This window comes from Xenopus laevis, chromosome 4L, assembly GCF_017654675.1.
Source record: "Xenopus laevis strain J_2021 chromosome 4L, Xenopus_laevis_v10.1, whole genome shotgun sequence".
In the NCBI taxonomy this organism is placed as follows: domain Eukaryota; kingdom Metazoa; phylum Chordata; class Amphibia; order Anura; family Pipidae; genus Xenopus; species Xenopus laevis.
The window spans coordinates 131,693,354-131,754,301 of NC_054377.1; the positions used below are offsets into that span (position 1 = coordinate 131,693,354).

Consider the following 60,948-nt stretch of genomic DNA (forward strand, 5'->3'; position numbering starts at 1 on the left):
GTTATAGGATCTGTTAGATGGATACCCATTATCCAGAAAGACTACATTTTAATCAAAAAAATAGATTTTCTTTTTCTCTGTAAAAACAGTAGCTTGTATTTGATCCAACCTAAGATACAATTAATCCTCATTGGAAGCAAAAGTAGCCTGTTTATTTAATGTTTACATGATTTTCTAGTAGACTTAAGGCATGGAGATCCAAATTATCCATTAAGGTCCCGAGCATTCTGGATAACAGATACTTGTACTAGGTCCCTGCTACTGTGAATGATCTACAGCTAGATAGTAATCCATACATAGTGGAAGCTTTGCTTCTCACCAAAGAGCTGCTGCAGCTCAACCAAATAAAGTCAGGCTTTATAACTTGTAGCCTACAAACACACGCACAAAAGGGAATTGATCATATTTGCATAGTCTATGGTCCCATATTTCATACCTCCCAACATTTTTTAAATAGAAAGAGGGACAAAAATATTTTGACCACACCCATTTTTGTAGCCACACCCCCTAATTATCATGTTCATTTTACAGAATTTGACAGGTTATGAAAGTTTGAACACATGTCTGTGGTTTATATGTGTTATTACAGTTTTGCTAATGAATGCTGCAAGTCAAAGTTTCCCCAAGAATCCTGCTTATTTTAAATTGTTGCAATTACTTATTTCCTTATGTTAAATTATTACCAAGTATCTAAGTGCACCTGGTGGCTGTTCTGGGCTCTCTGTCAAAAGCCAATTAAGTTAGAAACGTTGAATCTTTTTCTGGCTGTTCAGTGCAGTGCAGAAAGTCGGGACATTTCAGTAACAAACCCGCTTTCAAAATCGGGACTGTCCCGCTCAAAACGGAACAGTTGGGAGGTATGTTTTACTAGTCATTCGTGTATTTTCAGTATAAATTTAGTAAACTACCTTTAATGGTGGACTTTGGAAAATGAGTATGGTCATGGAGAGCTCACCCCTATAAAGAGCTGAAGCGGAGGTTGTAGGACCTAGGCCTGCTGTAGGAAGGAAGGTTCCAGGGCCAGATTTGCACTATGGGTGCCCGGAAGACGGAGTTCTTCATCGCCCTCTCCCTCACAATGGATTGCGTGCATGTACATCCTTTCTTCTTACTGGAGTGCTAGTGCCTAGTGGCTAGTGCTCCTGAATCAAACTAACTGCCCTAGGTCTGGGCCTTTCAGCCTCGCCACAATTCAGGGCCTGGAAAGTTCCCATGGTTGCTATAAATTACTAGAACTGGAAAAAACTTTGCAGATATCATTCTAGCATGTATTGGTAGGGTTGGACAGGGCCAGTGGGGCACCAGGAGAAAAAAAGGTGGGCTCCTGGCCTTCATGGGCAATGCCAGCCCAGACCCACTGCTTGGCCTGTGGGGAGATCTGATTGTGGGGCCCAGACAGGAGCAAGGAAGTTGGATGTGGGACTCAGAGGCACGAGTTTGGGGAAGAGCACTGTGTGGTTTGGAGGAGTGTGAAGTGGAAGCCCTAGTGAGCCTGGACACCCCAGTCCAGCACTGGATATGGGGCCCATTAATCATATGCCTTTTCTTATACACCACAAAGGTCAGTGAACAACTATCCCTCTCATAAAGGCCTGACTTCACACATTGACAGTACGAGGAGATATCTTTGTGACCATGAGATATCCAAACCATTTCATGGTTAATAGCAATTATTCACTTTGAATCATAATCTCTATGTAATGATATTTATTTACATGAAGACCTGTAATGAAATCTATTTGGTACACGGCTCATCGCCTCCTTAGAGCTGTAATTAGTTCCTGCGGCTGGAAATGGTGTCAAGGCGGCACTGTGCCCGGCCTGGAATTAGTCTCGCTGGTTAATTCTGAGTTTATTATCAAATGCCATCCATAATTCTCACAAGCTGGAGATGTGCCAGCTGCTGGGAGTTCTGCAATGTAATGCGGAATGTACTGAACTCAAATATATAATTATACTTTATGCAGTAACAATTTATATATTCCTATAGCATATAGTATAGTTTTGCCTAGTCATAATATATATATATATATATTTTTTAAATCATTTTTTATATATCTTGTTAGTAGCAAAAGACATTAAGCCTAGACATTTACCCTAAAGCACTGCATATAGCTGTTGCCTTCCAAAGACTGTACTGGTATGGGACCTCTTATCCAGAATGCCCAGGACCCAGGGCTTTCTGGATAATGGATCTTTCTATGCTCATTCCTTTTGAGCTGGAATGGGTCCCTCCATCCAGTAGCCAAACATTGTTGCTTTTCTTTCACAGGTTTGAAGTTGCCAGCCCAGGTTTCAGGAACCATTCTCTCAGTTCTTTAGCACTCCTCCTCTTACACACCCTACCTTCCCAGTCCCCATCCATCCATCTAGACGCCTTCCCATGGAGGTTTGCAACAGGTCAATAAAATGTAATAATAGTCCTTGTTCCACTCCCCTAAGGTATAGGATACTATTTTACAGTATGTCTTTGTTCTGGCTGTAGATGGGAGGGCACAGATGAGGCATGAAGAGAATCTACTGAAATCATTGGGTGGATTATCCCCTCTAGTAGGGATGTAGCGAACTGCCGTTTATGTGTTCGCGAACGCCGTTCGCGAACACCGGCAAAAAATACGAACAGTTCGCGAACTGTTCGCGAACTTCGAACATCCGAAAATCGTTCGATTCGAACGATCGAAGGATTTTAATCGTTCGATCGAACGATTTTCGTTCGAATCGAACGATCGAAGCCATTCGATCGAATGATTTCATTCAATCCAATGGCTTCGATCGTTCGATTCGATTCGAACGATTTTTGACGCGAACGCCTATTGGCGAACGTCGCGCGACGTTCGCGAACATTCGGCGGACGCGAACAGTCGAAGTTCGCGCGAACTAGTTCGCCGGCGAACAGTTCGCTACATCCCTACCCTCTAGTGCCTTTAAGGCAGTGGTTACTAAATTGTGGGGCTGCCCAGAATTGTTGTGTATGGCCATTAGCTCTCCGAGATTATATACCTGTAAACCCAACTGGGAGGTCATTTAGAGGGAGATTTGGGGTAAATATGTATTTTGTCTCCTAGATATTATTCATACAAGGAATGGTTTGTTGATACACCAATATCTTCTTCGTTTCATGAGCTAAGGGTGCCCTGGCCAAAAGTTGGACATTCAAGTGAAGTCTAAAGAGTTGTTGGGGGCACTGTCACTAGTGTCAGGGATTTAATTGCCTTTTTAATAAATTCTAAGAAGATATCACCCTGTGCAAAGCCAGTCCATGGGGAAAATTCACTAACGGGTGAAAATTTTCCAGCGACGGCTTCGCCGCCTTCGCCACACTTCGCCAGGTGCAACTTCGCACAGACAATGCTAATTCACTAAGTTGCAAAGTTTTGTCGACGGTGCCGAATGCTTGCGAAGTTGTGCTAGCATTTCTACGGCAGACATAGCGAAGTTGTGCTAGCGTTTGATAATTTGCATACGACGGGAAGTTAAATTTCAATGGTCGTATATGTTGCAGCAAATACATTACACAAGCCCAGGGAACCTTAATAAAAGAAAATAGAATTGTTATATTGCCCTACACATGAGCCCACTGTATAGTTAGGAAATGTAGGGGGGAAGGAGGGTATCCTGTAAAAAGGAAAAGACGCCAGTGTCTTTTGGACCAAGTCCTATCAACTCTATTGCACTTTGCTGGGTGTGAGGTGGCGAAGGCAAGTCTGGCGATAGAGGTAACGTTCAGTAAAAACAAAAACTTAGTGAATTTGCGTAGTAACGCTCTTTGGCGTTAGAGTGCGGAGTTGTGCTAGAGTCTATCTCCTTCGCTTGCGAAATAACGCCAGCGCCTGTTAGTAAATCAGCGAAGTGCCGAAATGACGTCACGCTGTATGTATCAATAAAGCTAGCATCTAAATTCTAATATAAACTATCAGTTCACACAGGTATATGATCAGTTATGCAATACTCCATTATCCACAAAGCACCAAATTACAGGAAGGTCATCTCACATAGACTCCCTTTTTTTTAAATGCTAAATTTTAAAAACATATTTATTTTTTCTCTAAAAATAATAAAACTACTGTATACCTCATACTTGATCCCAACTAAGATAGAGTTACTCCGTATTGGAGGCAGAACAAGCCTATTGGATTTAATTAATGTTTTTTAGTAGATTTAAGGTATTACATAAAAGACCCCTTACCTGGAAAACCACACATGGGGCTCTGTTATTAAAGGTTGCAGTGAGTTAATATTTATTAGGTACTGGAGTAACTTGTGCTGTTTTATTGAGCTGGGAGAGGTGCCCTGATCATTAGGTTTGAGACTTTGCTGTGGGTTTGCCGAGTTGTTGATTGGAGGGAGGGATACAATATTAATGGTGCTGTCAAAATGTACAGGATTAAAAAGTAAAAAAGCCAAAAGTGAGAAACTCATCAGAATGAGGTTTATAAACACCAAAACCAGTCTCATGTGGGGGCTGAGAGATATTCATTCCAGCATATTTAGCTCTGGCAGGTGCCCGGGGGAGTGATGGATCTGTCTGGTCAGTGCCTTTCTCTACTCACAGACTTTTCTGCATCTGGTCTTCTAGTAACAACTTCATATTGTGGGCAATATTTATCTCTTTAATCCTTGGACCAAAGCAAAGATCATTATGGAGAATCTCCAGTGTCCCACAAAATTGTGTCAAAATGTATCCTACTTCATGCAGACTCATGTACAGGTAAACAGGGTTGTAGATATTTGGCACTTCTAATATAATTAATTTGAAACAAAATCACCACCTGCTGTTCATTTTATATCTGACTGAACACAATCAGTGGAAAATTAAGTTATTAATAGGGATGTAGCGAACTGCCGATTTGGTGTTCGCGAACGCCGTTCGCGAACACCGGCAAAAAATGCGAACGTTCGCGAACAGTTTGCGAACTTCGAACACCCGCTAAAATCGTTCGATTCGAACGTTCGAAGGATTTTTCATTCGAATCGAACGTTCGATGGATTTTAATCGTTCGATCGAAGGATTTTCATTCGAATTGAACGTTCGAAGGATTTTAATCGTTCGAACGAATGGAAATCGTTCGAACGAATGGAAATCGTTCGAACGAATGGAAATCGTTCGAACGAATGGAAATCGTTCGAACGAATGGAAATCGTTCGATTTTAGCGGTTGAATGGTCGAATGGTCGAACGATTTGTATTCGAATCGAACGCGAACTCAAAATGCGAACGTTCCCAAACGTTCGCGAACATTAGGCGGACGCGAACGGTCGAAGTTCGCGCGAACAAGTTCGCCGGCGAACAGTTCGCTACATCCCTAGTTATTAAGAAAAGGAAAGTCTTTTGATGTTGCTCTGCTCAGAAAATGAAGATAGTGAGCAGAGAAGCGTCACCCGTCATTCTCTGTTCAGTTCTAAGCAGCATCACATGACTTAAAAACTAGCAAATGAAGATAATGTTAATTTGCTAAAGTGCTAATGTAAATCCTTCGACTTCGAATATCAAAGTCAAAGGATTTCCCGTGATCGAACGATTAAATCCTTTGAATCGAACGATTCAAAGGATTTTAATCAATAGATTGAAAGATTTTTCTACGACCAAAAAAACCTTAGAAAGCCTATGGGGACCTCCCCATAGGCTTACATTTAGGTTCGGTAGTTTTTTTTAATAAAAAAGTACTTCGACTATCGAATGGTCGGATATTCGAATGATTTTTAGTTTGAATCGTTAGATTCGAAATCGTAGTCGAAGGTCGAAGTAGCCAATTTGATGGTCGAAGTAGCCAAAAAAAAACATTCGAAATTCAATGTTTTTTTTATTCTATTCCTTCACTCGAGCTAAGTAAACGGCCCCTAATGTACAGGCTTTCCAGTCACCACCGATGATGTCTTATAAAAATAATAAAACTTGGGCTACTTTTTAGTTAGATCTGATCTAGGGAGAAATGATAAAGTACAGCAGGTTTGTTTTGAGGCTAGTGAAAAAGGGAATCTTTCCCTGTTTAACATGTAACCAGGGCAGCCATCAGGGGGGGACAGGGGGAAGAGATGTAGGGGGCCCCGAGGGTAAGGGGGGCCCGGCCACGCCACACTTACTTACTTACTTGATCTTTCTGAGAGCTGCTGACTTCGGGAAGGCATGGATGTTTAAGGGGCCCTGGCCACCAATTTTTTCATAATGAGGGGGTGGCCTGTCCACCAATTTTGGCCACCAATTTTTTTTTCTCATGTGGGGTCCTAGCCACCAATATTTTTTAATGGGGGGGCCCTGGCCACAAATGTTTCTTTTATGGGGGGCCCTGACCACCAATATCTTTTTATTTTTTAACATGTGGGAACCCTAGCCACCAATATTTTTTTTGGTTTTTTTACTGTGTGGTGGGGGCGGACCTGTAGGTAGGGCTTGCGGTGGGTGCAGCCCAGGGGGCCCAGGAAATTTTGTCATATGGGGCCCTGCGATTTCTGATGGTGGTCCTGCATGTAACTGTTGGGAGATATAATCTATCATTCACATAAAGGTACCCCCATAAGGATTAAGGGTCGTTTTACTTGTTCCTCTGCATTTTTTCATTTACGTCATAGTGCCAATGTGGTCTACAATACATAGGGCAGACTTCCCGTATGGTCAAAGAGCGGATGCGCAAACATAAGTTGGCCATTAAGACTAAAAAACTAGAACAAGCGGTGGTGTGTCACTTTATTGAGAAAGGACATGGAGTACATCAATTAAAATATCAGGTGGTTGATGGGGTCCCTAAATTACATCGTGGAGGGGATAGAATAAAAGAACTACTGGAGTCCAGGTGGATACGATTATTAGATACGTTTACACCATTTTTGAATTTTTTTTATCTTTTGCAGATATTTGACACTTGGACTAATGTATAATTTGTGGAAGTGTTGCAGTGATATATAAGGAAGAACCTGTCATACAATGTATATATATTTTGCAACATTGTGTTCTTTAACTATGTTGTGGAAATGTACATGTTTTATATGGAGCTGCCATTAGATGGCGCTACTGTTAGAAAGTATAAATTGTGCTTACTAGTTTGTATTCATTAGCTTGAGGAAAAGCTGTTGCTAGCCTGAAACGTCGCTGTATTTCTGTCCAAGAAAAGCCCTTTGCCAAATAAAAGCTTTTTAAACTTTACTGCCTGGTGCTGTCTATTTGAAAAGTGGGTTTCAAGTTGGCAGGGAGCGGCTGCCAGAGACGTGCACATTCTTACATTGAATCCGGCTGACTGCTGACTTCTTATCCTCCTAAAGTACTAATTAGAGCAATTTTATATTCATTTGTCTCAAAGGTCTACATTTCATTTAAATTATATGTAATTCAATTGCAACAATACAATATCAGTCTGTCCCTTTCTAATGTGGGAGGTGGCGATTTGCTTTGATAACTGCATTCGATTTTTTAAAATATTTTTGGCTTTGGTAACAAATTGTGAAAGGTTTATATATATATATATATATATATATATATATATATATCACACATACATACATACATACATACATACATATATATATATATATATATATATATATATATATATATATATATATATATATATATATATGAAAACAATTTGAACTGGGGAAAAAGCTTGAATGGGAAAACAATTTCATGGTTTATAAATCTTGCCTAGAGATAAAAGGGGATTTCCACCCAAAACCCATTTTGCATCATGAAAGAAAATTTAGCAGTTTCCCAATTTACATTCTTTCAACATACTCAATAGTTTTAAAGTTATTTGTACACAGGCCTGGACTGGGAGTCAAAATAGGCCCTGCCATTCCAAGTACAAAGAGGCCCAAACAGCCCCCTACCAGCCCACTATATGGTAACTTTCTATGGAACAATACAGCAGCCCCTCTGGCATTTGCCAGAACCCACAGATTGCCAGTCCGGGCCTGCACATGTAATTGCTACTGAAAAGCTGTTTATATTCTCTGCTCTGCAGGCTGTGACTCCATAAACAATGTTACAAGTCAGCTGATTAACAGACCTGGAGGAGATCTGACTCCTGTTACATTATTTTAGTTAGACCTAGGGAGGAAGAAACAAAGCAGTTCCTGGGGGGTGACAAATAGGTGCTGCAATCGTACTCTATTTGGTAGTCCCTATTTGGATTGGCAGTCTAAAGAAGGTGCTCTTTGGCAGTAAATCTGGTTTTTATTAAACCAAACTGGTCTCCAAGCCAAGAATTCAAAAATAAGCTCCTGCTTTGAGGCCACTGGGAGCAGCAGCCTAGTGGTTGGTGATAAACGTGTTGCTCATGAGCCACTAGTTGGGGGTCACTGTGTAGGCACATACCTCTCCTGCCTCCTCTTACTCCAGCCCTGCACATCAGCAGCAGCAGCAGTGAGTGTAAAGGGTGGAAACAGAGAGGAGCTGCCTAGTGAGGGGATTATGGGACTGGTGGTGTAAAAAAATCTTCAGAGGGGCCCATCGCACTCAGATAACTATCCTTCCGCTCTGGCCCACTTCCCGCCCAACTCTGCCCAATCCCCATCCAACTCCGCTCCATGCTGACTGGCGGTCTGCTTCCCCGCCGCAGGTAAGAAACCGGCTGGGTTCTTGATAGCTATAGAGGAAACAGACCTCTGCTTCCTCTATAGTTACACCACTGGGCATGGACCTGCAGTGGCAGTGGTGGTGGCTGGGGGAAAGTAATTTGGGGTTAGAGGAGATGCCAAGAAGAGGGGAGATTTGTGAGGGCGTGTGCAGCTGGGGCTTGTCTTGGGTGCCCTTCTGGGTTGACCCGGCTCTGGGTGAATTTCCCCGTAACACCACTAAATCTAAAAGAAATCAGCAGCAAAATATGTGTGAAAAAAGATTTATTCATAACCTGTTTATATCAGCCAAAAATGATTTGCTGTACAAAGGGCCTAAAAATTCCCCAGTTCAGTTACATCTCAAACTGACCTTAAATAATTTGCCCCCGTTGAAAATGCAAACACCTTAATGGCTACTTTTATCTTCAGAACTGATGTCCCAGTGTGCACAACTTCCAGCTGCTTCGTAACATCAAACTTCTCAATTGTTCCAATTACATGCAACACCTATTTCTCAAAGACAATTTCCTCCTCACACACCCACTCGTCTTTCTTGAGTGGCATCTTTGTATTCCCAGCTTCTCCCCGTGGGATGGTGTAGAACAGGCAACTTGAGGATTTAGAAGTTCTCTCTGCTGAATGATACATTAAGATGATGCTGGGTCCTATCTCAGGCACCGCCATCTGCCTACCACTGACACTTTATATCAAGGTCCTTCTATCATGTCTACATTTGTCACATATCTCCCAGCAAGAAACCCCAGCACTTGTTACTGTGAGTCAGTGTCATATTAATGTGTCACTTTTATGTTACACCTCCCAAAGATGTGAAATCAGCAATCATGGCGTCCAAGAAAAACCGCTGTTGCCAAACAGGACAAACCTGCAGGGTTATTCTGAGTATTAAAGGGATACTGTCATGGAAAACATGTTTTTTTCATAACACACCAGTTAATAGCTCTACTCCAGTAGACTTCTGCACTGAAATCCATTTCTCAAAAGAGCAAACGGATTTTTTTATATTAAATTTTGAAATCTGACATGGGGCTAGACATTTTGTCAATTTCCCAGCTGCCCCTGGTCATGTGACTTGTGCCTGCACTTTAGGAGAGAAATGCTTTCTGGCAGGCTGCTGTTTTTCCTTCTCAATGTAACTGAATGTATCTCAGTGGGACATGGGTTTTTACTATTGAGTGTTGTTCTTAGATCTACCAGGCAGCTGTTATCTTGTGTTAGGGAGCTGCTATCTGGTTATCTTCCCCTTGTTCTTTTGTTTGGCTGCTGGGGGGGGGGGTGATATCACTCCAACTTGCAGTACAGCAGTAAAGAGTGATTGAAGTTTATCCAGAGCATAAGTCACAGGACATGGGGCAGCTGGGAAATTGACAATATGTCTTGCCCCATGACAGATTTCAAAATTGAATATAAAAAAATCTGTTTGCTCTTTTGAAAATTGGATTTCAGTGCAGAATTCTGCTGGAGCAGCACTATTAACTGGTGCGTTTTGAAAAAAAAAAAATTTCCCATGACAGTATCCCTTTAAGCATATATTTGGGGCTTAACACTGTAAAATGACTGTGCATGTCACCCCACAATAAAAAAAAAAAATCTTTTTATGCTCCTCAAACAACAAAATGCTGTAGTCTTTTCTGTAAAGTAGTGTCTGCATGCCCAAAACCTCAGCAATTAGAGCATGACATTGGACATGGAATAGCACAGAGATTTGTACGACCCATAGGCTTCTAGATCACCAAATTTGTTTTTACCTCAATGTTGCCCTGAATGACCTCCAAGTTGGGCTTTTAAAGGGAAACTCTGGCATTCAAACCAGAATTTGATAAAGAGGCCCACATAACACAGAAACCCCTAATACAGTATATCCATCACAGTTACCTGTTTCAAAAACTATGAATAAATGCCATTTTCTATGCTGAAATCGAGCTGTTTAACAGTTCTTCTCTTTCTGCATCATTTGAAATCCTGGCAGGGAAGGAGGGACTAAACACTGATGTTACAAATTGTAACAACTACTCCACCACTTACAGACAACATGCAGGAACTACATAACCCACAATGCATTGCACTGTTATGTTCCTTATTGAAATCACGTGTGCAGGGAATTGTGGGGTTTGGAGGATGCAGGCTGAGGACAGCGGCTGTTGATACAAAGTAACAGTAGTCAGTCAGCTCAGCAAAGTAGTCAGAAAGATCAGCAGGAGAGCAGGGGACTAGGCTTAGGGAACTCTTCCAAACCATTAAAAATCATGAAAAGTCTGCATATTTTTTAATTGATGTATATGAAATTATCTTTACTTTTCAAAAAGCTTAAGTTATGTTTTTGTGGAGTTCCCCTTTAAGAACAAATTGGCATTCTGGCCAAATATGTCCCTAAACTGGGCTTCCTGCTAGACTACCCTACAGTTTGGGGACCATTGAATTGGAGGGAATACCAGCCAAATTCACCAAGTTAAATTTGGCTTACCCCAATCTGAACATAGATGTTGTTTCTGTGTCCCTCTAGAAACGTAGTCCCCATCCAGTGGCCTGGGAGCAACATGTTGCTCACCAACCCCTTGGAAGTTGCTCCCAGTGGCCTCAAAGTGGGTGCTTATTGTTGAATCAAAGAAGAAATTTGCCAAACACAAAAGGCTAGTGTAGCGCCGAAATCCCCCTATTGTTGAATTCCAGGCTTAGAGGCAAGTTTTGGTTGTATAAATCTATGTGTACTGACGAACAGAGTCCCCTGTAGGCTCACAGCCCACATAGGCATTACCAAATAGCAATTATTTTGCACCACCCAGGAACCTTTTTCATGCCTCTGTTGCTCCTCAATTCTTACATATGAATGTAACTCATAGGTAAAAAAGGTTGGGGATGGACCCCTGCTCTATAAGGAATCAGTAGATACACAATTAATGTAGCACACTAGGCAGTTTATGAAATGATTAGTGGTTGAGTGGTCTTAAGTGGAACCTCTTGAAAGAATCAGTATAAACACATTCCCCAGATTCATTAGAATGTGCCCACAAACCCCTGCCGATCACAGACCTTTTAGCTCCAGAAACCTGAACGTTCCTCTGAAAAACAGAATTGTTGATGGGTATGAACCGTGATCCTTGTTATTCTTGACTGCACGGTCTTGAGATTTGGGTCAACATTTGGTCTCTGGTAAGAATCAACAGACAGATGCAAGATCTCACCATATCTATTACATTGGTAGTTCAAGAACAGATGGAAGCCTAAAAGATAAACATCTGTGGCCTAAATAAATATAAAAAATATATGATTATACAATATGATATCTATATTGTACTTTTGGAAGGATATTTTCTGGGAGTGGCAGGTTGCGTTTACTGGCCATCTGCTTGAGCAAACATCTTGTTTTATATGGTTTACAAAAAGTGGAACTAACGTTATAAATTACTGTGAACAAGAGTCTGAGGATTGGGGAACAATAAAAATACAACTGTCAGGAATACAAATATGGAAATGTCCCTTATACAGCTGCTGCTACGTAATGATACCCAGAGATGTAATCCAGATTTTTAACCAGGGAACAGCACTCTCAGAATATCCATTTTTTCCTCATTATGTACCTAATGTTTTTTATGAACTAATGAATTTATGAACTTGTTTTTTTTTATGTAACTCATTTCTGATGAAATAAAAATTCTCGTAATTTGCTGATGATCTACTATACAGATAGCTAGGCAAAGAATCATAACGTCTCAAATTCTCTTGAATTACTCAAATACGTCAGAGGCGCCCCCCACACATGTAATGAAAGCAGATCTTTAAAGGGGTAGAGTTAATTGGCATTGAGCAGCCGCAGGCCCTGTATGTCAATAGACATTGCTGTCCTGCAGGGGAGAAGACCTGGGTGACGTTCTTATAAAGCTATGTCTGCCTCTGCAATACTGAATATTGAGGCTGTCTTTGGTCTTTATCTAATGAGAGGGAGAACACATACATTTAATAACATACGACAATATAATGTTACCCTCTAGTATATATATTTTAAAGAAATATACAATTTATTTAATTTGGGCTTTAGTAGAATATTATTTGTATTAACAGCATTGAACCAAAGGGCACCCCAGTTCTTAATATGACTATGTCTGAGACACAGGTCCAGGGGCAGGGTAGGAACTAGGGGTAGACTGAAGAAGCTCGTGCCTAGGGCTCAACTGTGGATCTAGTCATGTACCTCTTCTGTATACCCATCCAGGCCCTATATGAAGGAGGGTTTAGGCCCTGATATGTCAGAAACTGATGAGGAGGGTTGCAGGGGTGTTGAAGCTCATCACTCCCCACCCCTTCCATTTGCTACCAATGTACAATTCTCCCTCCTGTAATGGGGGGCAGGATCAACGGTGGCTTGCTTAGGGTGTCCTTCCAACTTGGCTTGGCACTGTCACAGACCATATACTCTGCGGGGACTACAGTCATTCAACCATAGTTCCATGATCTAGGACAGGAGATACATGTCAAACCCAAATCTTACCCTAACTGACCACTGAGCTGTGGGTAACAGGAATATTTAGGAGAGCAAATAGTAGTTTGCCCCATATCTCACCCTAATTAACCTTAAGGCTGGGCCTCCACAGTCAGTGCTCTGGGCCCCATTATGAAAGGCCTCCACGGTCAATGCTCTGGGCCCTATTATAAAAGGCAGCTCCATAATTTGGGGGTCAAACCTACATTGACATACAATCATTCAGTGGGACATTATCATGGATAATTTGACTTAACTTGGTTCCCTGGGAATGGCAATGGCCTTACTCTAGGACCTATTAAGTAACTTCAGCTCCTAACCTTTTCTTACCAGGTATGCAGATACCACTCCTTTAGTAAACTCCTATAATACGCCTTTAACTTTGGCTGCTCACAAATATCAAACAGGTTACACCCTATACTCCTCATATATCCTTTGGAGACGTTGGCAACACAAATCCACCTAAATGAATTATAGCAAAAACGTGGCACATTTCAATATGCTTTAATCCCCAATTCTGCAACGTTATGCCCAAAGGTGCTAGGAGCTTTCAGCTACATAATTCAGGTGCAAAATCTGTGCCAATTTGTAAAGATAAGAAGCCAAGGTAGGTAGTTTGAAAGGATTAGCAGCAAGTGCACGCACAGAGCTCAGCAGCTGACGTCTTTTTCTGTCTGTTTCACCAGCTCCAGCAGCAGAATGAGCCCAGAGGGACAAGGAGCACGAAGCCCCCCGCAGCAGCCAGGTAGAGACTTAATAAGGCAGCTGTTGAGGTGGGCACAGACCTCATGCTCTGTTTGTTCCGGTGCTTTCTAAACATACACTACCAAATCACTAAGCAAAAACAGATGAGATTTGCTAACTTGTCTACATGGCATGGAAACCCCCAGGGCACAGATATCAGGTATAATGTGTAAGAGCGGCCTGTCACAACCTCTATTCCCTGGAGTGGGCACCATGTAATATAAAGAAAACAACTTTACTTGTTCACTTTGACCTTAACAGTTTGCTCATTGCTCCAAGGAAAGTGATTGCTTTTTCTTCAGCTGCTGTTAGAGTTGCTTTACTAAGCAAGCAGGACTTACGCAGAAGCTGGGTTTATATTATCCATCCATGGCAAACTATAATGACTGTAATAACATGGATTGCAATAAAATAGGTCAGTGCTTCTCAAGCAATAGTACAAGCCCCCCTCGTGGCCGGGGAACTCAGTCTAAAGCTTAGTTAGTGTGAAATCTGGAAAGAGTGCCCAGTGTTGGACTGGGGTACCAGGGACCCGTCAAAGAACCTCACCCTGGGGCCTACAAAAACATATAAACCACAGCCACAGCTGCGACCACTGCCACCGCCAACTAGGGTTGCCACCTTTTATAAAAAATTTTACCGGCTGCTGGGGACGGGGCCTCAAAGGGGCGGGACGTGATGTCAAAAGGGGTGGGATGTGATGTCAAAAGGGGCGGGGCCACGCCACGGACGATAGAAGAGGCAAAAGAAAAGGTAAGTTGGGGGCGATTGGGGGCAGGCCGAGGGCTCCTATTGATCGTATTACAAATTTACCAGCAGCTACATTGCCGGTAAATTTGTAATACCGGCCCCGGCCTTGGCAGGTATTTTATGGGCTGGGCCGGTAAAATACCGGCCGGGTGGCAACCCTACCCCCGACCCTGTTATATAGATGGAAAAGCAGGGCTATTGCAAGAAAATATGGCGCCACAATAAATGCACTGACCTGCCAGTTGATCACTACATAAATGTACAATGAGCATATTAACCCTACATCTGCCAGTCAGACCAGCGCAGTTTAAGTTATTCACAAGCACAATTATCAGGGGACGTCGGGCCCAGAAGTATGATGGACAGGTAGATGGGCAGCTGGGGCCTACCACTGTGGCATGAAGTCGGCAGGGGCAGGAGGGTGGTGAGAGGGAAGTGGGGCAGTCGGTAGGGTCCAGAAAGACCAGAGCCCACTAGGATATTTTCTGGAATCCCAGAGGGCAAGTCCGACCCTGAGAGTGCCTAATCATTCTCCTAGATACTGGACACCTGGAATGCCATCTTGAGATTTGGGATAAACATTTCTTTCATTGCCATGGGCCCACCAGAAAACATTAGGCTATAGGTCCACCCTTTAAACTAATTTTCCTCTTCATCTCACTGACTCAATCCCTTGCATCTCCTAATCTCTTATTTTATTATAATTTATTGTTCCATTCATTGCTCCTTTTTAAAGAACTTAGTAATTACCATGAAATAGGTCAAAACTGGTGCCACCTAGAATTTTCCTTTTATCCTGTGGGCTGAATCTGACCAGTGATAGATGAGTTAATGAAAGCGCGGCAGCCAAATGGCTACAATGCCAGTGCAGGGCTGCTCATTCGGCATGTCTATCTGGTAATTAAGTATGAAGAAATATCCTAACAGGCAGCGGGGGTGCAAATGATTCTATAAACGGAGGCAGAGAAAGGGAAACGTCCACTGTTTAATTTCTATAAATTATGAAAATGTCAACACTTTCCCTGCGGTTTAATCACTCTCCTGTGACTTCTATCAAATGAGTCCATTGCAAGACAGCAGCTTTGTAATGTGCAGGCTGAATATTGGTGTGCGCATTGTATCCTTAACCCATTCATGGCCCAATTCTTGTACTTACTTTTAGTTACATTTCTTTAAAACCAATTATTCCTAACCACTGGGCTGGGACCCAAAAACTAAGCATGAGCCCCATAATGCCCTTTAATACAGTAAATGTAATTTTTCAATAGACAAGGATAATTATAAGGTGTAAGGTTGTTAATTATATACTATATATTGGGTCCCGAGGCAGTTTCCCACACTTAATAAAGGTCCTGATTAGTGATTAAAAAAAGGTTTAAAAAAACCCTAATTTATACATTACACTGAAGGAATAATGTAAGTCCTTTCCTTGTTTTAATGATGTACAAAACCCCTAATGCTGAGAATGTTACATGCGCAGTTAAATACATACAGACATTCTTTATCTAGGGACATTTTTATGGTAGGGCAGAACCTCCCAACACAAGAGTGAACAAGAGTGATACCTATAATAATACAAATAACATATCTGCTGGACTGCAACTCTCACAGGTAAGGAGACTCTGAGAAGCTAACAATCACTCTGACAAGGTGCAACACAATTCAGTTGCTGAGACTGGAGTAACAGTGGAACAGTGAACCAAATCAAGAGTTACACTGGCTATTACCAAAAATATCATATGTGAAAGCCCATCTGGAGTTTTGCCAAAAAATCCAAGCAAGGGTTCTGGACTGGCAAAGGGGCATGATCATTAGATTTTGGAAGGAAGGCTCTAGGTAGGGGCGTAACTACAGAGGAAGCAGACCCTGCGGCTGCAGGGGGGCCCAGAGGACCTCATTCATATACAGTTTCATTAAATATTGATAAAACAAGCCAATAATTTGCTGTGGGGCCCAGTGATATCTAGTTACGACACTGGTTCTAGGAACAGACAAAGGGGAAAATTCACTAAATCGCGAAGCGGCTAACGCTAGTGCAATTTCGTCAGAGCGACGTCATTTCGTTACTTCGCCGATTTACCAACGGGTGCTGGCGTAAATTCACTAGTGAAGTGGACGTGCTCTAGCGCTACTTCGCAACCTTACGCCAGACGAAGTTGCGCTATGGCAAAGGGACGTAACTACGCTAATTCACTAACTTGCGCATTTTACTGAACGTTTAGTGAATTAGTGGTGCTCTGGCGAAGCTTCGCCTGCCGGAGTGCAGCGTAGTGTGGTGAAGGCTGCGCTAGCGCAACTCCGCAGGTTAGTGAATTTGCCCCAAAGTGTAGTCAGGCAGGCCGGGTCGGTAAGGGCAAAGTTCAAGCAAGGTCAGACAGGCAAGGGTCAATACCAGTAGAATCGTCAGGCAGGCAGGAGTCAGGATTAGCAGAGTTCAGGATAGTCAGACAGGCAGGGATCAAAACCAGGAATCAAATACGAGAAAATCACACCCAGGATACTAGCAAGTAGAACCTAACAATGGGCAATGAGTTTGTAGTAAAAGCCCCTTAAATTATTAAAATCTCGATGACTTCATGATGCTCGTGATGCGTCAAAACCCGTAAGTGCGCGCCAAGCAAGCCATAGATCAGCCGGCAAGAGAAGGAGGAAGATCATCGCGGCAGGCGTCCCAGCCAACCACCCGGATGAGCCTTCACTGGAGTGGCTCAAGTATAAAAATATGAATTTTCTACAATGGACTATCAATCCAAACACGGAAAATCACCGCAAACTGACCATGGTGAAATTTTTCGCTCATCACTAATGTTGTATCAATATGGTCTGCTGCCTTTGGACCCCAAGACACATTTCTACATAAGGAAAAGGTAGTAAGCCCAGCTATAGAATCATCAACCCTGATATAGATTCACAATAACTGCCTTTACCCTTTGCTTTTTTATCCCTAAGAACAAATTTTGCTGTGAAAGACTCATGTTCTAGTAAATGTTTCTATATATTGTATTTACACATATATAATGACATAATTTATTGTTATTTTCAAGCAGCTCCTGTGACCACTCAGTAACAGAAAACATAGTAAAATACAGCAGAATACTGACCTGACGTATTTGTCTGGCCTACTTATCTCACACAGGACAAGGGACAGGATAGACTCGGCAGTGCTGACCTGCTTAATGTGATAAAGTAAAGAGGCAACTCAAAGTGACATCTGCTATGTGCTGTATCTGTCCTGCAAAGCATGAACCATTTATCAGTTCGATCTAAGGCCTCCTCATAGATCACGAGTGAAACTATTCTATGTTTAGCCTAAGCATTACATATACATACATACACAAGTTCTACAGATTTCTGAAATGTGGGAAGACAATGTGAGTGCTAGGAGTAAAGTCCTACAAACATCAGAAAGACAGTCCCTGGTCAGAACTGAACCCAAGACCCTATTGCCTCATAGATGCCCATCTAACTGCGGCACTACTGTTCCCACTTCTGTGTGCAAGACTATATATACCGCAGATTATATTACGACTATACAACATTCTGGATGGAGGCAAAAAAGCTAATATGAGTTACCGGGATGGTCACCTTACCATAATACTATGTGGACAATTAAAGGGCATGTAAAGGCAAAAAAATAAAATCCCATTTTTACTTTCTTTAATGAAAAAGAAACCTATCTCCAATATACTTTAATTAAAACATGTGTACCGTTTTTATAAGAAACCTGACTGTATGCAGTGAAATTCTCCCTTCATTTACTGCTGTGGATAGGAATTGTCAGATGGTCCCTAACTGCTGAGCAGGGAAACAATCATACTTATGAACAGCAGGGGGAGCCCCCGCCTTACTTCCCAGCCATGCAGAACTCAAGCAGCTTTGTTTATGACGATCCCTAAGCAGCCCAGACCACACTGAGCATGTGCACAGTCTTGCAAAGATGTTTAACAAAGTTACAAGATGGTGACCCCCTGTAGCCAACTTTGAAAGCATAAATTATTTGTGTGATTAGACTTGTGCTGCAGTAAGTTCATGTTTATATTTAGTATACAAAATACAGCATTTCTAGCCTTATTCTATTTTAGACTTTACATGCCCTTTAAGCTGAGTATCCAAAACAGAAAACTATACCCCTCAAACAATGTAGGTCTCTATAAAAAGATATTGCATAAAACAGCTCATATGTAAAACCCTGCTTCATGTAAATAAACCATTTTCATAATAATATACTTTTTTGTATGTGCCATTGGGTAATCATAAATAGAAAACTGCCATTTTCAGAACTAAGGGCAGTCACCTGGGATCGTATGATTCACGGTGCACACAAACAAACCAACCATACATGTTAGGTCACATGAGCCAATTAACAGACAGAGTTAGGTCTTTTGCTTCCACACTTCTTCCTGTTACAGTTAGGGGGTTATTTATCAAAGTCCAAATTTATCTCAATATTTTCTGAAAAAAACTATGACCAAATCGTGAAAAATATGAATCGTTTGAATTTTTTAGGTTTTCCAACCGAAAACTCAGATTTTTTAGCATGTTTGCCAGAAAATCCTGTAATCTTTGAGTTATTGCATGAAACCCAGCTCAGATCAAAAAATCTTTGGAACTTCTCCCATTGGGGTAAATTTACTAAATGACGAACATTAGATTGGACAATGGTAATTTACAAAAATGCGAAGTTCCTTCCTTGCCTGATGGACTCTGGCGAATTTTCGCTAGTGTTACTTCAGCAATGCGCGCAAATCAAAGCGAAAGTGCACTAGAGTTCAATTCTGCCTAGCACAAATTCGTTAGAGGTCTTGCGCTCAGACTAATTTGCATACGGCGGGAAATTTAAAGTTGAATGGACGTCTTTATGTTATATGTTGCATCTAATACATTATATTGACACTGATAACTACACATGTCCAGGGAAACTTAATAAAGTCAATAGAGTTGTTATAATGCCCTACACATGAGCCCACTGTAAAAATGTATGGGGAAACCGGTTCCACAAAAATTTTTTTTAGGACTTTTGCAGCCTATCACCCTGAAAAAAGGAAAAGACGCTGGCGTTTTTGGAACTTAGAAGTTTTTCTACTCACAAAATATGAAGTAAGTAACTGAAGACTGAGGATATTCTATGCACTCCACTACACTTCGCCTGGTCTGGCGAAGTAAAATCCGCATTTTAGTGAATTTGCGGAGTAACGTCCATTCACCAGAGTGACAAGTCACCTGGCAATAGAGTGCTAATCACCGCTAGCGTCTATCTCTTTCGCTAGCGAAGTGACGCCTGCACCCATTAGTAAATCGCCGAAGTCCCTGCGGGCAGTAACGCTGGTAAATTGTCGACGGAGTTAGTTACTTCGCACTTTAGTAAATCTGCCCCATTGACTTATACGCAACCTTGACAGGTTTGAGATGCCGGATTTTCAGGGAAAAATTAATACACAAAAAATTTGTGGGTTTTTTTCCACTAAAAATTTGGATTCTATAGAAAAAAAAAATAATTCTTTTGTGTTTTTGGCATTTGGAGTTTAGTAAATAACCCCCTTCGAGTTGTAATATTTCTGGTCAGGTGATCTCTGAGACACACAGACCATCACAAAATGGATATATATATATATATATATATATATATATATATATATATATATATATATATATATATATATACACACATACATATACCAGTTTGGTAAGAATTTTCAATATGCCACTTAATTTGATATAAACTATCTGTTGCTCAAGTATTCATTTTGGGGTTATAGTTTTCCTTTAAGCTTTTTTGCCTCTGCCACCCGTCGCCAAGAAAGACCCAGAGCAACAGTTAGGGGGCTTATACTGGGTCAGTTATTAATGGCTTCTTCTCTCCTAGATATACCTGGAAGTGCAGCTTGAAGGCCAGTTCAAGTGTTTGGGTTAGTTCATATGTGCTGTCCAAGATATCCTTGAATGCATAGCCGGATGTTTATTTGCCTGTGCCCTTGCTAGGAGGAATGGGGACACGTTTTAGACCTTAAAGGAGGGGTTGAACCATAAAAAATGCAATAAAATAACATACCTAGGTCAATTAAGTTATGGGGAAGTGACGTGTACCAAGTACCAGTAATTCTTCAATCAACATCTTTGTTGACATATTGATTAAGAAAGACCTTTGTCTATATATTTGTCTATATATTTCAAGGACAATGGCCCCACAGGTGTTGTTGTCCCATAACTCCCAGGACCCTCTTACAGACTTGTTGGTTGGAAGCTTAAAGTTCTACTTCATCAATATCCAGAGTGGAGCTCCACAGGCTACTATGGTCATATTCAGTTAGTTACAAATGTCCAATAAAAATAATAAATACCAACAATTCTCTTTACAGACAGTTGCAGTAACATCTATACAGTATGGAAGGACATGAGCAATTCTTTGGATTGTAACCAGATCCTAACGTGAACCTCACACTTGCTGATCTCACTCTGCTTCTCTCTCCACTCTGCCTCCCTTTCTTGTCAATATTTATGGATGAGTTTCTTGCTTTAATATTTGTAGATTTGTTGCACTAAAGGGATTTCTCTGCAGTGAAGGGAATTAAGAAAATTCACCTTGTAATATATAATGTAAATATATTTAAACTTATGAAATTGTGCAGAACCCACCAGGGAGATGGAGAAGTGAGCGAGGATGAAGCAAACGTAATGTGGAGGATTTTCTGAATTACAACAGTGTTAAGGTTACTGGAGCCCAAGAGATGCAAACAACTTCACTGACCTAATTAGATGGGTATGGAGAAAGGAAGAAGTACTGTAAGTGGTGGGAGGAGAACATGGGAATTAAATAAGTATAATTGGAGATATATCAATTCTTTATGGAAGTAAGGACCCTGCTCCAAACAATCTACCACAATTAAAATATCCTCAAAATATGAAATCCATATGAAGATGACCATTCTCCAATAAATAACCAAAACTGCCCTGTAATTTATTCTCTCTCAGGCAGCAAGGGTTCAATACATGGTAAACAGGCAAGGGTCAAAATCAGGATCAATAGAATATTCACAAAAGCGCACCTAGGAACTCACACAGTGGAACCTATAATTGGGCAAAGTTTGCAGTCTGCAGGCTCCTTAAATAGGCCTCCTTTGGCACCAAAATGGGTGTGATGGCGTCATGACGCTGGTGTCCTGACGCTGGTGTTCTGACACTGGTGTTCTGACGCTGGCATCCGTTCTGATGCTGGCGTCCATTCCGACGCTGGCGACCAATCAGATGCTGGGGCCACGGCGCTGGCGTCACAATGCTGCGACCAGGAACAATCTCGTGGGAAGACAGGGCGCCACCATCTTGGGGAGAGGAATGGTAAGAGAGGTAAGCTTTCCTTACAGTAAGTCTGAAATCCATGTTTGTACTTCAATAAATACTTGCTTTTTAATTTATCTGCATGTAGTGCCTGCTCTACAAACAACACAGCATTATCATATTTTGTCAGACACCAAATGTGTCTCAGTTGGGACCTTGGTCTCAGGAAGAAGCTCTACAAACAAAACAGTGATGTCCGCTCCCTTAAGATGAAGGCTCAGGGCAGAGCACCTGGGCCTCCTCATATACGTGGTGAGTCCCTGAAAAATATCTTTAAAAATATGATAATGCCCCAAGATTTGAAATCATAAGGTGCTACCAATTACGTTGGTGTATGCCAAGAAGTGACTACCTGGTTTGTATTCCATGTCAAAAGGAAAGTCAGGGCATTTGTATTAAGCCTTCCTATATCTAGGCCACTATTGGTTATGTAAATGGTTACACCAAAGTACATGGCTGGTTTGTATTCTCTGGGTGACAGTAGAGTTGATCTGAGCAGTTAAGAAGATCTGTATTGATGACATTCTAGGCATCAAGAAAGAGCAAAGTCATCTGTATTTGTGTAGCACCAGTAAAGATCGTGGTAGGGTTAGAAGATGAGGTGGAAAATGTGCCCCATCTGCTTCTCCTTAGGGAGATGTCAAGAGATTTAAATCACACATTCAAAACAACAGTGAGATATTATATAGACATGCCAGGGCTTCCGTTAAGGAAACTGCTCCCTGTGCGGTGGGATGTGTCAGCCTCATAGTCACTCTCACATTTGTGCAGCCAGTGAACCAGCCAGGCATCTCTTTGTTAACAGAGAACCCGTGCTATAGGCTTCATTTACAAAGACCCTGGAGAGAAGTGCAAGAGAACTTAAAGGAAAACTATACCCCTCTAACAATGTACGTCTCTATAAAAGGATATTGCATAAAACAGTTCATATGTAAAACCCTGCTTCATGTAAATAAACCATTTTCATAATAACATACTTTTTAGGAAGTATGTGCCATTGGGTAATCATAAATAGAAAATTACCATTTTAAAAAATAAGGGCCGCCCCCTGGGATCCTAGGATTCACGCTGCACACCAACAAACAAACCAAACAAACTATACTTGTTAGGTCACATGCGCAAGTACTCATTTTAGGGGTATAGTTTTCCTTTAAGGGCACAGAAGTGGTCAGACAGAGAAAAAAAAGGAGAACTAAATTCAACACAAAAAATAGGCAAGAGATGCCGGTACAGTAAATCCAGTAATAAAAATACAGCCTTTCCAGACGGATTACCATTTTGCTGCCTAATCTATTTGCATTAACTTTATTATTCACCCTACCACCACTGTTGTCACACTGTCATTGTCTTCTAATTTGGGCTAAATTGATTTCAATGAATATTTTTGGTCATTGTTTAATATGGCCGAGGGGGACAACCACTTATAAACGAGGCACATGCTAATTAGAGATTTATTACCTTATCAGCTTCCCAAGAAAAAAAGCAATTACCAAGAAACAGTTTTCAACAGGTTCTTTGCGGAAATGAGAATACTTATCCCTCCCCACTTTATTAGAGGCTCCTTCTTTACACACTGCCGAGACCCACCCTGGAGATGCATCCGGCCCATCACACTCTGACCAGATATGACGGCTGAGGAGGAATCATTTCATGCATTTGTTTTTTAATCATGAAAACATTTAAAGTGTGAGACGGAGATGAAGACACTTTAAGTCTAATATGGCTGGTCGTAATTATTACTGACGGAAGGTATGGAAATTTGAATTATTCATACACTCACGACTCCCTAATTTATTCCGGATAGGGAAAACTTTTCTAGAAAATGAAGGGGAAGATGTTTTGCATGAAGTTTAATGGTAATTACAGCAAACAAGCCGCTGAATGAAATATTTTAAGCAATTCCCACTTGCTGTATGACACGGAGGCTGATGACCCAAGCAGAATGGTTTGGGCACTAAACGAGTAATGTTAGTTAATTTAAGGTACATGATGAAATGTAAATTAGCTACAGAAGAATGGATATGGGCACCAGCGGGTTTGGTCCTTATTTTAAGTAAGGAAGGCATTAATTTTCCAGTTTGGGGGCAAATTGGAGACAGTTGTTCGACTGGATCACGTAGATGTGGGACATAAAGGATAGCTGTTATCTATATATCTAAAAATCCTATCATCGTTTTATCACCCACTGTCTGAAAAGACTGTAGGAAATATTGCAAGTTCTAGTTCAGCAACAACTGGAAATCCATAGGATAGAGATGGATCCCAGTGGAGGTTGTTCCACGGAGAACTAAATGTAGCTTTTCTCTGGGATAAAGATCTAATATAAAAGTGTCTACATGAATCTTAGAGGCTGTCATGTTCTATTATTTTTATTGTATGTTGTGTATGGAAAACAAAATAGAGCAGTGGCTTCTCAGCTTTCTGGGTATCAGCCATCCTTTTGTAGTCCTGCTGGTCCCCCTAAGCTTGTAACAAGGATAAAGATATTTTACAATATAACAGACACAGTCAGTGCTACATTAGTGAAACAGGGTACAGCCTAACTCCGTGTGTAAAATGCTTGTACTTTGCACGCTGTGTCTGGTTTTGCAAATCAGGCCTCTTGTGGGTTTAAATTGGGGTTCACCGGGGGGGGGGAGGACAACCCTGAAACTAAAATTATTGAGTAACTCAATAAACACAAGGGACTTGTCCCCTGTTTGCCTTTAAGTGCCGGTACTTGTTTTTCTTTGTATGCTACTGTGTGAATGCCATCTCCCTAGGGATCTGTGTACCAAGCAGGAGTATTTTATCAGAGGCTTGGGCGTGCTTGTGAATTATTTTGCTACCAAAGCATTATAGTTCTTTAATGATTCAGCCAAATAGCCGGTCTGTTTATGGACAAGGCTTTAGTGCTGTAACTATAGTGAAAGCAGACCGCTTGGTCACGTGTGGGGATGGGGCATATGAAAAGGGGACAGGACTGTGGGGTCTGCTTCCTCCATAGATGAAAAGAATACCCTCCATCGCTCCCCTACCTGAAGTGGGGAATGGGGACAGAGGTGGCCAGGAGACTCCAGTAGGGGGGCAGGAGGTAGGCAGACGCGGGGTGGGGAGTGGGCAGCCTCGGGGTGGATAGTGGGTGGGCAAGAGAGTGGTTGGGGATTGCAGTGCGCTGGGCCCCTCCAAATATTTTTTTGCAGGGTGGCCTGGCACACTATAGTTAGGCCTCTGGCTTTCTGGGAAATTTACAATTGCAAGTGCATTGAGCAAAGTGTATTTCAAGCGTAATTACCATGTTTATTCCTAAAATGTTGCATTTTCCCCCAGAATTACAACATTGTTCCATTCACTCAGGGCTATTGCTCCTGACGCATTAGTGGTTGATGTGTCAAACTTAACACAAATGCACTAGCACTTCACTGTAAATTGGGCACAATTGTGCTTAAAGTTTTCCAAGTCTGGTTGGAGTCATTTCCGGTGTTTGGCGTGAGAGAGTCACGTGTGCCCGATTCTTGAGATCTATCTATAGTAGCAGAAGTGCTTGTTTATGGAACAGGAGGCAGAAAGACTGAACGGAACCAAGTGCAAGTATACAGAAGTGCAAATCGCTCCCTTTGACACAAGTAACTTTAATGAATCGGGTTTTATCTGCAGCTGACGACCGGGAAATTTCTGTGACTTCAACTGTGGTAGCGGACATAAATGACCCTACAATGTGAGTTTAAATTATGCTTAGATCACATAGGGATATGGGAGCACATAATACGTGAAAATAGTCTCATAACTTACCCTTTCTGAATAACCATCAACAGGTTTTAGAGACGTAGCACATTATCAATAACAGGCACTCTCTCATAGATTGTTCTACCCCAGGGTATGCAACCTCTAAAGTACTGCAAAAGTATAAAATGTTACCGCTTCCCACCATCTCTATATAAATAAAGAATGAAGGCTTCTAGAGGGAGATAGAAGTGGAACTAACACAAGTACAGCATGTTTTGAGATTTCCCCTGTGGCCAAAGGCATCAGAAATGGAAATAACCCATAATTCTACAGCTTGATTTCTCCGCCAGAAAGTTTAGTTGAAACAACACTGAGGATATTTGCATCTATTTAGGTTAATTTGCAGATCTTATATTGAAGTTAATACAACTTTCATCAACTACTTTAAAGAAATGGTTTTGTGCACTGTATTTATGATTTTAACTTTCAGCCAGGTTTCTGAACTGCGCTGTTCCCTGCATTGTTATTGTATACCTTTAAGTAGAGGCAACACATTATACTGTATTTTATAGGCAGTTTAATCATTCAAATCAGTCCCAACCCCAGGGGAAAGAAAAAACATTCCCTTATTGCAGCCGTAGACACTACAGTCCGTTCCGTCAGGAGCCAAAGAACCCAGCAGTATGTGTTTAGACTGTAGGAGGAGACACACATAACATTGAGAGAACATATGTAGAACGGGTCCTGGTTGGAAGCAAATGTAGGCAGCAATGTAAACAACTTAGTCACTTGTACACTTCTTCAGTAATGCCATCAGAACTAATTGCGCCCCATACTACTTACTCTGAAATTGGCATGGTTGACCCCCTCCTCAGGAGCCATGGTTTATTAACCAGTAGTGATGGGTCAATAAATTTGACTGTCACAAATTCGTGGCGAATTTCCACATTTTGCCACCGGTGAATAAATTTGCAAATCTCCTTCGAAAATTCGCCAGCATGAAAAAATTTTGGATACGCGCCCAAAAAAGACGCTGGAGTCAAAAGAGTGTCGGACTGGGGGGAGTCTGGGCCCACCGGGGCTGTCACATCAGGTGCTCGCACCCCTCCTACACCATTCGCATGGGTCTCCAACCCCCCACCACCACCCACACAGGACCCCAACCCCCTCCATCACCTGCACGAGCCCCAGGCTCCTCCTCTGCCACTCGCATTGGCAAATCCACCTTCACACTCGGGCCCTGCCACAAATCCCCCCGGTACTCAAGACCCCACCACAAATCCCCCTGAGCACTCTGGGGGGAGGTCAAGAAGGAGCAAGGATCTGCCAGCAGAAAGCAGGTCTCGGCTGGTGGGGCCAACAGAGGCTGGGGCCCACTGGATTTTTTCCCAGTGTCCCGTCGGCCCAATCCAACACTGGGCAGGGGAGTGATGTAGGCAAGTAGGCAGGGTTTGGAGTTTTTTCCTGGTGTCCTACCAGCCCAGTCCGACCCTGGACAGTATGCATCTGTTTGGGCCCCCCAATTGGACCAGGCCCCTGACGGGCACCCACAATGATGGCCATATGGTACATTGACTCTCATATGGGTATTTAAAGTGGAAACATTAGTATAGTATAAGGAGGAAGGTTTTTAGAAGCAGCTTGCCTGTTTTCACTGCCAATCAGGGATGTTCATTCCAGGGATGTTCATTCCATCTTAGGGAATACTGTTACCCACAGAAGAAATGTTGAATATAATGTGGCCCCTAGCTATACATTCATCTGGATTATGAGTTTCATCATGAGAATATATCACTTCTAATTTAATATACCAGCAGTTTGTTTTGCAAGATCAGTATTCCTTCAAGCCTTAGATGATTAACATCTGTTTACTTGTGTTGCTCAGTTATCCAATCAGAGTGGGTCACCCAATAATAAATGAACTGTATGTGTGCCAGTGATTCTCCCAAGTCCATTTGCTTACACACGGCTCATAGATGATGCTCTTGTGTGTTCAGGTAATGAGCGCTTTTCTGTGCATGGAGCCTCATTGCCTCATTGCTGGAATTCATCGGATCGTCTTCTTTAATAATGAAGAAAAACAGAGGAGAGATGCACCCGGCCTTTCATTGTACAAATCCCCCTGAGGACATCGGGCCCAACCCCTGAGCCATGCTAATTTTGTTTAATGGGAATTCTCTTTCCCCAGCGCTGCCGCTGTTAAGGCACAGCATGAATCATGAGTCTCCATTGTAAAAAGATCATTATTTGAATAAATCGCACAAATCTGGTAGAGTGTTCAAGAAACAAAAATAAGTTCTGTATTATTCCAGAGTATTTATGGTCAAATTATTAAAGGGACACTATCACCCTAAAATATATTTTTTTTGATTATTCTCATGTAATTTTTTTTTGGATTTTAATATAATAAATATTTCCACTTGTATAGTTACGTATGTATGCATTAGCCAAATGCATTAACTAATACTCCGGCATTTGTGTATGTTTATGCACTGCGTGAATATTATGCTAAATATGTTTGTGTGAGCTGTAAAGGTAATTTTAAGTGGGGCTAGGAGTATATATAATATATATTTGAGCATGAATTAGGCTGGAGTACATCAGTGTCCAAGATATTTGTTTTCAATTTACAGATGCTGCCCCACACGCCCCTTTTCTATCAGGACTGTAATAGTGTAATACAACCTTTGCACTATTGCTGTCCATTGGACTGTGTATGAATAGGAACCCTAGTTCATGCCATTTCAATCTGGGGAGTTTATTGTCTCAGCATAATGAGACAGAATGGTTGGCAATCGCTGAGCTGGATGCTGAAAGCGTTTTCTATTAAGATGATTTGCCCCTTAATATGTGAAGATTGTTCCACATAAACAGCCCAGTGCAATCAATGCTTGGACGGGACCACACCATGAATGCAAAGATGTCTCCATAGGAAACAGAAAGCTTGGGAAATTGAATCTGATTTGTTGTGTGTCCTTATCCCCCGCCCCAGACAGCATGTCTGTGCTATTTAAGAGAATATATGTTATAGTTAACATAGAGAAAAGCTAGTCTGCAAATGTGGGGCTCAGAACTCCCCAGTGACCCATTGTCCGTAAGTCCTGCTGTCTATCTGACACTGAACATTACTGACAGCTCTCAGTATCAAAAGTGACAGTATATTTATTACCTCCTTAATCTATGCCGTTAGGTAGGTAAGATTCACTCGTCAGAGTTTAGAGCCTCTATTTCAGTGCAGGGTGTGTTCTTATCATTGCCTTTGATCTGCACAGCTTTCTGTACATATGTTATACACAGCAAATCCTCCCCCAAACGCATTTCTGCTATCCCATGTCCCTTTAAAGGATAAGTAAACTTTTAAAATAAGTGAATGTAAAATTGATGAGGGTGCTATTCTGAGCATGTTTGCAGTTTACATTCATTATTTATTTTTCTTTAATTCCAAGATATTAAGGGATAAGTGTACTGTTAATATGAATGAATTTTGTTTCAGCAGCACCGCCTGCTGGTCAGTTTCCGACCATTATGACCACCAAGTAGTCAAGGAAGTTGTCAAGAGAAAGAAAGAGGCTGCTCTAAAAAAATTAGAAACTTCTCTCAAATTTTTCATAGAATTGTAGGAAACTGACCAGGTGGAGTTGTTGAAACAAAATGTATTCATATTAACAGTACACTTATCCTTTAATATCTTGGATTAAAGAAAAATCTACTATACCTTCGGAAATCAGGTATAGTAGGGAGAGATGGTGCCTATAGTAACAGTGGGATAATAGTCTCTAGGAAGGGAGTGTGACTGTGGGATAGCAGGTATAGTAGGGAGAGATGGTGTCTATAGTAACAGTGGGATAATAGTCTCTGGGAAGGGAGTGTGACTGTGGGATAGCAGGTATAGTAGGGAGAGATGGTGTCTATAGTAGCAGTGGGATAATAGTCTCTGGGAAGGGAGTGTGACTGTGGGATAGCAGGTATAGTAGGGAGAGATGGCGCCTATAGTAACAGTGGGATAATAGTCTCTGGGAAGGGAGTGTGACTGTGGGATAGCAGGTATAGTAGGGAGAGATGGTGCCTATAGTAACAGTGGGATAATAGTCTCTGGGAGGGAGTGTGACTGTGGGATAGCAGGTATAGTAGGGAGAGATGGTGCCTATAGTAACAGTGGGATAATAGTCTCTGGGAAGGGAGTGTGACTGTGGGATAACAGGTATAGTAGGGAGAGATGGTGCCTATAGTAACAGTGGGATAATAGTCTCTGGGAAGGGATTGTGACTGTGGGATAACAGGTATAGTAGGGAGAGATGGTGCCTATAGTAACAGTGGGATAATAGTCTCTGGGAAGGGAGTGTGACTGTGGGATAACAGGTATAGTAGGGAGAGATGGTGCCTATAGTAACAGTGGGATAATAGTCTCTGGGAAGGGAGTGTGACTGTGAGATAGCAGGTATAGTAGGGAGAGATGGTGCCTATAGTAACAGTGGGTATAATAGTCTCTGGGAAGGGAGTGTGACTGTGGGATAGCAGGTATAGTAAGGAGAGATGGTATTTATAGTAACGGTGGGATAATAGTCTCTGGGAAGGGAGTGTGACTGTGGGATAGCAGGTATAGTAGGGAGAGATGGTGCCTATAGTAACAGTGGGATAATAGTCTCTGGGAAGGAGTGTGACTGTAGGATAGCAGGTATACTAGGGAGAGATGGTGCCTATAGTAACAGTGGGATAATAGTCTCTGGGAAGGGAGTGTGACTGTGGGATAGCAGGTATAGTAGGGAGAGATGGTGCCTATAGTAACAGTGGGATAATAGTCTCTGGGAAGGGAGTGTGACTGTGGGATAGCAGGTATAGTAGGGAGAGATGGTGCCTATAGTAACAGTGGGTATAATAGTCTCTGGGAAGGGAGTGTGACTGTGGGATAGCAGGTATAGTAAGGAGAGATGGTATTTATAGTAACGGTGGGATAATAGTCTCTGGGAAGGGAGTGTGACTGTGGGATAGCAGGTATAGTAGGGAGAGATGGTGCCTATAGTAACAGTGAAATAATAGTCTCTGGGAAGGAGTGTGACTGTAGGATAGCAGGTATAGTAGGGAGAGAAGGTGCCTATAGTAACAGTGGGATAATAGTCTCTGGGAAGGGAGTGTGACTGTGGGATAGCAGGTATAGTAGGGAGAGATGGTGCCTATAGTAACAGAGGGATAATAGTCTCTGGGAAGGGAGTGTGACTGTGGGATAGCAGGTATAGTAGGGAGAGATGGTATTTATAGTAACGGTGGGATAATAGTCTCTGGGAAGGGAGTGTGGCTGTGGGATAGCAGGTATAGTAGGGAGAGATGGTGCCTATAGTAACAGTGAGATAATAGTCTCTGGGAAGGGAGTGTGGCTGTGGGATAGCAGGTATAGTAGAGAGAGATGGTGCCTATAGTAACAGTGGGATAATAGTCTCTGGGAAGGGAGTGTGACTGTGGGATAGCAGGTATAGTAGGGAGAGATGGTGCCTATAGTAACAGTGAGATAATAGTCTCTGGGAAGGGAGTGTGGCTGTGGGATAGCAGGTATAGTAGGGAGAGATGGTGTCTATAGTAACAGTGGGAAAATAGTCTCTGGGAAGGGACTGTGAGTGTGGGATAGTAGGTATATTAGGGAGAGAGGAGAGAGAGGAGGTGCCTATAGTAGTGTAACCCTCTGTTTCTGTCACACCAACCCACATGACCCTCTGGTCCACACACTCCACCAGTGTAGGGATAATCACAGCAGCAGGTACTTTGTAGTAGGGAGAGATGATGCCCATAGTAGTAGTGGGCATATTAGCCTCTGGGAAGGGACGATAAGGATATGATCCTTTCTCAGATTTTTTGTGGAGCATTTGGGAAACCAATGTTAAATTTATGTGTGTAGCTGTATATCCACAGAATAAAAAAAGTTAATGAATCAGATTGTTTATCCACGCTGCTAAGAGGACTGCAAATTAGGCACCTTAGTTCAGACAACAAGTTTATCACCCCAATATATTACAACTGAAATATAATCCTGGCACTAAATTAGACAGATAGTGAATGTATTTCTCATTCTGAAATTTAAAAATATCTGCCTCTGAGTCCCTCTAGTGTTACTGCAGTTTATTAAAGCATCTCTAGCCTTCAAGCCAAAAGAACATTGATTTGGTACGCAGAACATTTCCACAAGCTACGCCAAGGGGTCGGGTGCCCAAACTAAATTAGAATGTGTTGGACAAACTGAATTATGAGTTTGTTTATTTAGCGACAGTGCTGGGCATATTTACTATAACAGATCATCCTGGTGCTAAACTGGAAATATTACAAGTCAGTATCAGAGAGGGAAATCGGTCAGGCTGGTGAGAATTAAACATTGATATAGCAGCAGTAAAATAAAGAAGCAGGGGTGTAACTAGGGAGGAAGCAGACCCTGCGGCTGCAGGGGGCCTAGGAGGTACAGGGGCCCCATAAGGACAATTAATGAGCAATTTCAAAATATATTGATAAAAAGGACAACCTCTGGATATGTTGGGGACCTAAAATGAATTTGCTGTGGGGCCCAGTAACATCTAGTTACACCACTGTGCAGAAAGACAAGATTTTCAGGAATCAGGAGTCAATCAATACAGCGCATTTAGTATGAAACTCAGACTCCAGACCAGTTAGTCTGCATATAATAATGCCATTTCACCCTTGAATCATGCCTAGAGTTCCTATTTATTTATTTTTTTGCAATTCTTTTGACATTAGTATCACACCCTGATAACATACAGGCTTCACCATGGGTAAGACTTCAGTGCTCTTGCATCTATAATCAGTATTTTTGGACGCATTTATACATTTGCTAGAAGCCGATCAATATTAGTGATGGGTAGAATGAAGATTTTTGCAAAGGTTTAGATAAGGAGATCTATATCATCACCCTGCAACCCCACCCAACAATAAATGTGTCACTGCCTGTTATTGTAGGGGAACTGCTAGAATTGTCTCATGTTTGACCCAATGAAAGACAGTAGGGTTAATTTACAATTTGAAAGCAGCAAGTAAGTTGCAGGTAAAACTTAGTCCTTTTTGTAAAACGTATAATGAAGCAATAGAATTCTTAATGAATCAGATAAAATTGAGTGTAGGACTGGCCAGATATGGGATGACTTTGACGTAGTTGGCCAGCTTAAATATATTGCAATATATTTTAGTAGCAGTATGCACAAAATGTCACTGTCTTAAATATATTGATAATGGGTTGAGTGCAGAGGACTCTTGTATTTGTCTATATTCATTTTAGAGCACCCACACTTGCAGATGCATTTGTGAAAGACCATTAGAAACACTTGCAATCACTGTAATGCAAAGGAGGCTTCTGCTGTGCCTATTGTTATGGTATAGGAAGGAACACACAGTATAAAGGCAAAGGTGATACAGATAAATTTCCAAACTAGTGCTAGCTGCAGTGTGCCAATACAGACTTGGCCTTTTGTCTTATTCAATGGGCAGCATCAGCTGTCTAGTTAAAGGAACAGTAATACAAAAAAATGTAATGACAATATAATGTACTGTTGCCCTGCCCTAGTTAAACTGGTGTATTTTCTTCAGTGAGACTACTAAAGTTTATATGAACAAGCTGCTGTGTAGCCATGGGGGCAGCCATTTAAGCACAGGATACACAGTAGGTAACAGTTAAGTTCTGAAAAATCCCATTGTATACAAAAGAGCTTATCTATTGTGTATCCTGTGCCTTTTCTCCTTTTCAGCTTTGAATGGCCGCCCCCATGACTACACAGCAACTTGTTTATATAAACTATTCTAGAGTACCTGAAGCACATACACCGGTTGTACCAGTGAAATGAAAAAGTACATTATATTTTCACTACTTTGAAACACTTCAATTTTTTTGGTGTTACTATTCTCTTAAGATCAGTCCTTTTCCACAATGAGATTCAGCACCATGGACAGCACTTTTGTCCTTAGACATTCTGTCTGCCAGGAAATACACGGGGGCAGATTTACTAAAGGGTGAAATGTCTAATGCCAGCGTAACCGCTTTCAGGCACTTTGCCAATTTACTATCAGGCGCAGTCGTAACTTCGCTAGTGAAAGAGACAGCGGTCATTCGCACTCTATCGACAGGCGAATTTTTGCTCTGGTGAATGGACGTTACTCAGCAAATTCACTGAGATGTGGACTTTATTTTGGAGTGCATAGATCTCAATGCATAGATCCCAAAAAACGCTGGCGTCTTTTCCTTTTTTCAGAGTGATAGCCTGCAAAAGTCCTTAAAAATGTTTTTGGGTAACCGGGTTCCCCCATACATTTTCTAACATGTGGAACATAAACTATACAGTGGGCTCATGTGTAGGGCATTATAACAACTCTATTTTTTTTATTAAGGTTCCATGAACTTGTGTAATGTAATGTATTTGCTGCAACAGATATGTCTATTGAACTTTAACTTCCCACCGTATGCAAATTAGCCTGAGCGAAGACCTCTTTGAGAGAGGCTTGAGTGCGAGCCGAAACGTTAGTTGATTTTTGATCCAAATAAACACCTTTTTTTGACTTGATAAGTCCTGTGAGTGCGAGCTTCTTTATCACTTTACCTAATTTTTGGGCTTTTTGAACTCAGGCAACTTTGACCTTTTGACGAGTTGTGCCGGCTTCCAGACTACTATATATATATATATATATATATATATATATATATATATATATATATATATATATATATATATATATAAGATAATCAGGAAGCCGGCACAGCACGTCAAAAAGTCATCGCTGCCTGGGTGCAATATGCCCAAAAATTAAGTAGAGAAGTGAAGAAGCTCGCACTCACAGGTCTTATCAAAATCAACCATTTTTGATTTTGATAAGACCTGTGAGTGCGAGCTTCTTCACTTCTCTATATATATATATATATATAGACACATACAAGAGTCCTCTGCACTCAACCCATTATCAATATATTTAAGACAGAGACATTTTGTGCATACTGCTACTAAAAAATGCCTTACCCTTTAAACAAAACAGGGATTGTTTGTCCATATATTGCAATATATTTAAGCTGGCCAACTACGTCAAAGTCATCCCATATCTGGCCAGTCCTACGCTTAATTTTCATCTGATTCATTAAGAATTCTATTGCTTCATTATACATTTTACAAAGGGACTAGGTTTTACCTGCAACTTAACTTGCTGCTTTCAAAGTAAACCTCCATACTTAATCAGGAAGCCGGCACAGCACGTCAAAAAGTCATCGCTGCCTGGGTGCAATATGCCCAAAAATTAAGTAGAGAAGTGAAGAAGCTCGCACTCACAGGTCTTATCAAAATCAACCATTTTTGATTTTGATAAGACCTGTGAGTGCGAGCTTCTTCACTTCTCTATATATATATATATATATATATGGAAATAGTAGAGATCGCACTCGCAGGTCTTAAGTATAGTAAGAAGATTTTTATTGTGGACAATCGCAACAGCCTTTCTCAAAGTGAAAAATGTGTCAAACAAACGGAAATCAAAATCAAAAGAAAACCCCTTGTTTCCTTTTGATTTTCATTTTGTTCCCGCCACACTGTGTATTTATTTTCGTAGTATCAAATACCCGACGTTTTGGTCCACATTTGGACCTTTTTCAAGGATGATACAAAACTTTAAAAATCCACATTAAATAACAAAGTGCTTCATCATAGACCAATCAGTGCCCTCATTCATTCAAATTCAGGGAGTGCTGGTCTGAAGATAATTGATATATATATATAGTTCCCCAAGATTGACACACTCCAGGACTTCATAATGCAGTTTAGAAAAGAAAATTTATTGTCCCGTTTCGGTGCCGTTCTAATGTCTTGAAAAAGGCCCAGAACGGGACCGAAACTTTGACAATAAATTTTCTTTTCTAAACTGCATTATGAAGTCCTGGAGTGTGTCAATCTTGGGGAACTACTACAATATATCTGACAGCACCCAGGCATGAAGAGAACGCTTGACTGGCGTGCACCACAGCTGGAACTTTATATATAGACTTTATATACTTTATATTTAACTTGTTAAATGTGAACCACTCCGTTAAGGGCTTATTTAGCATTACTAGACACAGAGATAGGAGCAAAGAAGTGGTTGCAGAATTTGGCTCATTATAACACCATAGACAAATCATTTGTGTATCCAGCACAGTGATGTGCAACACTCAAGTGCAACTGGGGCAAGGTGCAGCAAACAGAGCACTTTGCACCATTTTTGGTAAACGAGGCCTACCCATCCATTACACATTATGATGTTACAATGTAGAATAGGTCAATAATAATATTTTTACTAATGGATTCACTTACTGATTTCATCCAGTGTTAGTTTCATCTGATTTCAGTTTGTTTTTGTTTATTACAAGGCATATTAATGATTTTACTTTGTGCCCCCACTGTCCTCCTCCCTCTAAATATCCAGTACCCCCTATCATGCAATGATTAATTATGTTACATTGAGCATTCTCTTACACACCTTCCTAGTAGAAGCTGGCAATATGGTGCCATCCTTAATTCAGTAACACTAACAAAGCCACTGACACAGTCAACAAATGCCAAAAGAGCAGCATATATTTAGACCTTATAGACTGCATTGCATTGTAGATATCTAAATAAAGACTGCTTTTAGACTTTTCTCCATATCCCTATGGGTCATAAGGGCAGAGAGTGGTTAGGTCACTTGAACCTGTGTTCAGGGATGGATGAAGATAATATATGGAGAGCTCAGTGCCTGGAAGTGGGGAGAGATGAGGTTGCACTGAGCAAATAATAGGAAACGTGTTGAACAAAAATAGATAGAAACCCATAATGCTTCTTAGCTGCATTCCATCTTCATTCGGTTAAGAATGTCAAGTACAAGTCATAGTCTCTCTTTCACCCTGCAATTCATTTCAAACCTTATAACCTCACAGTCTCCCAAGCACTGAAGGGCTTTCAGGAGATTTCACTAGAAGATGAATATAGCTCTGTTATTAATGATTAAAAAGTAGAGTCGAGTCATTATTTGCTGGCTGGGGTATTGGGTGCAACTTGCCAGATTTTGCTCCTCTTTATGTGTATGTGAAAAAGTGCTGTCTATGATTGATCTGTGGAGCCAGAGGCTGGTCTAGACCTGCAATATGCCAATAGAGAAACACTACTTGTGCCATTGGCCTTACTCTTATTTTGGGAGAGGAGTGAGATGAGTTCAGTCTAGTAGCCTACTGTCCTTATATTACAGTTTGGTAAGACTCTTTAATAGGCCACTTAAAGTAGAAGGAAAGTTTTGCAGCACTTGGGGGTGCCAAATGTTAGGCACACCCAAGTGATTGTGTTGACTTACCTGAAACCCGGGCCGATGCTCCTATCAGCAGAAGACTGCACCAGCCCGGGGTTATACCAGTGAGCACCACGGAGCAATTCTTCTTCTGTTTTCCTCCTTATTCGTGCGGTTGTGCATGCACAGTAGAACGAAATGCCAAACTTTAACTAAAAAGTCGGCTATTTCATTAACTGTTGAAGACAGAAGAACCCGGAAGAGGATCGCTCCGTGGTGCTCACTGGTATAACCCCGGGCCAGTGCAGTTTTTTGCTGATAGGAGCACCGGTTAATACAGGTTAATACAATCACTTGGGTGTGCCTAACATTTGGCACCCCCAAGTGCTGCAATCCTTTCCTTCTCCTTTAACATGATTTAAATAATCTGTTGGTTAAGTATTCATTCTAGGGATGTAGTTTTCCTTTAAAGGGCATGTAAAGGCATAAAAATAAAATCACATTTTTACTTTCTTTAATGAAAAAGAAACCTATCTCCAATTTACTTTAAATAAAAAATGTGTACTGTTTTTATAAGAAACCTGACTGTATGCAGTGAAATTCTCCCTTCATTTACTGCTGTGGATAGGAATTGTCAGATGGTCCCTAACTGCTGAGCAGGGAAACAATCATACTTATGAACAGCAGGGGGAGCCCCCGCCTTACTTCCCAGCCATGCAGAACTCAAGCAGCTTTGTTTATGACGATCCCTAAGCAGCCCAGACCACACTGAGCATGTGCACAGTCTTAGTCTTGCAAAGATGTTTAACAAAGTTACAAGATGGTGACCCCCTGTAGCCAACTTTGAAAGCATAAATTATTTGTTTGATTAGGCTTGTGGTGCAGTAAGTTCATGTTTGCAAGGGCTGCACCCCTCCTCTGGAACTCTCTCCCACGGTCTGTCCGACTTTCTCCCAGCCTTTCTGCTTTCAAGAAATCTCTGAAAACGCACTTCTTTCGAGAAGCCTATCCTCACTCTGCTTAACTACCAAACGCAACACCACATACAGTACCACATTTCTCACCCTCTTAATTCGATCTTGCCCACTCCCACACCTTGTGTATTACTCCCCTCCCTTTAGACTGTATGCCTATGCATAGAGCCTTCCTCACCTTTTTGTACCTGTATTGATTGTGATGTTTGTTACTCCATATGTTCTATGTATATAATTCATGTGATTTAGTTGTTTAATCACATTTACTTTACAGTGCTACGCAATATGTTGGCGCTATATAAATACATGTTAATAAAAATAATAATAATAAAATGTTTATATTTAGTATACAAAAATTACAGCATTTCTAGCCTTATTCTATTTTAGACTTTACATACCCTGTCATGGTCTACATCTGATGTAAAATAGTTTGGCGCTGCTGCTATATTTACCTATTTGACAGTTAGCAGTTTATGGGATATTGCTCCAATGCCTTTTCCTTACTGAAAATCCCACATATGATCTCGAATTGATATCAGTTTATTTGGTATAAAAACACGGCACAACAGATTCTTGCAATAGAGAATTAAAATTTGCCTCTGTTGGTATTTTTTGGGGATTTCCACTGACAGCAGGGAGACTAAGGAGTTAAGCAGCAAAAATACCACAGCAGACAAAGCACAGTTGAAATCTACATGTGATATAGAAGGAAAGGATGCAGATGGGGACCCATCACCCCTCCATAGCAAAATTGCATGCAAGCCAGCCCTCCACTTACACAACCCACAACAACCATATCCCTAAATTATATTAATATGATTTATATTAATATAAATTATATTAATATGAAATTATATTAATATGAATATGAATCTGGTCCCACATCTAGTGATGGGCGAATCTGGGCCGCAAAACACATTGAAGTCAATGGACGGCAAAATAATTTTGACGTGTGACAATTTTGACGCAAGCGACAATTTATTTACACGTGACTATTTTGTCAAAATGCATTAAAGTCAATGGGCATTTTAATAATTTTGACGTGCAACATTTTTGTGTGTGCAACTAGTTTGACGTGTGACAATTTTTTGTTCTTGCGGTGGATTTTTTTGCGAATTTAATTGCTGGTGGCGAAATGCTTGTTTCCAACTGAGCTAGGCCTAAAATAGATGTTTTTACAATACTGGTGTAAAGAGTTTCTAAACCTAAGTAATAATAAATTAATAAAAATAATTTTCTTATCTAGTTTTTAAAATTGATTGTGCAGGAGATTTCTCTATTGAAATCTCCTGCATGCTAAATCCCAAGAATAAAAATTTGCGCATGTACATATGAGAGCGTGGAGGGAGGAGCAGAAGCGACAAAGCGCAAGTTTGCCCAGCTGGCAAATCTGCCCATGCCCCTCTGGCAAATCCGAGTCTGGCTGCTTTAAAACAAACGTTTGATTGGTTAATATTGGTTTTTGATTCTGTAATTTTATCTACAATTGCTTGGTGTAAAGGGCAATCAATCCCTTGTGCCATAGCCCTTAAGAGTGGTGGCACATGGGGAAGACAAATCTTCTCTACTGCACAGGACTAATCTCCCCAAAATTCCTCCCACCAGCAAGAATGCAAAACACCGATGGGATGGCATACGTATTGATTCATTTTCCAAGGTCACCTGAAGTTTCATCATGAAGCAACATTGGGCGACTTCAGAAAAGCGAGGCATCCTTCCGGCGATTTGCATTCTTGCTGGCGGGAGGACATTTGGGGAGATTAGTCGCCCGCAGTAGAGAAGATTTTTCTCTTGGCGACTTATCTCCCCATGTGCCACCACCCTTAAGAGTATATATTACATGAGTGCCAGCGCTGTTGTGTAGCAATGGGGGCAACCATTCAAATGAGAAAAGGCTCAGGTTACACAGTAGATAAGCTCTGTAGAACATAATGGTGTTATCCACTATTTAACCTGTGCCATATAGACTTTTTTCAATTTCCACTATTGCTACACAGCAGCTTGTTTATATGAACTATAGTAGTGTTTCTGAAGCAAACAGATCAGTTTTACCAGCGCAGGACAACACTACATGATATTTTTATGACTTTAAAACACTTTAATGGTTTGGTGTTACTGTTCCTTTAATTGACCACACAAAAAAGAACATTGCTAGTCTCAATTTTATTCCACTGCAGTGTGCTTTTAATATTTTACAGGAAGGTAAACAACAGCACCAGAATGTATGCCCTTTTCTATCTACAGGTATATCAGAAATAAACATTATAATTTAGGTATCGTTTGTATTTAATATTTTAGCTACCTGCATCCTAAGTAGAGATCCTGGGAAATAGGATAGACGGAGCCGGATTTGCCCCTCCAGGCCCAGCTGCACTTTGACATGACATGATATATTAAAGTGGTGGTTTACCTTCAGATGACCAGGTTTCATATAAAAATTGCATTGATTCATGCATATTTGTAATATACATGTGTATAAGAATTTCCAATAGTTTGCCAAAAAATACCTTTAAAGTTAGCCATTAGCTTAAAAGAGGATGGAAAGTTGAAAAATCAGGAATTGCCCGAAAAAGAGATATGGAACCTCTTTTAGCCATGATAGTGCCTGATATGAAGTCTCCACCCTTGTTTTTTGATTGACACCATGGAAAGCTATGACATCTTTTAGCTTTTCATCCTGCTTATCCCAGCCAATAGTTTCAGAAGAAAACTGTAGCTCCATAAATGAACCTGGAGCAGGCACTCAAATAAAGACAATCTTCCATCAAATAGTTGAAATCAAGTAAAAAAGATTTATTGTGTCCTCTCCCTTACGTGTTTCGTGTTAGAAACACTTAATCATGGGCTAAATGTGTAGGCTAACCTAGATATAGTCAGTATCTAAACTTTATCTTTGGTGTAACAATATGGCCCCTAACAAAAAGGTGCAGTAAAGTGGCACCATCAACAATGTGAAAATATCACTTTAATACCTACACCTTTGTGAATAGATCTATTAGAGGTGCTCCAAAATGGCACCCACTTAAAAAGGGGCATTTTCCTTTCTCATTTTCTTAAAGATACACACGTGTGATAATTGGACATAAGGGATGGTCTGTTGTGGGGTATTCAGGGATTGGATCACATTTTATTGATGCAGTGTTGTGATTGGTGCACTTTGGTTTAAATACTGGTGTTTGAGCTCTACACATTTAGCCTATGATTAAGTGTTTGTAACATGAAACGCGTAAGGCAGAGGACGCAATAAATCGTTTTTTACTTGATTTCAAGTATTTGAAGGAAGATTGCCTTTATTTGAGTGCCTGCTCCAGTTTCATTTACGGTTGTCCACTCCCCATGCTGAGGGCTCAGGGCGGTGCACCTGGGCCACTTCCCTAATGTGGTGAGGAAATACTCTACTCTATGGAGACCCCCTTTTTCATCTAATCACAAAACTGTAGGTCCACCCTTGAAATTCTTAATCTCAAAACATCTTGATGATCTTGGCAATGAAGAGGCTTCCTCACTCACATGGTTCCACTTGAGTTGCATACGTTGTTTCCATTTAGCTTTCTGTTCTGTTGGTTCTGTAGAAACAGCTTCACCTTATGATGTTTAGTTCTGTGATATCTATGTTTGTCAAATAAGAGGAAGAACCAGGTGACTCAGAAGAGGCATTTTCTTTGGGTAAACATGGAATCTCCTAAATAGGTCACTATTTTTTTGCTGTATGCTCCAGTTCATTATTTCTAGTCGTTTAGCTTTTTTCTTTTGTTAGCCAAGATGCAAGCAAGCTATAAGAAAATATTCCATTAGTGGATGCAACGCTCCCAGAAAAGTTTCTTACATAAAGTAGAAGACCAGTTTCCATGGCCTTCAGAAACCTTTTATTGTAGGTTCTCCTTTCCCCCAACTTAGTTTATTGTGTGGTTGGCTGTCACTGTGACATTAATTCTGGTGTGACCCCAGCACAAACAGTTGAAGAAATGTCAGCATCTGGCACATATAAGTTGTCATTTTTTTATTCCCTATGATGCAAGTGTTAGAGTGTCTAGGGGTTCATGAGTGTGCAGGTGACAATTTAAATTACCAGTGGGCCCTGGGCAAAGATTTCATTGGCAGCCTCCCCTACCCCAAGTAATTTATGATAGAATAACCCTCAAGCATGCGAATGTCAATACAATAAGGGTGGTAGTGAAGAAATGGTCTGCGCTTAGTAGGGTTGCCACCTTTTCTTGAAAAAAATACTGGCCTTCCTATATATTGCTCTTTTTTCCCTATTAATAACATTGGGATTGGCCATCATTTTTACCGGCCAGGCCGGTAAAATACCGGCCAGGTGGCAACTCTAGGGCTTAGTGAAGTAGACATAATGGGGATACCACAAAAAAAAGCAATGAAACTAAAATAACCAAGTTGTAGAGTTCTTCCAGATGATTAAAATGAGGATTAAAATGAGATTCAGGATGCTTCTGCCCAAAGCCACCCTACGCAACCTTCTGCCACAATGCAACCAATCACTGCCAGATACAAAACCCTCGCTTTCCTTGCCTGGTCCTTCACTACTGCCAGTCTGCCACTCCTGCTGCCAGACAAAAACCGCTAGTTCCTTTGCCACTGCCAATGCCATTCTTGCTTGTCCCCGCACCCCATTGTTCTTTGTAGAAGAACAGAGCAGAAGGAACACTTTGGTTCCCCCCCCATACGTGTCCCTTCTCAAATTGCACCCTGGACAGTTGTGAACCATGCATGCTTACACCTAGTTCCAGCCCTGCTTCTATGAAAAGATATACAGATGAAAAGTCTGCTGGTTTGTCCCGTGTCCTGGTGTCTAGATGCCGAATTAGCCCTTTGAATTAATTAGCCCTGAGAATGTGTCTTAGGGGGGTTATTTACTAAACTCATGCAAACGTATGCAAAAATCATGAAAAATTCGTGATTCTTTTTATAAAATCGGACTTTTGGAAAATCATGAATTTTTCAGAATTTATTAAGCCCCGAGGATAGAAAAGTCTGAATCAGAAAATCTGGCGTCTCAGACCTGTCGAGGTTGCATATAAGTCAATGGGAGAAGTCCCAATGATTTTTTTGATGTGCGCTGGGTTTCGTGGAATACCCCGAAGTTTTCAGAGTTTTCGGGCAAAAATCTGAGTTTTTGGGTGAAAAATCCAAAATCATTGTGAAAATCGGATGAAAAATCTGAAAAAAACTTGAAAATCCGATTTTTTTTCCCCCAAAGCTAATTTTCGGGACAATGTAATAATAAATAAGCATTAAAAACCTGATCGGATTTGATCCGAGTTTGTAGCAGAACATATTAAGATAAATTCGGATTTTGATACATAACCCCCCTAGTAGTGATGGGCGACACCGCCGCAAAAATTTGCCAAAAATGAGACGGAGGTGCCGTTTCGCAAATGTTTTGCAATTTCGCGGGAAATTTGCAAATTTTTCGGTGAAACTTAACTCACCAAATTTGCCCATCACTACCCCCTAGTGTTCATCCAACAAGCGTGTGCAACCACCAGGGAGATGCAAGGAGCAGAGTGCAGTATCCTGATGCTCCCTAACTTGTGAATCTGAATGACATCTGAATTTGAATGGCGCACTTCCTAAACAACCCTTATTGTACATATCTTAACAGAAAGTGTGCAGTACAGAAATGAGATACATATGCATATGAGCTGCCCAAGTATTTGCAAAACCTTAATAAGTGACTATTAAACCACCACAGACTAGTGGAAAATAAACAGGGACTAGGCGAAGTGTAATAGAGTAGATCGGACTTCCTCAAAAAAATAGTTGAAACATTTTCTAAGTCCCAAAAAACACTAGCTGCTTTTCCTTTTCTCAGGGTGATAGGCTGCAAAAAGTGTAATTTTTTGGGGGGTAACCGGCTTCCCCCCTAACATATGGCACATAAACTATACACTGGGCTCATGTCTAGGGCAATATACAGTAGAACCCCCATTTTGCATCCCCTGATTTTAAGTTTTCCCTAATTTTACATTGTTGTTTTGTGGTCCCACCTATATAATATGCATAATACATTTCTCTGATTTTACATTTTCCTGGATTTTTCACCATTTTTTTGCTGGTCCCCTGAAAAAACGTAAAATAGGGGTTCTACTGTAACAACTTTATTTTATTTTATTAAGGCTTGTGTAGTGTAATGTATTAGCTGGAACATATACGTCCATTGAACTTTAACTTTCCGCCATATGCAAGGCATTAGGCAACGCTAGCACAACTTTGCTTTGCTTGGCGCAGTAACGCTAGTGCAACTTCGCCAGCGTTCCACGCCCTGGACACAACTTTGGATTTTAGTAAATTAGCATTGTCCTGGAGGATCTATGCCTGGCGAAGTGTTGCACTGTGAGCAAAGCCGTCATTAGCAAATTTTCGGAGGTTAGTAAATTTGCCCTTTTAATTCTTTAGCATTTTATATAGTCATAGTCAGAGGAGTAACTACCAGTGACGTAACTGGTAAAAATGCTGTTGAACGCTAAAGTTAAATGCTCTCATCATTAATTGTTAAAATATAACATCAGTTTCTTCACTGGATAATATTGCCTTTAATAATTCGCAGTTATCACAGAAACACGATGTTACAACAGATTTCACTAATGTCCTAGGCTTCCATCTAGTTAATCGAATCTCTAGCTGCCGGTTATAGATGTGGCATCCAGTCCTTATTGAAGCCAGCAGTGCAGCCAGACCAATTGCCTTTCTACAAATCAAGGGCTGGGGATAGAGGAAAATCTGAGTACCAATTAAAAATTATATCAGGTGACTAGAGACAAAGGTCAGAATATTGATTTGCCTTTTTCAATGGATGTGAAGAATCCATAAAAATCAAACCTTGTTTCGATCAAACTGATTTTAGGTCTCATGAACACTGAAATTTCTGGTCTCACTTGGCTACTGAGATAAGTATGTTGTAGCTGCCACCCATGTTGTAGCTCTCACCCTTCCCAGCTATAGTCAGGTGATCCCACTGGTGTCTAATAAAAGGGCAGCCAAGTTTGGGAGTTTTACTTTGAAAGCAGCAAGTAAGTTGCAGGTAAAACTCAGTCCCTTTGTAAAATGTATAATGATGCAATAGAATTCTTAATGAATCAGATGAAAATTGAGTATACGACTGGCCAGATATGGGATGACTTTGACGTAGTTTGCCAGCTTAAATATATTGCAATATATGGACAAACAATCCCTGTTTTGTTTAAAGGGTAAGGCATTTTTTAGTAGCAGTATGCACAAAATGTCTCTGTCTTAAATATATTGATAATGGGTTGAGTGCAGAGGACTCTTGCATTTGTCTACCGAGGTAAGTAGGCCTGATTAGTCCAATCGGTGGCCATCCATTGCTGCGGTGCTCACTAATGGCAGTGCCAGAAAAGATTCTGGTATACTGTGCTTGCTGCTGTGCCTTAACTTTCTCGTATGAATGACATGCAAATTAGTGGATGAGATAGGGGACACTCACTTGCCACCCCCAGGCCACCCTCATTAATACAGTGTTGCTGTAGGCAGGCAGACAATACTATATTTATGAACGAAGTATTGCATTCTAAAAGTGCAGGACAGTATGCAAAGTGGCACTATACACAGTATAATATATAAGCTCTTAGATGCCTCAGCGGTAGGGTTGCCACCTTTTCTGGTGAAAAATACCGGCCTTCCTATATATTTATCTTTTTTCCTTATTAATAACATTTGGATTAGCCATCATTTTTACTGGCCAGCGGCCTCCTGTGTCATTCCCAATACTGTTTCTCAGGCCCCACAGTACCAGACAGGGCGTACTAACCCTAACCATTTCCAATGTGCATGGCTAGTATTGTGTCTGTAATTCTCAGTACATCCGTTATCTAGAAACCCATTATCCAGAAAGTTTAGAATTACGGGAAGACCATCAGCCATGGACTCCATCATAATCAAATAACTCGAATTTTTAAAAAAGATTTACTTTTTCTCTGTAATGATAAAACAGTAGCTTGTACTTGATTCCAACTAAGATAGTATTAATCCTTATTAGCGGCAAAACAATCCTATTGTGTTTATTAGATTTTTAAGTAGAATTAATGTACGGCGGTCCAAATTATGTAAAGATCCCTTATCCAGAAAACCTCCGGTCCTGAGCATTCTGGAAAATAAGTCCCATACCTGTACTTGATGCTCCTCAGAGTTGAAGCAAGTGCAAATAATAAATACATATTGCCTTTTTTACTTGATCAGTATAAACAGAAAGATTTACAATAACACCCCTAACTATTTTGATCTCAGAGCACAAATCTGACGTCAGTTGGGCTGAGGGGGTTAAAAGCCTCCCCTGAAATGCTGCATTTCTGACATCAAAGAGGTGTTTAAAAAAGCGGAGACATATCCCTAACTGCATCACAGACGTCTCCATAATTGGACCAGGGGAGGTATAAATAGGGGAGGCAGCAGCACAGAGCAGCACAGAGCAGCACAAGGACACACTCTGCATATTGTGCTGCCGGACAAGGAGGTGACAGCCAGTCAGGCTGAGACAAAGGAACTTCCAGACCTCTGACAGCAGGTAACTGAGCCTTCCCCTCTGTACTCTGCACACAGCAGCATCCGAACAAGAACTAGGATCAGACAGTATGGCAGCACCTGCATAATTCCCATATGGACACAGGATAGGATAGGGCAAGAGGGTGTTATATAAGAACAAACTTCATGTAGTTTTGGAGTGCATGTTTACTTATGGTGTTCATTCTCAATATATTTATATAGGATTGTTTTGTCTCCAATAAGGATTAATTATATCTTGGTTGGGATCAAGTACAAGGTACTGTTTTATTATTACAGAAAAAAAGGAAATTGTTTTAAATCTTTGAATTATTTGATGAAAATGGTAGATAGTCTGTATAATGGGTTTCCAGATAACCGATCCCAAACCTGTGCTTTGTATTGGGTATCTGTGGGGTACCAGTAATGGGAATTAGTGGTCTGGAAAACCAGCAGTGATATAATGTAGATAGGGGTTATAAGAGCAGTGCAGTACATGAAAACAATAAAATAATACAAACAAACATGGGTCCAAACAATTAAAGAATAGGAGGTCCCCGAACCTTAGAGCTTAGAGTAGGGTGATTAGTAGGAACAGACACTAGACACTGGTGGATTCCCAATAGTTCTGGTATTAGAAGGAAGGTGTGTGATGATCAGGGTTGAGTACTAAAGGTTTAAACTGGGTCCTTTTTCACGGCAAAAAAGTTAAATAATTTGGTCCACCAGCAGTGGGATAGATGGCACTCGGAGCACTTTGTTTTCCGAAGTCGTCCGAAGCTTCCTAGTGAGGGAGATTTGTCACCCGAAGAAGAGGCGATTTGTCGCCAGGTGAATAAATCTCCCGAATTTTAGTGTGTGTCACTAGCCTAAGGGGCAGATTAATCAAAATGTGAGATTAGAGCCCACCACAAAAAGATTCACCCACTTTCCATTCATGCCTACGGGATATTCAGAAGCGTATGAACTATAATTTTCACCCATTGATAAATATGCTTCTAAATATTCCATGGGAAAGAATAGAAAGTGGGTGAGTTATTTTGCCGTGAGCTCTAATCTCACATTTTGATAAATCTGCCCCTAACTGTGCATCTTTTAATCTCTTCTTGTGTTACATCGTATTTTACTGTGCACCCCTGCTTACAGAGAATAACTGTGCATCTCTATATATTGCACATCCCTAGTTATACTGCAAGCCACTACATCACTATACTCCAGAAACATTTCAGGAAAACCTTTATGGTTCATAAATCTAATAAAGCATTGTTTTATCAGCAATTTGTCTATATTCCAAAAATATCTAGCAAATATCTAGCAAATAAGTGAACATTACAGACCTCACATTACCCTCAGGTTGGGATACAAGGTGTAGCTGGGTGAGCAAATATGTCTTCCCATATTTCACACGTACTGGGTGGGTAATTAGGGCGTTTTATTTAAATCTATTTCAAATCTATCTATTCATATCTATCTAAACAAATTTCTTTGCTAACGGTTAATGCAAAAAAAGATGACATTAAAAGGTCCACTGAATCGACTTTTTCTGGCTTTCGCCGAAAATGAATCTTCCATTAAGGATTTGGCTGAAACCCAAACCGAATCGAATTTTTGTTTGAAAATGAATCTAATTTAGGGGTAAAAAATGCATGCAAGAAGCACAAGCAAAAATTTACATGATAACATGATTTAAAGTCACATTGTTTTAAGGGTTCAGATTCAGTATGGCCAGGCACTTGGATTCGGCTAAGTTCAATAAGGATTCCAAATCCACAATTTGGGGCATCACTAGGGAATTTTTTTTAGAACAGATGGGGAGATTTACTTGCATGAGGCAATGCACATCCCCATTGCATACCTATTTATTTTCTGGGATCTTCTTCCATAAACAAAGCTCCTTATCAAAATTATCACAAAATGCACCAACCACTAATATTCCCATTGACATCCTGAACTTACAGGTGCCCACTTACATCATGAGAAAGTCTAACACTTTCCTGTTATCATGTATTCCAGCTTGCACCAAGAACCTATATCATGAAATATAGTGTATAGCCTTGTCTCTCGCTACTGCTCTTGGTTCCTATAAGCTGTTCCCAGGGTAGCGCTACCACCTGAACCCCATCTTTACCATTATTTTATTTATTATCTGTTATATATATATCATTACTAATCATTTCTGTGTTTCTTCACTACCTCAAAAGCAGGGAGCAATTGACTAATGTCACTTGGGGAGATTAGTAGCTGCTAATTTTAGCCGACTAGAAAAAGATACTAAAGTTGCCTATCCTGTCCCATAGCAAACAATGAAAGACACTTCTAAACAGCTACAAGTAGTATTGCTTGTTTCTTGCTTGATTAGAAGCAGTAATAGTGTGGAATGGCAAGTGCAGATGGGTCAGCTGGTAGCCACTATCACTTCTCATAATCCAGGTATATTTTTATCTTGGAGGTTTTTTTTAGGACTTTTTAACTTCCTCAGTAACCCTATGTCAATCCGAGTATAGGATTCAAAACACCAGTACTGGCTCCACATTGCAAGTGCACAGAAGAATGAGCATTATGGTGAAATGTAAGCGAACCCCCGTTCTCTGATTTAAACAAATGTGGCTTTTCAGAGACATGTCAGATTCTATTTTTCTCTCCTAATATCGGCTGCCTGATGCTGATTAACTATGAGACGGCTGCAAAGAAGAACACCAGCTGCCAGGGGAAAGCAAAATCCCTTTTTTATTTATTTGAAGCACCCAACATCTCAAAATATACCCTGAATTAAAACTAACAGTGAAGATATATGGGCCACACTGGGACCAAAGTTTAGGGCTTTAATCTTAAAGGGCGCCTGTTGGGAGAAAATATTTTCCCAAACCAAAGGTGCGGGCTAGTAGAGCCTACACTCCTGTTGGGTTAACAGTAGTTTTTTTTAATTGTCCCCCCCTCCGTCAGTGTTAGGACACCCGCACCAGGAGGGAGCCAGCTGCAAGAACCGGGAGCTCCCTCCTGGTGCGGTATGGGCTTTATTAGCCGGCACATTTGTTTCGGGAAAATATTTTCACCCAACAGGTGTCCTTTAAGGGGGTAATATCTATAAAAATGTAAATTAAGAACTGTAGCTGTCAAGCTGTGTTTGGGCTCCCACCACTCACAGGCGGTAAGAGGCTGTAATTATCTAGGATATGAAGATGCGGATACAGTACAGGTATGGGATCCGTTATCCAGAAAGCTCCAAATTACTGAAAGACCGTCTCCCATAGACTCCATTTTATCCAAATAATCCAAATTTTTATTTAATGATTTCCTTTTTCTCTGTAATAATAAACAGTGCCTTGTACTTAATCCCAACTGAGATATAATTAATCCTTATTGGAAGGAAAACCAGCCTATTGGTTTTACATGATTTTCTAGTAGACTATAGGTATGAAGATCCAAATTACGGAAACATCCATCATCAGGAAAACCCCAGGACCCGAGCATTCTGGATAACAGGTCCCATGCCTATATAGTTGTTTCTTTGTTTTAGAAGTGGTGCAGGAAAAGAATGATAAAGATTGGGAGCAGGTTTTTTCCTGAGCCTTAGTATAGCAGTGGTAGATTTATATCTAAATAAATATGATGTAGTAGACTACAACAGATATAGAGCCTCAGGCAAAGGCAGATAGAACAAAGTATATTAAGACCTTAATTATAAACCGAGCCAAGGTGCAAAGTGTTTTTTGTTTTTTTTTGCATTTTACACATTGCACCATGACTATCTTTCCATTCCCATATAAGCACAACTAATATGCCTCTCTGAATGCAGCATTGCCTATTGTCGCACTCAGGAGGAAAAAAGAGATGGGTGGTACTTGGCATCTTAGCAGAGCTGACAAAGATGGTTTGTGTCTGGGGCAGTAAGAACTGTGATCCTGTAACCCATAGCACTCGTGCAAAGCTCTTAGTAAATGGAAAAGACATTTTCTAGGTAATCTATGTTGGTTTTAAGATCTAACATTTTTGCTCTGCAGCTTTCTAGTTTACATTTGGGGTGCTTGAGTCCCTGACCCTAACACCCAAGTATCTGTTTGAAAGGGAACTATCACGAAAATGAAAATGTAATCTAATATTCATCATACTGAACTAAGAAACTTTCTAAATACAATCAATTAAAAATTTGGTACAGTTTCTGAAATAATCAAGTTTATGTTCACTGTTCCTCTCTCAGCATCTGTTTCTCTTCATTTTGACTTCTTGCAGCAGTTGGGTGTCAGATAATCATTGGCAGTTAGATCTAATATATCTTATAAGGGGGCTTTCTTTTGACTAGCAGATGTATTAGAGCTCACTTTATTAAATTCACCAGAAATCATGTCTCTCTACATGCAGGATTTGTGCAAAAGGCAGAGATATTTTGTTTGTACTGGAATCAGTTATTTGAGTGAGCTCTAATTCATCTACTGGAAAAGAAAGCCCCCCTATAAGATATATTGGATCATTCATCTGAGACCCAATTGATGTTTTAGAATTTGGAATGTTTCTTATTTCATTATGATAAAGCTTATATTAAGGGGCAGATTTACATAGGGTTGAATATCGAGGGTTAATTAGCCCTCGATATTCGACTGCCGCAATTAAATCGAAGTTAAAGGATTTACCACAATTCGTTAGATCGAACGAAAAATTGTTAGATCGAACAATTAAATCCTTAGAATCATTCGATTCGAAGGATTTTAATCCATCGATCGAACGATTTTTCTTCAACCAAAAAAACCTTACAAAGCCTATGGGGACCTTCCCCATAGGCTAACATTGAGGTTCAGTAGGTTTTAGATGGCAAAGTAGGGGGTCGAAGTTCTTTTTAAAGAGACAGTACTTCGACTATCGAATGGTCGAATATTCGAATGATTTTTAGTTCGAATAGTCGAAGGTCGAAGTAGCCAAAAAAAAACATTTGAAATTCAAAGTATTTTTAATTCTATTCCTTCTCTCGAACTAAGTAAATGTGCCCCTTAGGCTAAGGCCACACTAGGCGATAGCGCCGCGATTTGACTCGCGGCGACTTTTCGCCGCGACTTTTAAGCCGCAATCGCTGGGGAAACTTTTGCGCTGGCGTCTATGGGGAATCGCGTAAAATCGCCAGCGTAAAAACACACGCGGCGATCTTTTTTCTATTGTCGCTCGAAATCGCCTAGCGAGGCAATTTCGAGCGACAGTAGAGAAAAGATCGCCGCGTGTGTTTTTACGCTGGCGATTTTACGCGATTCCCCATAGACGCCAGCGCAAAAGTTTCCCCAGCGATTGCTTAAAAGTCGCGACGAAAAGTCGAGGCGAAAAGTCGCCGCGAGTCAAATCGCGGCGCTATCGCTTAGTGTGGCCTTAGCCTAAATGTTCATTTTCGCCATAGTTCCACTAGATGCTAGTTTAATTGACCCTATGGAAAGGCTAATAATTAATTCACACAAAGCTAATTTAAAACATCTGATTAGATTGTATGCCCTTGCACCTTGTCCCTAATACAAAGTATGGTATTGCATGCTGTCCTGGCAGAATACGGCACACAGGGGCAGATTCACTAAGCGACGAATTTGCGCTAGCGTCCGATTCGCTTACATCACAACACCACGCCAGGCATTGATTCACCAGGACAACGCTAATTAACTAAAATCCAAAGTTGCGTCCAGGGTGCTGAACACTGGCGAAGTTACGCTAGTGATACTGCGGCAAGCGAAGCGAAGTTGTGCTAGAGTTGCCTCATTTGCATACGGCGTGAAGTTAAAGTACAATGGACGTATATGTTGCAGCCAATACATTAGACTACACAAGCCCGGGAAACCTTAATAAAAGAAAATAGAATTGATATATTGCCCTACACATGAGCCCAGTGTATAGTTTATGTGCCATATGTTAGGAAATGTAGTGGGGAAGCCGGGTACCTCAAAAAAATTTACGTTCTTTTGCAGCTAGAGTCTATTTCCTAGCGAAGTTACGGCAGCAACCGTTAGTAAATCGGTAAAGTAACGAAATGACGTCATGCTGGCGTATTTTCGCTAACGTTAGTCACTTCGCCCTTTAGTAAATCTACCCCATAGGGTGCAAATTGGCAGGCATGATGGGAAATGTACGGTGCTTCTAATGAATGGAGGGCCATATCCTCTCACCATGGATGATGCTCCTTGTCTTTGTTGAGTGAGTAAGGAAGTTTAGTACACTCTGGTATATGGGTACAATCTCTTACTCCACATAACATACTTTACATCATGGGTCAAATGACATTTACAAGACCATTAACAGGGGATTTTTTTTTAAACTTGATAAATGAAACCTGAAATAATACTTTCCAACACGTTCAAGTACAACTAGAAAGAAATTATTCTAAATGAAATAATAAAGACTCAAAAGGCAGCAAAACAAAATCATCCATATCCTGTTCCGCAGTCAGACCGACATTTTTCTTTTATCAGTCCTGTCCAAATGATGTTTGTTTCCGAATGTGACAGCCATACCTTCAGTTGGTCTCATTATGTGAGTGTCTGTTGGATATACCCACTTATATTATTGAAATTATTATTACAGACAAGTATTTGTAGCTCTCCACTATTGAAGTAGGAGAAGTAGGCAATAAAGGGAACAGAGACACTCCATGCGAATATTGACTGAAACAGAATTGTAATTATTAAACAGTATAGAACTGGTGATAAGTTGATGAATAATACAGAAATATTTTTCGTTAAATAAAATGCATTTATATGTGACACATACATTGCTTATCTTAATAGGTCTTCAGCTATTTTTTTTTTTTTCGCTTTTCCGTTCTTTCTTTGTTTCTTTGATATTTTTCATTTGTTTCTAAATTGTTTATATCTGCTGTATGTTTGACTAACACGGGTGACTTCACAAGCAATTTATTCCCTCCCAAATGGGTATAAATGGGTTTTCTTTCCACTTCTTCACACTGGTGGCCTAGTGTCAATGTTGAACCTTGCATTCTTGTGGAATGCAAAGCTGTTGTTTTTTAATACTTCTTGACTACAACCAGGGTACTGCAGGAGGTAAGGGGGTCTACTATACCTGCTATCCCACAGCCACACTCCCTTCCCAGAGACTATTATCCACTGTTACTATAGACACCATCTCTCCCTACTATACCTGCTATCCCACAGTCACACTCCCTTCCCAGAGACTATTATCCACTGTTACTATAGATACCATCTCTCCCTACTATACCTACTATCCCACAGTCACACTCCCTTCCCAGAGACTATAATCCCACTGTTACTACAGGCACCATCTCTCCCTACTATACCTGCTATCCCACAGTCACACTCCCTTCCCAGAGACTATTATCCACTGTTACTATAGGCACCATCTCTCCCTACTATACCTGCTATCCCACAGTCACAGTCCCTTCCCAGAGACTATTATCCCACTGTTACTATAGGCACCATCTCTCCCTACTATACCTGCTATCCCACAGCCACACTCCCTTCCCAGAGACTATTATCCCACTGTTACTATAGACACCATCTCTCCCTACTATACCTGATATCCCACAGTCACACTCCCTTCCCAGAGACTATTATCCACTGTTACTATAGATACCATCTCTCCCTACTATACCTACTATCCCACAGTCACACTCCCTTCCCAGAGACTATAATCCCACTGTTACTACAGGCACCATCTCTCCCTACTATACCTGCTATCCCACAGTCACACTCCCTTCCCAGAGACTATTATCCCACTGTTACTATAGGCACCATCTCTCCCTACTATACCTGCTGTCCCATAGTCACACTCCCTTCCCAGAGACTATTATCCACTGTTACTATAGGCACCATCTCTCCCTACTATACCTGCTATCCCACAGTCACAGTCCCTTCCCAGAGACTATTATCCCACTGTTACTATAGGCACCATCTCTCCCTACTATACCTGCTATCCCACAGTCACACTCCCTTCCCAGAGACTATTATCCCACTGTTACTATAGACACCATCTCTCCCTACTATACCTGCTGTCCCATAGTCACACTCCCTTCCCAGAGACTATTATCCACTGTTACTATAGACACCATCTCTCCCTACTATACCTGCTGTCCCATAGTCACACTCCCTTCCCAGAGACTATTATCCCACTGTTACTATAGGCACCATCTCTCCCTACTATACCTGCTGTCCCATAGTCACACTCCCTTCCCAGAGACTATTATCCACTGTTACTATAGGCACCATCTCTCCCTACTATACCTGCTATCCCACAGTCACAGTCCCTTCCCAGAGACTATTATCCCACTGTTACTATAGGCACCATCTCTCCCTACTATACCTGCTATCCCACAGTCACACTCCCTTCCCAGAGACTATTATCCCACTGTTACTATAGGCACCATCTCTCCCTACTATACCTGCTATCCCACAGTCACACTCCCTTCCCAGAGACTATTATCCCACTGTTACTATAGGCACCATCTCTCCCTACTATACCTGCTATCCCACAGTCACACTCCCTTCCCAGAGACTATTATCCCACTGTTACTATAGGCACCATCTCTCCCTACTATACCTGCTGTCCCACAGTCACACTCCCTTCCCAGAGACTATTATCCCACTGTTACTATAGGCACCATCTCTCTAAGGAGAACACTGCACACTATCTGTAATGCTGAAGGCATTATGCTGTATAGGCAGGCCCTAATCAGTCTTACCCATGGCTGGCCTATGCCACTGTCACATGTAACCTGTTTAGTAGTTCAAGCTCGCTTGGTAATAATACTATAGGCACCATCTCTCCCTACTATACCTGCTATCCCACAGTCACACTCCCTTCCCAGAGACTATTATCCCACTGTTACTATAGGCACCATCTCTCCCTACTATACCTGCTATCCCACAGTCACACTCCCTTCCCAGAGACTATTATCCCACTGTTACTATAGACACCATCTCTCCCTACTATACCTGCTGTCCCATAGTCACACTCCCTTCCCAGAGACTATTATCCACTGTTACTATAGACACCATCTCTCCCTACTATACCTGCTGTCCCATAGTCACACTCCCTTCCCAGAGACTATTATCCCACTGTTACTATAGGCACCATCTCTCCCTACTATACCTGCTGTCCCATAGTCACACTCCCTTCCCAGAGACTATTATCCCACTGTTACTATAGGCACCATCTCTCTAAGGAGAACACTGCACACTATCTGTAATGCTGAAGGCATTATGCTGTATAGGCAGGCCCTAATCAGTCTTACCCATGGCTGGCCTATGCCACTGTCACATGTAACCTGTTTAGTAGTTCAAGCTCGCTTGGTAATAGGCAGCAATTGTGCCCAACTGAGCACACTTCAATCTCTTAATAAATATCCCATTCAATATTTCCAGATGGAAGGGTTGACAGGGAATGAATCAGTCAATCAACCTGTGAGTTATCTCCTAAACTTTCTGTATACTTGCAAATACTAAACAGAGAGGAGTTTATTCTACAAACGGTAGTAACTGGGAGAATAAGACCAAATAATTCCCTGTCCTCCCACACTGTCAAAATATTCTGAAAACTTCATTTCAACTGTGTTTCATAGTGTTCTAGTTGCCATCTTCAATTTTCTGCCACTTAATATATGTGGGTTTCATAAAATGACATATTTTAAAACTGTAGTTTCTTTGCCTTGTTATGATTTTTTTAACATTAAAGATTCAGAATCAGAATCATGTGTGGCTTTCAGACCACTGTGATCTGTTATAAATAAAGAAATACAGTAATTCACTATTGAATGGGGGCATAAAAAAAGACACTTTAAACCTAATTTCAAAAGTGACAACACTTTACACAATATTTTCAGGCACAAATATTTTATTTTCTTTGCACCCGGTATGTGCTCTGTTTACTCTTGTGATGAAGTTGTTGAAAAGAACATCATTTTTATTAATCATTGATACAGTCTTTGGTGGATGATTTAATTGCAAATGTTTCTAGATTAAGGGGGTTATTTATTAAAGGACAAGTTTATTAGATCGAGTTTTTTAGTGCCAAAAACTCGAATTTTTAGAGGGAAAAAAACCCTTTAATTTTTCAAGATTTATTAAGACCAAAGCAGCAAAAAATACAAATCTGAAAATACTCCATCTCAAACCTGTCGAGGTCCTGTAGAAGTCAATGGCATATGTCCCTTTTCCAATTTGAAGATATTGCGGTCTGTGCTGGGTTACGTACGATAATCCAAAAACGTTGGGGTTTTCGGGTGATAACTTGAAGTCAAATCCAAAAAAATTGTCAGATTCTATTATTTTCACGATTTTATTGAGGCCTTTCCCAGAACTCATTTTTCTAGGTATTTTATTAATAAATAAGGTAAAATCGTGGAGAGGAATTTGGTCGAGGTTGAAGATATTTTAGGTATTTATATCTATAAACTTTGCTAAAATGCTTTACAGTGGCCATTACATACAAACAGCACTGTGCAAATAAAAATAATGTAATTTTAAAATCTGACATGGGACTAGACATGTCAATTTCCTAGGTTCCCCAAGTCATGCAACTTGTGCTCTGATAAACTTCAGTCACTCTTTACTGCTGCGCTGCAAGTTGGAGTGAAATCACCCCCCTTCCTTTCCTTCCCCCAGCAGAACATCAGCAGAACAGTGGGAATGTAACTAGATAAGAGCTCTCTGACACAAGAAAAAAGCTCCCTGGTACATATGAGAATAGCACTCAATAATAAAAATCAAAGTCTAACTGCAACTACTTCAGTTACATTGAGTAGGAGAAACAATAGCCTGTCTGAAAGCAGTTCCACCATGAAGTGCTGCCTCTTTCTGAAAGCACAGTATCGGACACAAAGACCTGAGATGCCTGCATACACACCAATATTACAACTAACAAAAATAATATATAAATATAGATATATAGATAGATATATATATATACTTGTTAGTTAAGGAATAACATTTTACATGGTAGAGTGAATTTGCAGTGTAAATGTAATTTAGAAATAAAAACTACACCATAAAAATCATGACAGATTCCAGTTAAAAATCAATATTTGGTGCTCTTTAATTCTCTGTATGTTCAACTGCAGGAAAGATGGTGTCTGTCTGGTGGTTGCTGCTTCTCGGTACAACCGTATCTCACATGGTGCACACACAAGAGCAGCCTTTACTGGAGGAGGACACAGCACCATTAGATGATCTGGATGTTCTTGAGAAAGCCAAAGGTATCCTGATCCGCAGTATCCTGGAGGGATTTCAAGAAGGGCAACAAAACAATAGAGGTATGGAGCAATGACTTCATAATAAATGAGTGCAGCCATTAGTTCAGACTCTAGCAGATATTAGTGGAGCCCTAAAGAACAACAATGTCATTGCTTGATCTGTGCCCCCATCTGCCAGAATCTAAACATGACCTAAACAGGTCTGGCCAGATATAGAATTTACTCTTAAATCACTCAAAGCTTATCATATTGACTGACTTGCAAGCTTTATACCTATTCCTCTAGGCTCTTCCCTTTATTGGACCACAGTGCAATAAAATATTACAGCTGAATAGTTATTACTGTTTAATGGTATCTCTCTTCAATGACAATGAGCAAAGTTAGTCGTCTGTCTTGCTGCAGCTATGCCTGTATAATGTTATGGTCTGGTTTTATGTAAGAGGACTTTCATACCAACTGGAGGTCTTTGTTGAAGTTCTAAACCAAGACTACAATGGTAACAGCTTTATTGAAGCTATAGGAAGAGGAAAATTGTTATACAGTTATTTTGTAATATTTTCTTTAGATCTACCAGATGCAATGGAAATTATATCTAAGCGCCAGCACCCAGGGAAACGATTCCAGGAGGAGATAGAAAAGAGACAACACCCTGGAAAGAGGGATCTGGAAGATCTGAATCTAGAGCTTTCCAAAAGGCAACACCCCGGAAGAAGATTTGTGGATGATGTAGAGAAGAGGCAACATCCAGGAAAGAGAGAAGAGGGTGACTGGAGTAGGAGGTATCTGACAGATGACTCACGTTATTTGGATCTCCTTTCTGATGTTTCCAAGAGACAGCACCCAGGCAAAAGAGTTCCAGCCCCATTGTTTACAAAACGTCAACACCCAGGTAAGAGAGAGACAGAAGAAGAGGGTGATACTGAATTTGAAAACTCGAAGGAAGTGGGGAAGCGCCAGCATCCAGGAAAGAGATATGACCCTTGTGAAGGCCCTAATGCCTACAACTGTAACTCAGGAAACATTCTACCGGATTCTGTAGAAGAATTGAGTTTTGGGCTTTAAGCTGCCCAGCCCCTTTATTAGTTCCATCTGACCCTAAATGATTCCCAATGAACACAACTTTCTATAATTGTTAAATAACATTGTATTAAGTATCATAAATTTCTGGAAAGCAAGCAGCTCTTAGAACACTTCTTCGCTTTAAAAGGCACCTGGGGCATAAGAGTATTAAGCTTCAGACAGTAACCTGCCCACCACAGGGAGGGATTCAACAATCACAATTGGCTGAGTATTCCTTTCCCTTGTTTGGCAGTGAGATCAGATAATAAATATAAGATGGCCAGGAAAGTGAAAGTGGACTCTTTCTTTTCTGAAAATTTTCAAGTAACACCAAAATATAATAATTTGCACACTCAGTAGTATTAACGTGAAGATCTCAAGAAGGTTATAAATTCTTGGTGAATTTAATTCATAGTTCATAGTTTAATTCATAGTTGCTTCCATGGTTTGATGGGGAATGCACATTCTAAATTGCTTATTGCTAATTAGCGCTTGCCACACAGTTCTGGTGGTAGATCTTGATGAGGCATATTCAATAAAAGTAGAGCCCATAGTAAAATTTGTGCCCCGTCAGCTTTAAGGATCCTCTGTAAGCAATATGTGTTGTGAGGGCCACTTGTTTCTAAAGTAATATTTTCATTTTAATAAATATGTCTACTCAAATGACAAAAACATTCATTATTTCACTACATTATACTCCTTCCCACAGCAATTATGTACCTATGAATCTTGATAGAAGACTGCAGTTTTCCTCTTATATCCTCCATGTTGGATTCACCATAAGTCACCAAAATATATCTATAGGGAAGCACACTATACACAATAGCAGTGATCCCCATCCAGTGGCTTGTGGGCAACAAGCTACTCACCAACCCCTTGGCTGTTGCTCCCAGTGGCCTCAAAGCAGGTGCTTATTTTTGAATTACTGGCTTGGAGGCAAGTTTTGGTTGCATAAAAACCAGATGAACTGTCAAAAAGAGCCTCCCTTAGACTGCCTGTCCACATAGAGGCTACCATATAGCCAATCACAGCCCTTATTTGGCACCCCCGGGAACTTTTTTCATGCTTGAGTTGCTCCCCAAATCTTTTTACAGTTGAATATGTCTCATGGCTAAAAAAACGTGAGGACCCCGGCATAATATAGTATAATATACACACACTCACTTTGGAAAACTCTATGGAGATCAATAAGCACTTTTGGGTTAAACTATTTTTTGATACAATTTGAGCACTTTATATATGGATTTTAAAGATATTCCGCTTTAGTAGTCTGTGGTGCGCTGCCCCATAAATATATTGGTGAATTATTCACCACCTACTCTTAACAATTCTGCTCAATTCAGTTCTAGACGATGTTAACATAATACATCACCAGTATCACAATGGCAGCGGGAAGCAAAGACATTCTGTAGTGTCCTGAGACCAGCTAAAGCCTAGAGGTGGACCATAAATAATGTCTATTGCAGGGTCAGTACAAACAAAAACACCAAGGCTGCTTTATACAAGGCATATCTAATTTGCAGGTATTTTGCTGAACTATTACTCCACACACAAAGCTTGAGGGACACAGACTAATAATCTGCTGAAGGTTTGCAGGATGGACAGTTGGACACTGCTTTGCTTCAACTTTATTCTAGGCTTGTGCTCTGATGTCTGCAGCGTCAAATAGCCTTTGTCTTTCCAGCTGTTGTTTGACTACAACTCCCAGAAGCCTCAGCATACTGAGGGTGGTATGCTTGAATGCTTGAATGCTTGAATACCGAAGGCTGTCTGTCCTCCAACACCTCCCGTTGATCTCCCGCTCCAGCTCTTATTGTCATTCCATTGTATATTTTGTTTTTAAATGTATAAAGAAATAAAAAAAAAGTATGATATATTCACCCTTCTTCTTCTGAGTATAAAAAGATTTAAATGAATGTGAAAATAATATTTTTATAGACAACAATCTTTTGTGCAGTGTTGGTAAATACATGTTTATTCTGTATATAGCTATTTTAATATGCATACTGAAAGAATATATATATATATATGTATATATATATATATATATATATAATAAGAAGCATGAACATCTCATTGCCTGGGTATGAAACAATAAAGATTGCATCTGATCAAAACCAGCCTCTACACTCAGCTTTCTGGGGCACAAGGGACAGAGACAAGTGGAGGTTTTTATGTACAAATCAATGGGCCGTTTGCATTTAAAGGGATCTGTACAGGTATGGGATCCGTTACCTGGAAAATTGTTATCTAAAAAACTCGGTAAGGGCGTCTCAAGTGATGGGCGAATTTATTCGGCAGGCACAAATTCGCTGCAAATTTCCGTGTTTCGATGCTGGCAATAAATTTGCAAATTTGCATTAGTCGGCGTCAAATTATCGA

General features: G+C 40.7%; 1 protein-coding gene across 2 annotated transcripts; it reads left to right on the top strand.

Moving 5' to 3' along the window:
* The first annotated feature begins 46,233 nt into the window (after window positions 1-46,233).
* trh.L (thyrotropin-releasing hormone L homeolog) lies at window positions 46,234-60,683 on the top strand. 2 transcript variants are annotated; one of them, XM_041590817.1, is made up of 4 exons: window positions 46,235-46,347; window positions 57,376-57,567; window positions 58,073-58,396; window positions 60,251-60,683. In XM_041590817.1, the coding sequence occupies exons 2-4, from the start codon at window positions 57,381-57,383 to the stop codon at window positions 60,259-60,261; spliced, it is 522 nt and encodes a 173-aa protein (XP_041446751.1). In that variant the 5' UTR covers window positions 46,235-46,347; window positions 57,376-57,380; the 3' UTR covers window positions 60,262-60,683. The 2 variants fall into 2 exon arrangements, with proteins under 2 accessions (XP_041446750.1, XP_041446751.1); XM_041590816.1 differs by lacking the exon at window positions 60,251-60,683 and having other exon boundaries at window positions 46,234-46,347; window positions 58,073-59,228.
* The last annotated feature ends 265 nt before the right edge of the window (window positions 60,684-60,948 follow it).

Bases quoted from the DNA above. Each gene is read 5' to 3' on its own strand.
- trh.L (XM_041590816.1), top strand. From the start codon at position 57,381: ATGGTGTCTGTCTGGTGGTTGCTGCTTCTCGGTACAACCGTATCTCAC. The intron at 57,568-58,072 runs GTATGGAGCAAT...TATTTTCTTTAG, and splicing joins AGGGCAACAAAACAATAGAG to ATCTACCAGATGCAATGGAA.